At 51.6% G+C, this 70259-nt stretch overlaps 1 protein-coding gene across 9 annotated transcripts; it reads left to right on the forward strand.

The window, feature by feature from the left end:
• Positions 1-2452: 2452 nt before the first annotated feature.
• Positions 2453-45895, forward strand: TLE3 (TLE family member 3, transcriptional corepressor). Of its 9 annotated transcripts, none has more exons than XM_080930694.1 (20): positions 2453-3450; positions 3944-4044; positions 4507-4570; positions 5405-5449; positions 22648-22710; positions 23917-24021; positions 30792-30996; positions 32338-32354; positions 35896-36015; positions 36681-36731; positions 37061-37213; positions 37561-37702; positions 38222-38421; positions 39473-39549; positions 40451-40700; positions 41045-41292; positions 41783-41930; positions 42478-42628; positions 43220-43296; positions 44205-45895. In XM_080930694.1, the coding sequence occupies exons 1-20, from the start codon at positions 3427-3429 to the stop codon at positions 44310-44312; spliced, it is 2349 nt and encodes a 782-aa protein (XP_080786820.1). In that variant the 5' UTR covers positions 2453-3426; the 3' UTR covers positions 44313-45895. The 9 variants fall into 9 exon arrangements, with proteins under 9 accessions (XP_080786820.1, XP_080786822.1, XP_080786821.1 ...); XM_080930696.1 differs by having other exon boundaries at positions 38222-38406; XM_080930695.1 differs by having other exon boundaries at positions 37561-37693.
• Positions 45896-70259: the final 24364 nt, after the last annotated feature.

Raw genomic sequence — 70259 nt, forward strand, 5'->3', positions numbered from 1 at the left:
TCTCCCCAACCTCACCTCTCCTCCCCTTGACACCCCTCCCCCAGCACTCCTAGGACCAGGACAAAAAAAAAAAAAAAAAAAAAAAAAACTAAATGCAAGTTTAAAGGGGGGCGGTGGAGAGGGAGAATCTCAGACTTGCTCCTGAACGCGGCCCATAGAAATTACCTATTTCAGACGTGCGCAGGAGTCGGAACATCGTGGAGTTTGGATTTTGATTTTCTTTCTTTCTTTTTTTCTTTCTTTCTTTCCTTTTTTTTTCTTTTTTTTTTTTCAGGGTTTGTGTGTGTGTTTTTACCTTTTATTATTTAAATTGATACGTTTCATTACTAGGGAGAAAAATAAAATATTCCTTTGATACACAAAATCAAATTGATATTTAGCCTCTGCTTACTTTTTTATGCATGGCTCCTTTATACCACATGGTAGTGACAGATTGTTTGAGCTGGAAGGAAAAGCCATTCAAAGCTAATTAAGCAGCCATTCCAAGCACTATTTGCAAGCGGGAGGCTCAGAAGCCTCGGCATTTGTCAGCGCTCCCCCACCCCTCGTGGTTTTGACTGACAGCTCCGGACAAGGACTGACAGCTCCCGGAATCTCCACCAATTACTAGTCGAGAGTCTCTTTGATGGTCTCTGATTGGTTCCTAGACTTGCTCGGGGGCGTGGCTGGCGCGCCCCACGTGGGGGCTGGAGCGAGAAAGGGGCGGGCCGGGTAGGAAGCGGGTGCGCCCACCCGTGACGTAAGGGGGAGGGCAGAGAAGGGGGAGGGGAGAGGGAAGCTCCAAAGAGGAGCCATTTTGAGACTAATGGATGCTTTGGCCAGATGCTCGCATCTGTCGAGCTAGGCTTCTCCCTGCCCCCCTCCCCTTTTCGGTGCGCATCGTACACGATTTATGTTTTTATTTAGGAGAATAAATAAATGAAGAGGGGAGCGCGGTCGAGGCCGGAGCGGGCGCTGAGAGGCTTCATCTCGGGGCGGCCGCTCACGTGGAGGTCCCCGCGCGCTCCCAGCTACTCATTAAGATGCAAACGCGAAACTCAGGCTCCTAATGAGGGGAAAATATAGATTCCGGGGGCGCGCGGCCGGCTCGCGCGCGCCCGCAGCGGGCCAGGAGCGCGTGCTTGCGTGCAAGCTCGGTGGGAAAGCGGGGAGGGACCCGAGGACACCTGGGCGGCCCACTCGGACCTAGGGTGGGCAGTGTCCCCCGACGTGGCCCTTGGCTGCGAGCAGATGGGCCCCAGAGTCGAATGTCTACGCCTCCTTGGGTGTCGAGGCTGGTGGCCATGGACGCTCCAGGCTCGCAGGCGCTCTTCCACGGGTGGCTGCCGATGCATGTGCCCGGGCAGGCCAGCAGGCCGAGAAGCCGGGTCGGAACTCTGGGTCGTAGCCGGGAGGGCCCAGACTCCGGGCATCCCCTTCTTCACCATCCTGGGCCCGGAGCACGGCTCAGGCGCCCTCCTTGGCAAGGCTGCGGCCAGGATGTAGCTGTCCCCAAAGGGCAAGAGCCCCGAGTGGGGCTAGCCGCACTACTGAGCCTGTTGTCCGCAGACAGCCGGGCCCTTCCATCTGCGCGGCCCGCCAAGCCAGAGTTCTCAGACTTCCCCCTCGCCCGCAGCCGCCGTGCATCAGAGGCGCTGTTTGTTTGGCTTTCTGAAAAGAAGGGCGAGTGAACAAAGGGGAAAAGCGGGGCGCCCAAGGGTGGGAGAGGGGGCAGAAACGGATAAGAGAAAAAGAAACTCAGTTTGGAGAACAGTCTTAGAGGTCGGAGGTAACTTCGGGAGCCAGCGTTTTATCGGCCCTAAATCTTTTGAAGTGAAAACATTAAACTGACAAACTGATTCTGTTTGTTCTATAGTATCTAATTGGGCTGCTTTGCAACCCTAATGAGATTAGAGGGAGCAATCGTTCGCCGCCTCTGCAGAATCAACTGATCCATTACTACCAGCCACAGGTTTTAAGGACTGTACAGCTTGTCCTTTCTCCCCCTTTGTTGTTATCCGTTTTCTCTTTCTCCCCTCCCGCCAAATAATTATTTGCTAGTAGATCGTGGGAAAAAAAGAGGAAAAAAAAAAACCCTAGCAGCCCAGGACTATAATATATATCTATTTATTATATGTCTTTCGGTTAATTCCTGATGTGAGGAGCGCTGTTTTTCACTCCCAAGCGAAAGTCACCAGCGGGTAGGGCCTGATTGCTACTTTTCATGCATAGTTTTAGACACAAGAGGGCATTGTGACGTTGCGCCCGGCGGCGCCCAGTCGCAGTCCGAGTCCCGTGGCCCCACGTGGGAGCCTCGCACTCCCATTGGCCAACGCTAGGCGAAGCCGCCACATTATTTTGTTACTTTTCAGTCCCTATTTGGAACTGCTCTCGCGGCAGTTCAGACCTCGTGCTCGGCCCCCTTCGCTTGTCTGTGTGTGGTATCCGCAGGTCCGAGGCACTTTTTATTTTTTTTATTTTTTGTGTGCGTGTACGTGTGTGTGCTGAGTGCGTGTGTTTGTGTGTTTTGGGGGTTTGGCGGGGGCGCGGAGAGGAGAGCCAGGCTGGGAGGAAGGAAAGAAGCCGCAGAGCTCTCGGGCTCGGGCTACGTCTCCCCCTCCGGTGCTCTCCAGCCTGCGCGCTCCTAGGCAGCAGGGACGCCGATCGCTCCTCGCCAGCAACGCGGCCGATCCACTTGAGAGCAGAGAGGACCTCTTCGCGGAGGCTTCCTATGCCGGCTGGAGTTAGGATGCCAGGGCGCATTATTTGCACCGACTGAACCCGGAGTTCCTCCTCGGCCCTGGAAAGGGCTGGCGGCGGCGGCGGCAGAGCAGACGGAGCAGCAGGCTCCCCTCTCCGAGGGGGGGGGGGCGTCGAAGCGCCCTCACCGGGCTTTAGCCCTCACCCACGGTCCTCAAGCCCTCACCTCGGTGGCCTGCTTCCTTTCTCTTCTCGCCGCGAGCTCCGGGCCCGACCGCCTCTGGGATCTGACCTGCGCACCCCAGATGCTCGGGGCTGCCCAGACGCGGCCCCCTCCAGCCTCATCGTGCTGATTGACCCGTGAGGGGACAGGAGACCACCCCCCAACCTCCGGGCCTCGGGATCCCATACTGGAGCCGCCAGGGAGCCGATGATGTCCACGCAGACCCGGCTTCTGACACTGTCCACGCAGCCGGGGGAAGGCGGCCGGCCACAGCCGGCCGAGCCTTAGGCGCACAAAGCGCGAGCCCGCCGACGACTTTGCCGCTCGCTCCGCCGCTCTTTGTCTGCACTTGGGGCGCACGCCCGACTCTGGGATTTCGCTGCGAGAGCGGGCTGGGGGGGCCGGGGGCGAGCTCTCGGTTCCCCGGCCGCCCCCCGCTCGGGCTCGCCTCCCCCCTCCCCCGCACGTCCCCGGCTCGGGCTCTCAGCGCTTCCAAGCTCTCGGAATCGCGACCCCTCCCTGCCATGTATCCGCAAGGCAGACATCCGGTGAGTAATTGCAACTAGGCTTATTTAAGCATCTATCATGGCAGGGTAAACGAGGCAGTTTATCTAGCACCTCCATTTTGCTTGTTGCTACCTTTATGGTGCGCGCGCGTGTGTGTGCGCTCACACAAAGGGGCTGGGTGGGTGGGGGCGCCGTAGAGAGCCAAGGGTAATTGCGCTCGAGTGGCCCGGGCGGCCTGTGTTGGAGGGGAACGCTGGCTCCTGCCCTGGGCCCCTCTCCTAAGTCTTCCAACTCGCTCCCTCGGCACTTGGCCGCGGGAGCCCTTCTAGTTTTGGGGGTGGTCGGGGTGCCCGCTTCCCGGCCCCGTCGGGAGAGCGTTGAAAAACTTGCTGGGAACGTTCTGGGCTGTGGGGTGGTGGCCTTGCCGGTGGCTCTCGGCGGGGAGGGGCCAGGGACCCAGCGGAGGCACGGGGCCGCGTGGAGCCGTACTGATGTGCCCACCCCTCTCCCCTATGTCGTCTTTGTGGGCTCCAGGCACCCCATCAACCCGGGCAGCCGGGATTTAAATTCACTGTGGCCGAGTCCTGTGACAGGATCAAAGACGAATTCCAGTTCCTGCAAGCTCAGTATCACAGGTAAGGCGGGTGGGGGGTGGCCCCGGGCGGGCGACGAGGGCGGCCTGGCGCGCTCCTGTTACCCCCCGCGGGGCTCTAGGGGGACCTCGACCCCCGGCTGCGGGGCCGCAGGGCCTCCGCCTTTTGTTTCCCCTCACTGAGAGCGCAGCCTTAACCCCTTGCGTTCCGCGGTCGCCCAGCTCCCAAAGCCCGCCCTGTCGAGGGTCGGGGTCTTGCGCCGGAGTCCGGGCCCGCCCCCGCGTGGCCGACACGAGTCCCCCTAGTCAGATTCAGGGAAGTTTGGAGTTGGTACCTCCAGGCTTCGGGTGGTGGGCAGCCATCCCCCCACTGCCCGGAGGATGCTGGATAATGGGGATATTCAGGGTGCCGGGCAATTGCGTTGGTTCTCTGAGGCCCTAGGGTTCAGGTCTGGAAGGAGGCCCTGTAGGCCCCAGGCCTGAGAGCCTCCTCCTGCCCTTACAGCCTCAAAGTGGAGTACGACAAGCTGGCGAACGAGAAGACGGAGATGCAGCGCCATTATGTGATGGTGAGAGGCAGCCCGCAGCAGGGCGGAGGGAGGGCAGGGCAGGGAGCCCAGGCTTTGGGTCCAGCTGGGACAGTCACAGGCCAGAGCTAGGCCCGGCTTCAGGACAGTCCCCTGAAGGGCTGCCTTCTTCAGCTTCCTCATCCCCACCACTTGGAGTCCGGGCCGAAAGAGAAACAAACCCACATTTCAGGCCACCTTTGTAAAGAGCATTTCAGTTGTGTTTTGAAGGTTTCCCAGAGGGCTGTTTGGATGAGCTGGTGTCAGGGTTGTATAAAACTTCCTCTTGGAGCCCTCCTGGGACTGTTCGAAAACTTTTGTTTGGCAGTTGGGATCTAGTTTAAAGCTTCCTCCGTGTCCCCTCCTCCTCAGTCGGGAGTCTGGTCCTCCGCCCCAGCTAGTTCATCTTTTAACCCCCAGTTAAAGTTGACATCCTACGGTTTGGGAGTGGGTACAGGAGCCACTTAAGGGCAGGCTGGCATATCGGGCTTTCCACATAAGAGACCTTCCACCCAGTGCTAAACTACTCTCAGAGGACAGGAGGAGGCGGGTGTACAGCGTTCCCTGTAGAGCCCGCACCTTGTATAAACAGCATATATGGTACATGGGTGTCTGTGGGAAGGAAGGCCAGCGCTTCTCAGTTTGTGTAGAGCATTCTCTTGAGTGGAGAGATACACTTGGTCACTTCCTACTGTCAGCTTCTTCACCTCCCTAGATGGCCAGTTTTGGGTGGGTGGGCCCAGTGAATGGTCTGGCCAAAGCCTGGTGGGGGAGGGGTAGAATGAGAAGTGTCCCGAGTTGCCTGTTAATGACCCTTTTTGTTTTTTTTATTTGTAGTACTACGAGATGTCCTACGGCTTGAATATTGAAATGCACAAGCAGGTAAGTTCTTTCCTTTGTATATAAAGGTGTATTTGAATCCTAACACGTGCGATTTCTCTGGGGGGCCGTCCTCCCATTTGAAAAGGAGCCTGGTTCTCTTTGGTTTTCCCGCTTGGCCTTGAAGGGTAAATGTTCAAGTGAGTGCTCTGAATGAATGCCTGGCTGGGGCTTTGCTGGGCTATGTTGGGCGTTTGAGGCCTGATCTGGGATCTGGGCAGGTAAAGCACCAAAGACCTGAGGGAAAGTTGTCCAGTAGGTGCCCAGGTCCTGCGACTCCTGGAGGCAGAGAGTTGGCTGTCTGCTTTTATCTGTTTAATGTACAATTCTCAGAAAGGAAATACAGGCAGAGGTCCATGCCTTCCCCCCACCCCGTTTTCTTTTCTTTCTTTTGAGAGGAGAGGGGGAGAGGGTTAGGCACTTCCCCTGATAAGATTACACTTCAAGGGCCTTAAAAGCCAGGCCGAGCTGTCCACAACGTAAGGGAAGGGAGCCACTAACGGCCTAAAAACGTAAAGCCGTAGTGAAATGCAATCCTTGCACTGAGGAGTGAGTTTCTCAACTCTTTATTTGAAGGCAGCTGTGTCCCATTTCACAGGGGGAAGCTGAAGCCAGAGGTGAAGTAACTTGCCCAGGGGCCAGCCTCACCAGGCCTTTTGAGCTGGCTGGCAGTTGAGCTCAGCTTTGTAATCCTGAAGTCAAACCAGTTTAGCTAGTGTGGGTACCCTTTGATGGATATGTAAACTACCTCACATTGTCACCCTTCTAATAACAGTATACCTGAAACCCAGCAAATACAAACACTATCTCTAGCATATCAGTAGCTAGTCCTGAGCTAGGCCAGGCTGTGGGAGAGGCCTGTTTGTCTGTTTGTGTTCCAAGGAGAGGCTGCCTATAATTTGGCTTGGCGGACGATTAGCTTCCACTTGGCACGTATAAATGGCGCAGGCCTGTTGTTCTTTTTAACAATTGGTGTTCTTGAAATCTCAGAAGGCTGTTGACTCATTCTAGCTTTTGGTGACCCTGACTTGAATGGACTTTCTGCTCTAAATTAAGTCGTTTACAAGGTTTAAATTTTGCTCTTTAAAGGGGGCAGGTGAGAAGGGGCAGGTGACCCTGAGGGGAAGTGTTCAGAGTCCTGCTCGCCCCGGTGGCTTCTTATAGACCCTTTTGAATCCAGTTTCTTTGCCCTATAGGGAGCCCTGCCGTTGGGGGAAGGGTAGTCAGAGGGGGCCCAGCCTTTAGTGAGTGATGTGGGAAACCAGCTGTGGTTTCCTGAGGAATTGGTTCCCTGGGCATGCACACATGGAGGCCACCACATTCTGAGTTCTTGGCCCACAGAAATAACAAACAGACATTGCTTTATATGTAAGGAAGGTTCTGGGGAGGATACACAAGAAATTGGTTCTCCCTCCTTCTAGGTAGAACTGGTCTAGGGTCTAAGGTGCTTTAAGGACTTTGGGGGGCTATTTATGCTAAGTGCAACGTATGGCCACTTTCTCCAGTCCTCCCCCTCCTTTGTGAGGAGTGTCTTGGGTGTGTTTTAAAGAGGGTAATTGCACCCAGGTTCAAAATTTATAGCAGCAGTTGTTGTAAGAGCTTCTAATTAAGGTGTAATATGTCCTTGCATGTTGAGGGCTGCATGGGTGGTGTTACCCTCGTCTGAATACACGCTTGTTTGGCACATAGAAGTCACCTTGGCCGGCAGAGCAAAGCTATTCTGAGCCCTGGGGATGCTATGAACTCAGAAGAGCATCTCAGCGCTTGGTGGTGGAACTTAGATACACAGCCTCTGAGTTCCTCTGGGATATCTGGCCATTCCTCAAACGGGGTTCTAAGATGAGAGAATTCCCGAGATACCACGTTGCCTTTAACCCTCTACGCCGCCAGTGTTGGGATAGAGGGATCTTTGCCCTCTTTTTTTATAGGTGGGGAAACCAAGGCATCCAGGAAGCCAGCACGGCAAGACCTAGGGTCTGATTTCAGAGCCTCAGGGTTGTGCAGCTGAGCCCTTTGCTCTAGGTGCCTCACCTTTGCCTTCAGCCCCTTCCCAGCCTGAATGCAGGCCAGGCAGTCTCTGCGTTGGGTGAACTCACCCTGTGGCTGTGTAGGAACAAAGAGGCAAAGAGGTGGAGAAACCCTGACTGGGAAACGCAATACACCCTGACCTAATGGCGTGCTAGGCCACTCCCTAGGCTTGCAAGGTTTTGTAGAAGAAAACCCTGCCACTAATTGTAGTGTGGGTCTCGGGTGCATTTGGCGGATGGTGGTTAGGCCTGAGCAAACAAGTTTATCAGCTGACCTGTTTAGCGGTTGACTGGTGTTTTATCTGCACACACAATCAAGTGACTGGAGTGCTTGAATTATTCATGCAGTGTCCTGCCCTCTAGACTTGACTGTGTGATTACATCTGCCTGGAACAAACAGGCTGGATTCTTCATCTTTAAGGGAGCAGGGGTGGGGGCGGGGACTGTATGTACTTTTATATAATAGATGGTCTACAGAGCTAGCACCTTGGGAAATGTGTGTCTGGTCATTCTCAACCTACCCGTGTGTGCGCGCACGCACACGCACGCACACGCTCACACACACACACATGCTCACTCAGGAACACTGGAGCACACACACACTTCACCACCACCACCACATATTTTTTTCAAGAGCTCTTCTTCACTGGCTCTATGGGAAATACCAATTAGCTGAGAACCTTTCGCTCTGCCAGATGGTCCCGAGTATTGACAGAGGGCAGCTGATGAGGTGCGTCCAGACCGTTTTTTATTTTACTGAGAGGTTAAACTCACTGTGGCTGGCTCTGTCCCTGGCTGTTTTTCTGTGTGCCCCCCCCCCCCCCATCTCCAAGCTGTCAGATCTCAGAGAAGTAATAAATGGGCCCTCCTACTCTTCTGCCTCCTCCCTAATTATGGTAAAGCAAAGATTACAGAATCACTGGCCTGACCTGTGCCTTGAAGAGGTCGCCACCTCCCCCAGGCTCCTGCTTCCAGGCAGAGTGTCAAGGATGATTCAGCGAGGGCCAGGGAGGTGATGATGGCGGACCAGCTCATCAGTTCCCGTCTTGTTCCTGCAGCGCCTTTCCAGTGTCAGCAGCAGATGACAAAGCCAGCTTAGAAACAGACTCCAGAGCAGCTGTCTTGCAGTGGCTTTGAGGCACGGTGCTGGGAGAGGCCGGCAGGCTGGCCTTTCACCCTCTGTTGGTGAGCACTGATGTTTGGCAAGCCGACTCGAGGCATTTTGATTTGGGGGCAGCGTCATGCCAATACTAGACTATTTTCAGTAACCCAAGCAAGTCCCAGAGCCCCAGAGCTGGAAGAGCAAGTGCTTTGGCTTCTTATCCAAACCTTGGGAGCCATGGATGAGGAAGTAGGCTCAGGACCTGGCATACCCTTGCTTCCACAGTCACAGGTGGTGGGAACGAATTTGGCTACTGTGGACTTGCCCTCCCTCCCCCAGGACTCCTCCCAAGCCAGCCCTTTTGGTAACTCGTGGCAAGCTGTGTCTTTAATTACTTCTGCTTGTCTCATAAGACATCCAGCCAGGCTGAGGCTGCAAACTTGCCCCCCCCCCACCAAAGTCCAAAGTACCCCATTCAGGGTTGTGTGACCTCGTCCCCAGTCCTGTCCCCATTCGACAGCTATTTGCACAATGATTGCGTGTTTAGTAACAAGACAGGGCAGGTTCGCAGAAGATGAGGCCAGGGCGGTTAAAAAAAAAAAAAAAAACAAAACACAAAACCCTGACCGGTTTACCCTGACCACAAGGTGGCCATCTACACAGGGCTGAGGACTGAAGGCCGCGGGCAACAGTTTTCTGGACCTTGCCAGAGTTGTCACAGAGCTTGGGGCAATCGGACGGGGATGCAGGCATTGGTACCACGGGCAGTGCCTGGTTGTGTGGCATCTGGGTTGATCTGTGAGATGTACTTTTTTGCTGCGAGCTCCTTCATTCACCCACGCCCTGGGTCCTGCCCTGGGTCCTGCCCTGGGTCCTGCCCTGGGTCCTGTCCTGGGTCCTGCCCTGGGTCCTGCCCTGGGTCCTGCCCTGGGTTCTGCCCTGGGTTCTTTGACTTTACCTTCCCGTGGCTCCTCAGCAGGGTACCGTCCTTGCTGTACCGTGGGAATTACTTAACTGAGCCTGAAGCCTTTTTTACTTTGTCCCATCCAGCTAGAGGGTGACCTAACCCTGAAGGCTGCCTCTCATCTCAGGCTTCAGTGGACCCCTTGTCTGTGGCAGACGACAGATCTGTGTAGAGCAAAGCTTTCTGTACTTCCCCAGAGTCTCTTCCTCATCCACCTGACCCTTGAGACCACCCTAGGACTAGATAAAGATAGAGAAGCCTGCTGGGAAACCCTACCCCCAATTCCACTGCTCCATAAGCTTCTGAAGCAGAGCCGTGTGGTTACCAAGAGTTCCTTCTCTCCCCCCATTTCTTTGGAATCCCCCCTCCACCCAGGAAGGGTCTCATTGACGTAGGGGTTCCTTTACTGAGGTTGATTCCACATGGTTGAAGGGGGACAGGGTTGGCCGAGGAATATAAGAAAATAGGTCTTTTCATACAGGAAAATGTTTTTCTGTATCACTGGATAAAATCCCAGTTCACCAGGAGCCAGGAGGTCATAAACCACTCTCAGCAGGGCTCGCCCCTGTGATCTGGCACAACACAATATAAACCTCTATCTCAGGAGGAAGCCCCTTTGACAAGCACACACAGTATGTAATAGGTGCTCAGTAAACACGTGGGATTTCCGTCTTTGGGCTGTGGGCGGGCGGGCGGGCGGACTGCGCAGAGTCCCGGGAAGGAAGTGGGGGTTGTAATTGTGGGCTGCCTGCTGGTCTGCAGGCTCTCTTCTGTGGTTCAGCATATAGTCTACTCATCAGCAAAATGTGAAAGTTGGATCCACTCCCGAATCGGTTATTAGGGGTCTGGGATGTGCTGGGTGTGGTCTGGGGTTGGTTACACAGCCGAACAAGACACCGTCCCCTCCACTGGGCCATCAGGCTCTAAATAAGTAATTGCGATGCGGTGAGGTAAGCGCTAATGTGGCCGCGGCGACACTTGCTCCACTCTTCCTGGGAAAGCGGAGACGGGTCAGAGAGGATGTCCCTGTAGGACTGTTACTTGAGTGGGGCCTTACGGGGAGGGTGGAGGGGGAGTTGTTAAAGGCAGAAGCCAGAGCTCCTCCCAGGTGACAACAGCTTGTGGGACAAAAGTGAAGTACATTCAGGAAGCCACCGTCAGGAAGAGTGGATTGGGGGAGGGCAGGGGCTCGCTCTTGATAACTGAGAAGGTGGTGATATTGTACAGCACCGCATTATCCTAAGGCCTCTCCACCCTCACATTCACGACTCAGTGGCTCCCTCTGTCCCTACACGGCTCTCCAGGGCTGGCTCCGGTCCATCTGGCGGCGGGTGGGGGTGGGGTGTGCTCCTTGTGAATGTGCGGCCTCCCCTGTCTGCTTCCCCACCCCATCCTGCTCTGGTTTGAACTCTATTCCCCAAAGTGGCATTGTCTCCTTTCTCATACTGGTAATTCTGTAATGACTGGGTATGACCTGCCCCTCCCCCATATTTAATTCTCATCAGCCCGGCTCTCCACTTTGCTATTAATGATAGCAGCCAGCAAAATAGCTTTCAACATGCCATTGACAGTCTGGCTTAAGAGCGCACTTGAAGCAGTGCTACACAGCTGAAAGCTCCCATAATTGTGTACCAGAGTGAGAACTGCAGGCTCAAGGGCCTTGTTTTTGTATGCTTAAAGGGACAATATCTTGTTTTCAACAAATGCTCTCCGAGACACATCCAAGATGCTTTCTTCCTTCCTCTTGTACTTCTCCTCCTCCTCTTGGCTCCTTCTCTTTCTCTGGCCTTTGAGAATAAAGGAGAGAACTTAGGGAAGGGGAATGGTTTACTCCCAAGAGCCATAGCGGAACCCACTGGGCTCGCTTAAAGGCACCATCAGTCTGCACCCAAAGCCCACAGGGTCAGCCTTTCCCTGCTGACACCAGAGCCTCAGGTTTCTCAGGGAGGGAGCAGAGACTCTCAGTGCTGGTTGGCATAGAGTTTCCCAGTCCTTTTGTTTGCCGGGCATGTTGCGTGTCAGCCAGAGACACGGGGATTTGGGCTACCGAGCTGTGGCTGTGTGCAGAGTTTGCCATGACAGGGCATGGAGAATAGGTTAGCCTGTTGAATGCCAAGTCTCCCTGTCTAGCCAGCTCCCAGGAGGCCCACCCTTCCGCAGAGCCCTTGGGTCTAAGGGGCCTGTCTGGAAACCAGGAGGGTGGGTAGCGTGGCACTTAATTGTGAGGGGAGCCGGAGGTAAGATCCCTGGTAACTCCAGAGGTCTTACTGGACAAGAGGTCCCGCTTTTCTGCTTTTCTTCACTTCATCCTCCATCAGCGGCAAAGTGAGAACCCAAGTCCCGGAGGCAGGGAAGCTCTGTGGGGACCTGGAGTTTGGCTGTAAATGCTCCTCACTTCTCTCCAAGAAATCGGAGCCCGGGTCCCTTTCTTTTACCCACTCAGGCCTTGAGTGACAGTTTGGAGTTCTAAGATGGCTGTTACCACATCTTTGCATCTAGACGCCAAACTGGTGATGGTGGTGTCGGAGATGGGAGTAATGTAGCCATTTGAGGTTCCTGCAGTACTTGCTTGCCAAGCAGATGAGGCATTTTCTTCTGAAATACCCGGGCGTTTGCTTCCAGAACAAGACTGTCAGACACCTGAAGAGCTGGGTGTGGAGGTGACCTGTCTGTGCCTGGAGGGGGCCTGCCTGTCAGTTGGGGTGTGGTGGGGCGGGAGTGTGGAACGCAGGACTGAGGAACAGGAATGTTTTGTGTTTCCCCCAGCTTTGCTGCCTGCCTGGCAGTGAGGTTACAGTTCATTTTGTCTGAGACTTGGAGGCTGCTGCCTAGGTTTCGCTTCCTGGGTCTAGGGTTCTCTTCCTGATTGTATGCTGACCAAGGTTGTGATTGTAAAAGAGGTGGTCAGTGACCTGCACCTTGATTAGGGAAGTATTTTCTGTTTTTTGGTTTTTTTTTTTTTTTTTTTTTTTTTTTTGCTATCTCATATCAAGTCAAAGGGGGAAGGGAGGGAAGATGCTGGAGAAGGGGTGATCGAGCTGAGGTGTGGGGACAGGGACGAGGAAGCAGCTGTGACATTGCCCTCCCTGTCTGGGTTGTGAGGGAGCTGAAGGAAAGCATGAGGCTTGCCTTACCTTGGCTTTTGGTGGTGGGGTTCCTAGGGTTTGGCCTTGGGTTGGTTGCTTGCGATTTCTGAGAATGGCTCTCGAGAAGGGTCCATCTTTCCTCAGATAGAGACACAAAGTCAGCCAGGGTTCTTGCCCATCTGAGGGTCCTGTCTCAAGGGACTGTGCAGGAACTACACCCTACGTCAATCGGGACACCACCTTCCGGCTGACTGAAGGCTCTGCACTCCACCCAGGCCAGTAACCATGTGAAAGAAAGAGGAGCAGAGGGGCCAAGGCCGCCTCCACTCCCAAAGCCATAAGGTTTTTCTCCACCCAGGGTTTGAAACTGAGGACATTGGTCAGACAGGCAGCACACACTTTGCTTCAGGAGCCAGGGGAAGAGGAGGGCAGTTTAGCCTAGATCGGTGTCTTGGGTCCTCACCACTAGTTTTCCTAGCAAAGCAACTTTCTTTACTTTCTCTCTAGGAGACCACAGCGCAGTTGAGCTTTGCCTCAGAGTAGAAGTCCTGGGGGGCAGCCTGGAGAAATTGAACGCTTAACAGCTCCTGCCCCTGCCAGTCAGGCTTGGGATCTTATACATTGTCATCCCATAGGAAGGGAAGGACTTCCTTGGGTCAGAGTCACCAGCAGCTGGTCTGACACTAGCTTTGATGTCATAGCCTAAAGCTTTCCTTTACCCCGTTCTTTCACTTGAATCTTACCCTGCTTCTCAAGAGACCCCTTCTCTACAGACTCCCTAACTTCTATGTCAAAAGCCATTTTCCCAGGCCTACAGGATTGGGGAGGGTTTGGGACAACAAGCCTGAGAGGGGATTTGGAGTTTTCTTGCAGGGAGCCCACGTGAAAGAGAGAGGGGGGGAGGGAGATGGGGTGAGGGGGGAGAGATAGAAGACCAAGAGCTTGGGGGAGTGGGGGATGGGATACTCTGGATGGCTAGGGTGGGGCTTTGGAGTCTCACAAATATGGGTGCCTTTACCTTCTGTACCAGTGTGACTCTGGACAGCTGCTTGTTCTTTGTGAGATTCTGAGTGGTAGGGCAGGTAAATGACCCTACCTGCCAGAGTTTTCTAGATTTTTCACAGCCGTGGAAGTGCTGTGTATCTGCTTTGCCCAATGGGCTGTTGAGGAATTGAAATGTGTCCCCCGCGGTGGCTGAAGAACTGAGCTTTGGAACTGATTTAAATCCAGTTGCACCAGGCTCTGTGTGGCACCTGGCTTTCTAGACATTGGGGGTTTGAGAAGTGCAGTGAGGATCATGGGAGTGGGTGCACAGGAACTCGGTACACAGACAGGTCTCAGAAGCTTACTCTCACACTGGGACAGATAGAGCCTCACTTTCCAAGTCCTCAGAGAAGGAGAAGGGAACGAAAGGCCAGGCTGCTTGTTGCGTAGTGACTCCACCGGTCAACAGTCTCTGTCTGGCCCATCCCCAGCACCGTGAAGCAGGCACACTGCTGTTGCAAAGGACTGGATGACTTGTGTGTGGTCAAAGGTGGCTAGTTGGCAGGGTCGGATCAGGCCCACATCTGTTTAACCTGGGCCATACATGGTCCCCGACTCAGAGCCACTCGGGGCTTGGGTTCCAGTGCCCAGAAGTTTTTATATAAAACCTTTTAAGAAGAAGTGCATGCATCGTGTTGAAATCAGCCTGCCCCAGAGATCCTACCTGAGGGTTGGTTGTCAGCAGCAAAGCTCTTTGCAGACATTGCTGACTGTCCAGTCCTCCAGGAGCCAGAATTCACTAGCATTGGTTGAGAAAACCTTGGCGGAAGGGAAGAACCAGGCTCTAGACCTGGGAGATTTGGTTACTTTCCTCTTGATCTGTGGAGAGCAATCCCTTGCCCTCTCTGGACCTGATCTACCGAGTCTGCGAGGTGGGAGGTTTTCTATCCTAGAAGTCGGTTTGAGAGAGGGTAGATGGTGAGACAGGCCTGAACTTGATTTCCATGGCCTGTGAAATGTCTCCAGTTACTTGAGGAAAGGAGACCCGCCGACCCTCTGAATTTTAATGTAAGGAAGGGGGCATGCTCTCTGCTTGGGAGAGCAAATAGAATGAGGCTCTGTTTCTGCCTACTCCGTCTCCTGCATGCTACCTCAGTTTCCCAGTGAGCCCCTGTCCCCAAAATGTCAAAGCAGTTGGTTTCATTTGTAACCCTGACCTGGTGAGAAGACCCCCAGAATTTAATGAGTTGCCTCAGCAAGGGTAATGTGACTTTTACAGCCTGTTGAGGGGCAAGGGGGAGATTTGCATAATGCTTTAAGGGGGGGGGATTAGGTGGCTGGGGGTTGCCATGGCAACGCTACAGGGATGAATTGAGAATTTTTCCTCCTTCACAGGAGTTGGCCAGTGGAGTCTGGGAAGGTGGGGGAGGGAACGGGGTTATCCAAGGGGAGAACTGAGGAGGGGGAGGGGGATCCCTTGGATGAGTGGGCAGCTTGGGGGAAGGTGTGATCTGAAAAGCCCCCTCTGTTCTGTCCTCACAAGGCTCTTTGAGAGCTGTCTCCCTTTGTAGGGGTGGGAGGCAAGCAGTTCAGTGTGTTTGGGAAGCAAGAAATTAAAGTGGACAAATATTTAAAGATTATTGGATCTTGTTAACAGGAAGCTGGATGGATAGAAAGTGAGAGAGAAATGAAAGTCTTAAGGAGTCTTAGAGCCCAAGGAGAGACAGGGTTGTCATCGGGCTCAGTCTATCTTACTGAGCGGGGGTGCTTCCATCTCCCCAACACACACTCTATTTCTAAGAGGCCCCCCCCACCCTGTGTGCTGTACCCCAGGCCCTCACCTCCATGCTACAGGAAGGCCCAGTGGGAGGACAGCCCCCGGACAGGTGCAGGCTCTGGGCTGGGTGTCAGTTTCTCCTCAGCCCCTCCCACTCAGGCTTTGCCTGGCATGTAGGACTTCCTACAAGAACAAGGAAGGCCCATTGCTTTCAGGAAAGTGCCTAGAAGGGTCATGTCACCACTCAGAAACCCCAAGATCTCTGGCTAGGAAGGCTCTCGTGACTTCCTTCCTCTCTGCCCTCCTCACGGTTCCTTCCTCTCCTGGGAAGGGCACAGGGGCTGATGCAGGAGGTGCCTTGTCTCTGGCTAGCCTTGCTGATCTTCGGGGTCATGTAGAGACACAGGCACTTCTCTGTGCTCAGTCTTCCTAGCATAAAGACTCCAGCAGGCTTCCTCAGAGGGTGTAAATATTTAATGGTGTTGTAGTTATATATAATTTGATCAATATGTCAGTGCTAAGAGGGCCTTTAAGGAGGCTCACCTATCACTAAGCAATCTGTAAACCAGCACCCCCTCCCTCCCTTCCCTCTGCCCCCAGAAGCAGCAAACATCCTCTCCCAGGCTGCTAAATGGGTCATTTATTCCTTTCTTAGTCCTCAGCAGGGAACTGGGCCTGAGAACCCCACCCTGGCTTTTGTTAGCTTCCTAGTTCCTCCCCCTCCCCTGGTTTTCTTTCCATTGTTGATAAATGCCACCTGTCTCAAACCAAGGAGAAACTGCCTGGCCAAGGGCGCCATCTTATTCAGTAATTGAGGGGCTATCAATTTAGAATGGCCCAGGAAGTAACAAGGGAGATGTCAAATCAAGAGTTTCCAGACATTTTGTTCTGGAATCTTCTAATACTTGCTTGCGGGGGGGGGGGGGGGGGGGGGTGGGTGGTTATGGACCCTTGCTTCCGGGAAGGTAAAGGCCAGAGCCACCTCTTAGAGCTACCGGCCCCAAGCTTTTCTCAATTCAGGGTGAAGCAGGTTTGATTTAGTTACTCCAAGAACTGGGTAGGTAAAACTGGTTGAAATGGGGGAGGGGTGAACCCCAGAGCTGATTTGACATCCCATCTCAAATCCAGGAGTCTAGAGGATTAACTGGATGTTGAGAGACAAGTCTGACTCTCCTTAGATCACAGCGATAGGCTAGATACAGCTGGGTCGGACTCACTGGTTCTGTGTGGCCTGGAAGGTCGGTAGCTGCGTGTGCCTTTTCTTCCTCACACACATGTGGGAATGGGTCTCTAGACTCATCACTGTCCGTGACGCCGCCCTGATCTTCATGGACAAAACCCTTATTTTAGAGCTGTAACCTGGAGCTCGGAAGTGCCGTGCGCGCAGGCACACATACTGCTGCTTCTTAGTAAATGAGTTTGGGTGAAGGAGCGGTTCTCTGTGCACCGAGAGATCTGTAAGGAAGGTACTCTGAGATAGATCCTTATGGTGTGTATTAGCCCATGTTCTGTTGCTGCACCTAAACACCTCACCAAAGCAACTTACGGGGGGCTTGGGAGATGTCTCAGTTGTTAAAATGTCTGCGCTGCCAACGTGAGGACCCAGATTTGGATCCTAGTGTGCTGAAATGCATCTAGACTCTAGTTGGCAGAGACGGACAGAAGCAGTTCACTGGCCAGCCAGCCCAGCCAAATGGATGAGTTCAAAGTTCAGCGGGAGACCCTGTCTCAGAAACAGGCGTGAATGATCAAGGAAGACACCTCCAAGTTGACCTCTGGCCTACCTGTGCACACACATGCGCACATATACCTACACACATAAAGCAAGTTAGGGAAGGAAAGGTCTTGGCTCCCGGGTTAAGGATATACATGATCATGGTGGGGAAGGCAGGGCATCAGGAGGCATCTGGTCATGTTTCTTCTGCCACAGGAAACAGATAATGCTGATGCCTGCTTACCATTTCCTTTTCACAAGTAGGTTAGGGACAGCTCATGGGATAGCATAATTAATTCTACACACGGGATAAGTCAGTCTTTCTTTCATTTTTGCTCTGCCTGCCCCGAGAGTCTCACCACATGCCCTTAGGTTTGTCTCCTGTCAGGTTGATAAGACTGGTCACCGTGTTGCTCTTGCTTGAGGACAGTGGCATGCAGCTTAGATATTGGGCAGATTGAATGGCTCTTGGGAAGATTGGACTACAGGACCCAGCCCAGGGGAACACTGCAGACTTGCCCACTGTCCATCTCTCATCCGGCTGTCGGGGTGAACCCCTGTGGCTCTTCCATGTAGGCATTTCTGTGGCTCTCTGTTTGGCAGAACCGAGTGAGGAAGTGGGAAATTGGAGGTCACATGTCAAGCCGGGCTAAAGTCCGAATGCGGCCCCTGAGACCTAAATGAGCTGCCTGGTTTGCCCTTCCATCTTCCGGGTCCCATGAAAGAGCCTGGAGAGAAGTGGTTTGCTTAGACTTGTTGGAGACATCTGGGAGTAGAAGCTGGGTCATTTTTTTCTGGCTTTAGAGCTTCGGGTGTTCTTTAATGAGGCGGGTCTCCCCCTCCTCCTTTTGGCCTGGCTGAGGTTAAGATGAAATGCCCTCTCATTGTCCCCAGGCGACCAGGGAGTTTACCAGTTACTGAGATGGTCTAGTGGAGTAACTGTCAGAAACACAGTGTACTATGTCAAGCATGGTCAGCTAGAGGAGGCCAAAGGCTGACTGGATGCTGAAGAGCCTGCAGCAGCAACAGCTTGCTAAGAGTGAGGGCTAAGGGTTGACTGAATCGCCTTACCTCAGTGTCATAGGTCAAGGGTCACGGATGGTCTGAAGTTGGAGCAGACGCAGGTAGCAGAATGCTCTTACAGACACGCACCCTCGGCCTCTGGCCTGATGTCAGGAGGTCTTGCTTCAATGAAAGGGATGTTCACCCCGGAGCTCCGAAGGCACAGGAAACAAATGGTGCTCTTTGGGAAATGACACTTGTCCTTCAGGTGATGGTGTTTTCCTTTATTTGCCTAACAATCTCAGCAGATGCTCCTCCCAGCCCCCAATTGGTAGCATAGCACAGACTATGAACGAGTCAGGGCTCCTCCCTTGTCTTCTCAGAAATCAGTAGCCCTGAGCAGCCCTGTCAGTCTCCCTGCCGCGTCCACCATTGAACTGTACCAAAGCAGCCTCCCCAGCCACCTTCCCCCAGAACGTTCAAAGCAGGCCATCCTCCCCTCACCACCTCTCAGGTAGATCTGAAGACCAGGCTTACCTGCAGAGAGCCATGCCCTGTGTCCTTAGGAGGCAGGGAGGCTGGGACCAGGCTTGCCAGACCCTAGCTGCCACACTGGGAACAGGTTGTGCCTGAGCACCGGGAGTTTTTTAGTGCACACATGAGTTCTAGCGTGCTGTGCGACCCGTCTTAATTGCCGAAATCACACATCTAGATTCTTGTCACCCCCCTTTTTTTGGAGCGGGTGCTGAGAGGTTGTTTGAGTTGGATCAAATGCTGTTTGGACAGCTGTTGTAATCAGAAATGCTGTCAATCATTAGCCTTGACGGTCGATTTTCTTTCAAAATCGTTTCTCTGAGCTGTCTCAACCCTACTGAAGTTTGGCTTCCTGGCCGGAAGTCATTTAGTGGAGCTGCTTAATGGGTGAGTGTCAGTTTCCCCGTCTGGAAGATACTGTTAGTTGGGTGCCTTCCTGCAGGGCTGTGAGAGTTAACACATAGAGCGCTGGCGGCAGTGAGCAAGGTAGGTGTTCCCCTTATGTCCGGGCAGCTGGTTCCCCTTCCTCCACTAACATGGTGGTTCTCAGCCTAAGGCTGCTACCCTTGAATACAGTTCTTCATGTTGTGGTGAACCCAACCTAACATGTTACTGTTAGGAATTGGAATGTAAGCCAGGCTGTGGTGGCACACGCCTTTAGTCCCAGTACCCATACTTGGGAGGCAGAGGCAGGCAGATCTCTGTGAGTTCAAGGACAGCCAGGGTTACACAGAGAAACCCTGTCTTGAAAATAAGAAAAACCAAACCCAACTAACCAACCAAACTAGCAAACAAAAATGGTTATGAAAATATCTAATGTGCTCCCCCAAAGGGGTAGCAACCTACAGACTGAGAACCATTGCTCTAAAAAAACCTCCAAGAAATTGTTTGCTCAGTCATTTTCCTGATTATCTTTGGACTCGTTGGAATACACTGCAGCCTGTACACAAAGATGGGGAAGGCTCAGGTAACAGGAGCAAAGGCCAGCCAAGCCCCAAGGCAGGGAAGTCTGGTGGTTATAAAAGTTCTCCAGATGTAGTGCGCGCCCCCCCCCCCCCCGTCTGTCAGGCAGAGGCCTCTCATGCTTGAGCCCAGATGTCAATACCGTCGGCTTCTAGAATGTTCTTGGGACTTATTCTCGCAGCTCATATGCTCAGTTGGTGTTTGTAGTGCTGGAAGGGGATGAAGGTATGGAGGAGAGGAATGGTGGCTTAGTCTCAGCCACCCACAGGGCTCTCAGCAATCCAGCTGTGGTCACTTGGCTGGGGCACCAGGCTTTGATCTGAACATAGCTGCAAAGTCTCGGTGGATCTTTTCTTAGTGATAGAGGACGCTGGGCTCTAGACCCAGTAAGGTGTGAGAAGTTTCCTATAGGAAACCAGTAGTCACAAGCTTCCTGTGGGTTGGGGAAGGAGACTGAGGCTGCTAATGCCTTTTAATTTTCTCTAGCCACCAAAACCCTGACCCTTGACCTGATTAGTAGAGGATGTAAGCCCTGTCTGAAACTCTTGAGAGCTGGAGTAGGTCAGATGGCCGGCTGGCAGGGACTGTGTGGGGAGTTGAGGCAATGGGAGACCCCGTGAGCTGGCTTGTGCTTGGCCTGTCTTGGCATAGACATTCTCCATGTCTAAAGGGCCTAAGCCGTTGCCCACCCCACCTCCCTTTCAGCTGACTGTCAACACTTCCCACCACAGCCCCTCCCACAGATGCCACCCACATAAGGAATCGTGGCCACAGACATACCTCAACATGGAGTCTACACATACATGTGCGCACACTCAGTGGAGCCGAGGAGACGGCTCAGTCACCAATGTCCTACTGTGTAAGCATACAGACCTGAGTTCAGAATTCCAGGGCCTATGAAGAGGTCTGGGGTGTCAGTGGGAATCTATGCCAGGATTGGGGTTCATTGCAGTCACTAGCAGATTCTGTCTCAAAAAATAAGATGGGAGGTAAAAGAGGAACCTCTGGGCTTCACATACATATGCACACATATGTGTACACGCACCACACAGGCAAGAATCAGTACTAGTAATGCTATTCTTCGGCCAGATGTTTATTGAGCGTGTACTTTATTTCCAGTCATTGCTACTCTGCTTGTCTGAGGCAAGAGTGCCTGAGCCAGGGTGCTTCCTCAGCAGCTGGGCTGAGGATGCGCTGGTGTTTTGCTCTTTCTAGGTCCTTTCTTAGCTATTCATTCTCTGCCAGTTCATAGTGAGATGCAGGCTGGCTCGGCGATTTCAGCACTCTGGCTGAGTGCAAGTATTTTTTTTTTTTAAAGATTTATTTATTTAATGAATGTGAGTACACTGTAGCTGTCTTCAGACACACCAGAAGAGGCCATCCGATATCAATACAGATGGTTGTGAGCCACCACGTGGTTGCTGGGATTTGAACTCAGGACCTCCTGAGGCGCAACCAGTGCTCCTAATTCAGCCCTGAGTACAACTCTTAATCCTGTATTTTGTCCCCCTTCCCTACCCATTGTCTGTGAACAAGTGAGAAGGGGGTCACTTACTTCTTCCTGCTTACTAACTTAGAGTACACAGCGTGATCCTTACTTAGAGCAAGAATGGCCTACATCCCTGAAAAAGGCCAGAGTGGCTGTGGTTAGTTAGGAGTCTTGCAATATATAGAACAGCCCAACGGAACAAACCATTTGTGACCAGAGACGTTGAGAAACCGTGACGTGTGTCATCTTTGTTGCTGTCTGCAACTATTGTGCAAGTGTGGGTCCCACCAGCTCTTAGCTGGGATGCTATCTGCCCGACTCCCAGAGAGCTTTGAAATTGAGGACCAATGCAGACGGTCTGGGTCTGAGGGGCAGCCCTTCACAGTAAAGAATTGTTCTGCTACAAAAGCCCCGAGCAGTGCCTGCCCTGTAACACTGGCCCTGTTTCTGAGGAGACCCGCTGTTCCCGAGCACTGGGCAGGTTCTCCGGGTTGTATCATCTGGCCCCACAGGACACGGCTGCTAACGGGCATCAGGCTCCTGTCAGAGCCTGTTCTCTCCCACCATAAAACGGGAGACATTCTCTTGAGTGCTGGGTGGCCTCTGGACTCAGACTAGGAAAAGGTGCTGGCCCCAGGAATTTCCCAAGGCCAGCATCTGTTGGTGAGACTTAAGAGGGCATAGTTTTTATCTGAGGCACACTAGATTTCGTATGCAGGATCATCTGACATGCAGATGATCACAGGTTTTTAAAAGGCTGTTGTCATGGTTTTGTCAGGAAGATTGCCTGGTGCTGCTGAAAGCTCTGAAGGCTGCTCTGAGACCTTCGTCGCGGCTGCTCAGGGTTCAGACAAGATAAGGAAGCCAATTCCAAGAGTTGTCAGCATCCCAGGCCTTCCTACTGGGTTCAGTTAACCATTTAGCCAACTCTTGGTCTGGGATCTGAGTCACATATGGTCCCACTGGAAATTCTCGGTATTTTAAACATGGGCTTTGCTGGGAAGCTGGGGAGGGCAGAAGTGAGTTGATGCTCTGTGACCAGCTTGTATGAGGGTGTAGGGAGAGGCTGGAGAGATGGCTCAGTGATTAAGAGGGTGTAGGAAAGCACTGGGTTCCGTTCTTAGACTAGGCTTAGGACTGAAGACTTACTGGACTGCAGGGGTTAGAAGAAATGCTCAAAGTGAGGGCGAGGGAGCTGGTCCGCAGGGAGCCCTCACTCCTCAGTGCCCTGGGACTCTCTTGCCTTTGACCTCTACTTTGGAGCATCAATGGGCAGCTCATTTCTCCCAGCGCTAGATTTCAGTTTGTCACAGGGTTTTCTGGAATGCGGAGTGGTCTTTGTTTTGATACAGTAGGGATTCTTTCTAGAGGATTTCAGCTCTTGACCTGAGTCTCACATAGACCACCTCCCTTACGAAACGGGAGCTTTCTAACACGTACGTGATCACGGAGCCCATGGTAAGGGGCTGCAGTGTGTGTGTGAGGGGGCTGTCTGTGTCTGTCTGTCTTTCTGTCTCAGTGTTTCAGTGACTTGACTTGTGGTCTCTTTTCCTTTGCAGACAGAGATTGCAAAGAGACTGAACACCATTCTAGCCCAGATCATGCCTTTTTTGTCACAGGAGGTAAGGAAGGCCTTCATCTGTTTCCCCTTCTGCCTAGGGCGGCCCAGTGTGGCTCCGTTTCCTGAAGCCCAAGCCCCGCCCTCCCTAACATTGATCCAGCTGGTAGGATTAACACGCCTTCTCTGCTGACCCCTGGGGCAGGGGTCACAACATAGAGACCATGTGCTCCGTTTCCAGTGGGAGGATGAATGGTCCTCTGCCACACCTGAGGGAGGGTCACATCAGCAGTGATGAACCGTGACCAGTGTCCTACATGGACGTGATCACTGGCCTCAACTTCCCAGGGTATCGTCCTACCCCCGGTTCATGTAAAGCTGGTTGGTTGGTGCCAAAGGTCCAGACCCTGTGTGGGGTGCTGCTTCCCAGGTGCTAAGTGCCCTCTCCAAAGGCATGATTTACAAGCCCTGTTACTCTCTAAGTACCCTCTGGAGACAGCCCCCTTACCCTTTTTGAGGACAGTATCTTCAAAGAGGTTCTGGAGGTCCTTGCAGACCAGTGGGCAGACCTCTGACCGATTTTTGTTCTGTCTGGTCGCACTCCAGCACGGCAGGTCAGGACCCACGTATTCCCCGAGGTAGCTAGGCCCCTATCCGTTCCCGGCTGGGGCGCTGCATCTGAGATAGTAACCCGGGTCTGACCAAATATGTCTAAGAATTAGATATGGCTCCTGCTACTTCATAGCTTCTAGGAGTGTATAAAACTTAATTTTTAATAACAGACTTCAGTTTCCCAAGAGCAAGTTTAGGTTTGTCAGGCAGGATTGAGGGGAAAGGCCAGAGGTTTTCCCCGGACCTCTCCATATCAGGTGGGGGTGTCTGCTACAGTTCTGAATACACACCGCATGTTCGCTTTGTTAATTCACCACTAGCCACTATAGCTGGGCGTCCTATGTAACTACAGTAGCGGCCAAAAAAGAGTCACTCCAGCCTGCAGCACCTGATGAGGCTCTTATTGCAGAGCAACGGCTTTCCCGTGTGTGAGGCGGCCACAGGCCAGTCTTGGGTACTCCTCTCTGCGTTCCTTAGACAGCAGCACATGCTTATTTCGAGACGCGGTGTCCCTAATCTCCCTCATCCCCAAGTCTTGGGCCTGTTGAGTGGGTCTCTTTCTACCTTCTCTGGGGAAGGGTCCCAAGAGGCTCCCGGTACCCCGTGTCGGATGGCATTGCAGCTGGCCACGCCTTGATTATACTTCATTTCCCGACAGCATCAGCAGCAAGTGGCGCAGGCTGTGGAACGCGCCAAGCAGGTCACCATGACGGAGCTGAACGCCATCATCGGGGTACGTGGACTCCCCAATCTGCCTCTCACCGTGTGTATAGCCCTTTTATTCCTCTCATTTACCGTGACCAGAGATGAACTCTGACCCTAGGTGCTATCAAAGAATGGCAGCCCCAAGGCCCATGGCATCCCTAGGCAACAGAGTTCTTGGATTCATTGGGGCTCTTTACATAACGGCTTTACCACATTGTCTCCTGGTCCCCAAACTAAAATAGCAGACGTGCCTTGAGTCCACCTGTAACTTTATTAGCTGTCACATGCCCGGCATATGGTGCCCCTGGCTTCCAGAAGGATCAGTTCCTGGCAGCTTCCTCCTCCCCTCCTCCCTCCCTCATTTAGGCTGCCCTTCTTTGGCCTCCTGGGGTCAGAACCATCTCTGCTGAGTATTGATGTGCACCGTGCTGTGACAGTATTGGGGTTGGGGTCTTGCTGCTCCTTGTGCTGGGCTGCATGACTGAGCACTCTACACGCGACCTTGTGAATTTCAGCTGTATACCTGAATGGAACCTTCTAGAATCCCCATCTTGTCCCCAACCCAGGAGTACACATCCTATAGTGCTCTGTAGGGAAAGGAAAGGGTGGGCTAGTTCATCTTTCTAAGCCTTTGTAGCTGTGGGTACAGCAAGGGGATCCATAAATACAGACCCCTCAGGATTGTCGGGTGTGTGTTTAAAGGCAGTTCAAAGGGTTTCTTCTAGTGTTAGCTCCTGTGGGAGCTCCTGGAGACAGGAGCCTCCATTGTTTCTTGGTGTTGAGGGGAGAGTAAACCTTGCTGGCTGTGTGGGAAGGGCAAGGAGCTTGGTGGTGGGAGGCAGCAAGGGAGGGAAACCAGGATATTTTAACGTTTGAAGTATCTCCTGTGATCATACAGCTCAGGGTCCTTGTTAAGAAATGTTCCTTCAGATCGGCTTTCTGAAGATGTTGTCATACATATGGCATAGTTTGATCCTTGTCACCCCACACCCGCACCCCCCCTCTTCTGAAAGAGTCTGGTTTTACATGTTTTGTTGAACCCATGTGTGGTCATACATGCCACAGCACATGTATGTCCTGTGAAAGGATGTTACAAGAGACAGTTCTCTCCTTCATCAAACCCAAGTTATCAGCTGGACAGGAAGCATTTCACGTCCGGAGCCACCTCCTACCCCGCCTACCCCCATCATCCACTTATACCCCTGTTCCTTCTGAGCCCCTTCTTCCCTTAAGTCCCTCTTTCCCTGAGTCTACTTAGGGTTTCCTGAGAACAGGGGTGTGGTGTGTGGGAGGTGGGGGAGCCAGAGTCCGACACTGTTGATACTTGGGACAAGATAATTCTTTATTGCCCTGTGCAATTTTGAATATTCAGCAGCAGCCTTGCTCTGTACCTACTGGGTGTAATAGCACACACACACACACACACACACACACACACACACACACACACACCTGTGCACTCAAAACCTCTTCAGTTTTTGTCTGTGTGTACACGGGCAAAGGGCCTCTGGTTGAGAGCGTGCTTAGTCTGGTACTATTATTTCCTAAGGTAGTGGTGCAGGGAGTGGGGGCGGTTAGGAGCGGGCCTAAGCCCCAGGTTGTCTTCAGAAGTCTTTCTCTTCAGCTCCTTGTCTGCTTCCCTTCCAGGCCTTAAGGTCTTCAGGGAGGGCAAGTTCTTCCTCCAACCTACAGGGGCTACAGTCTGGTCCCATCTTTCACTCTTTGGAATTAAAATCCACATATGAAAATACTTTTTTTCTTTTAAGGAAAAAGTAAAATTGGGAAGCATCGCAGCTGGATTGGCTCCAGCTCCTTTAAGTAGCGTTTAGGAAGCTACAAGTTAGGTCAAGGCAGCCCTAGGCAGATATTGGAATTCAATTAAAGCACACGCGTGGGGCCTGTGACCCCCATTTTCAAGGTAATTGCTTCTCCGGCTCTGAGTGAATGCGGCCGTCGCCCTGTCATTAGGCAGGCAGCCGTCTGATCGCTGCGCCTGCCGGAGCCTCAGAAGGCAGGAGTTGCCGGCAGCTGGGGCACACCCGGACTGGGGAGCTGTGCTTGACCGCCCTCCAATGAGGGGCTTTTCCTTTTTTTCTGGAGGCGATAGGGGAGCCGCTCTGCTGAGACAAGGGCGTGGGCAGGGGCAGTGCCCCAGTCTCGGTTCCCTCTGGTGGTACACCTGCTTAGTTGGCGGGCTGTGGCCTCCTGACACGGGGTTGGAGTCTGGGGTCTCCGTGTAGCTGGGCTGCTTAGCAATATGAGGAGAGTGGCTGGAGCCTGAAGCATGCCCCTGGGTTGAGAGCTTGTGGGAGAGCAGAAAGGAAGGACAGGTCCTGGGCTGCTAACCATCCCCCTGCCCCCAGCTCCCAGTTGGTCCCGCTGTGTGGGTAAGGTAGGCCTAGAGATGGAGCTTCTTTCCAAAACTTGGCTGTGTACATAGAGGGTTGTGTGGTGGCCTAGGAGGCGGTGGGCTTTGGCTCCTCATTACGGGTTGCCTGGAGGTTTATTTAGTGGGTGGGATGTGCAGCGTTGACTTGGTGTTTTTCTGAAGAGAAGGAGGAGGGGGCTTTTGTGGGTCTTCCTGCCTTCTGCCTGGAGGTGGCCGAGTAGGAGAAATGGCTGGACAGGAGCTGGGTGGTGGGATTTTGGAAGGGATTGCACGGCAAGAGCTTCTGCCTTAGTGTCTGTTTCTTTAGCCCAGAGACCGAGTTCACCTCGGGATTGCTGAGTTGGATCCTGGCTCGGGTTTCTGTTCTTTAGTGTAGTTACTTGGTCCCCTGGGACTGTCCCGTCCCTGAAGCAGGGATAGCAAAGATCATCGTGAACTCTAAGAACTGCTGCCAAACCCAGAGGCCAATGCTGAGAGGGAGCCTCGGGCACCCACTGGGCTGCGTGAGAGACTTGGAGGTCGAGTTATCCTCTGTCTTACCAAGACCCTGTCCACTTCCTCCGGTGCGGCTAGAATTGAAGCAGTTAGACAACTCCCCTAAGTTTAACCCAAATTAGGAACCTCAGAACCGAAACATCTATCTAATCAGCCAGCAGAGTGAACCGTGAGGTGTGTAATCTGGTTACACATGCTCCTCAAGCAAGCTCTCTCATCAGCCTCTGCTCTACCAGGCCACGGGCACTCACTCAGAGACAGGGTACAGGAACCACCCTGGGGGCGTGTGATGTGTTTGTGTTTGGTTATGAAATGGTCAAAGGTGGAGCAGTGGATGCTCATGCGTGTGCTTGGTTCTGGGTTTCTCTGTCCTCTGGGGATATGGCCTGGATGAAGAACCACTGACTTCCTTTCTTCTCACGCATGGAGAAGAGCCGGTATTAGGAGGAACAGTAAAAAACGGAGGCAGGTGGCCTCCGACCGTGTCACACGTGACATGTTTCTGCCATTGAGAACGCATCCAGTTGAAAGCAGCGTTGACCACCCCACTCAGACTAAACTGAGTGCCTTGCTCTGCGAAGCCGGCAGAGGACGTGGTGCACAGGACAGAAACACAGCCTGAGACGCTGCTTCCCTGCAGAAGGAGGTGACACAGACCATGCTCCTGCCTACCTGTGACTCACATCGTCACCAGCTGCCCCAGCCCCATCGAGGACAGCACTTGGCTCCTCTGTATTACCACCAAGACCACCACAGGCAGCCCCTCCACCTGAAGGGTTCGGGCACCCAGTTCCATCTGTTCCCACCTCTCGGGAGAATTTATAGCTTGGGTCTTCCATCTATCTGTGCATTCTTCTGTGCTGGCCCCCGTGGTACCCTCGGAACCCAAGGAGACCAAGGCAGTGTTTTCTGGATGTGCAGAGCCGGCTTCTCTGCTTGAAGATGAGAAATGTCCGTTTTGCGTGGATGCTTCCTTGGGAAACCAGTCACGTTGGCTGGGTAGCTGCCACCGCCGTCGCCTCTGCTGTGGATTTACTAGTGGATGTTTGGGGACAGCAGGACACCTGTCCACACCACTGACACTGCTCCAACCGCCTCTAGCCAGGGCTGCATGGCCACCTTTGGACCAAGTTCTCGGCTGCTTCGTTTTCTCCTCTGCGGCTAACCTTCTCCAGCATTTCACTCACTCACTAAGTGTGGGTAGAGGGATAAGCCCGGACTTGTCGGAGGTTTTGGATGGCTAACACAATGTTTCTGTTTCCCTGCCACTCGTGGGATGATTATACACATTTGCTGAGGCTGCTTGCTCTCAGACTTTGCTTTTCCACGGAATAGCGTGAGTTCTGCGCAGCCCAAGGGTGAGCTCCACTTGGATGTCGGATTTGCAGACAAGGAAACGGGCCCAAGAGAGGTCAGGTGACTTGTCCAGGGACCCAGCGCTGATTAAAGGATGAAGCTGGAAGTCCCCCCCTCCAGCAGCTCTGCCTGCATCCAGACTCGGCGTTCTTGAAATTGGAAAAGGAAATTTTCTTCTGACCAGAAGAGTGGGGAGGGAGTCTGTTTGGACCGGACAGAGCAGGCACGGGGGGGGGGGGGGGGGGGGGGGAAGACCCACACACAGTCTCACACGCCTGCAGCCAGCAGCACCCCACGAAGGCTTTGGTCCCTTTAAAGCATCTTGACTTACCAGTCCAGTGCGGAGTAAGCACCCAGGTCCTTACTTTCTGGGCTTTTATTAAGTAATTATCACCAGCAGACTTTAAAGGACTTCTCAGCAAGGAGTTTAAAACCAACGGGCCCCAGTGAGAGTCTTTGTAACAAAATGTGTATATAAAGCTGTGGTCCAGTCCTGGAGTACTGAATTCAAGAGGAAAGGTTTTTTGTTTTGTTTTGTTTTACCCCCTTCCCAACGCCGGGTCATATGACACTGGACAACAAGAGCTCATTTGTGGAGAACCGCATGGAAAAACTGTAGATCTGAAAAATCCAGATTCCGGATAGACCGACAGCTGGCCTCCTGTGAGGGGGGACAGAGGGAGGAACTTAAAAAGGACAAAACTTAAAACTTTTTTTTAATTCTTACAATGAGATCCCGTGTTATTTTTGTGATAAGACGTTAAATCCTCGTTTTCCTTAGAAGGGAAAGTGGGGGAGCTGTGTTTTATCTCCCTTCTGAGAGGAGTCCAATGTGAGCCAGGAGGACTGGAGGTCCTGTGACCCTGCTCTGAGAGCTCTCTTGGCTGTGGCACGGGCAGACCTACAGTCACATAACCTTAAGACCTGTGGTCCCCAAAAGCTGGCACAGGTGCCTAGCGGTGTAGGTCACGTCAGGTCCTCTCTGGTCCAGGGCAATGACTGTGGGTACTGATCTCCTACACAGAGCTAAGAGACGGAGTCTCTGGAGCCAGAGGTCTAAGGCTGCCAGAACAGCCGTAACTTGGAGGGAGGGCTAGCTAGGCTCGGTTTGCAGCTCTGTTCGCTGAGGGGGATGTGGGAAGCCTTCAAATCCTTGGCCAGATATCTGTAGGGATTCCCCAGGCCTTGTTGACTTTGAGAGCTGTGGTTTCGTGTCGGGCACAAGCTCCGTCAGCCATGGTTGCTCTGTCTCCGCTTATTACATTCTTGCTGTGTCTTAGCTCCTCCTCTTGCCTTGAATACTCTTGTAGATGATACTAGTGGTTGGCAGATTGAGAATCCAAATCCCATTTGGAGCGATGGGACTTGGGCTGCCCATTTCAGTGCCCCCTGTCAGTTTGCTGTGTGTAAAATGGGCACAAATCTTCCTTTACTGGTGACTGTCAGTTACAGGTTTTATTTGGATAGTATCCAGGAATTTATATGCACTGACAGGTGATATCAGTTCCTTTCTCTTGTGCTAGTCTAGAAGAAAAAAAAATGTGTGCACAGGTCCCAAGAAATACTTCCATCCCCGAGAAATAGTTGATACCGTATTGCCCGTCCCACACTGCCGCTGTCTGCAGTTCTCTGAATAAGAGGGTGTTCTGTCTCAGCTGCTGGGGAACCATGGAATCCTCTAAGCTAGGAACTTGGGCACCGGAGCAGAACAGGGTTGGGAGCCTCTAGGTTGGCAATGGGAAGAGGTGTCAGCAGGGTCCACGGTTAGAGGTGGGGAGGAACGGGAGAATGGATATTGCTCTGTGTGGCTGGGAGCACTGAGGTCGTTAGAACAGTGGGAGGTCCCTGTAGAAATGCCAGTGACTGTCACGAAGCCCTTTGAGCAGTGGCTGCGTGCCCAAGCCCGCATTACCTTACTGTAGTCCCCTGCAGTGGGTGCTGCCTCTCCCCTTATGCAGATAAGGAAATTTGAGGCTTTGGGGGTTTGGAGGACCCCAGTCTCGGGGCATGCAGATAGTGTCAGAATCAGGATCCTGGCCCATCTGGTTTCAAAGACTCAGCTCTTCCTAGTTCTGAGTTCTCTCTACTCTGATGGCCATGGACATCAGCTTTGATTGCACCAGTCCTGGGACTTCTCTGCTCTGCAAGCCAGGCTTCTCCTTCTTTAGAAGCCCAATCAGGGAGGCTTTCCCCAGGTTCCAGCTTTGGGTAGGAGGCTCTGGCTGCTGATGTTAAAGGCATGTACGCATGAGCTATGAGCTTAAAAATGGATTCCTCTCCATTGGAAGGAAGCCCTAGTGGCCGTGTGGGTTCTAAATGCAATGCATTATTTATCTTGGGATTGGAAACAGGCATGGGAAATGCTGCCCTGAAACCGGAGCTGAGGGGTGACGCTTATAGACATAAATCTTCTTCGCTGCAGTCCACTAACAGATTTTGTTGAGCAAGATGAGCATGTGGCTGAGGGGAAACGTTTTGGGGGGATGTTTTCCCCGTCGCTGCCCAGTGGAGGAGCGAGGGGAGGGGCAGAGGTGACCCATCCTCTGCCCTCTCCGATCTGTCATCACTTACAACCAACTTTATTGCAGCAGCAGCAACTCCAGGCACAGCACCTCTCCCATGCCACACATGGTCCCCCGGTCCAGCTGCCACCCCACCCGTCAGGCCTCCAACCTCCCGGGATTCCCCCAGTGACAGGAAGCAGCTCTGGGTTGCTGGCACTGGGTGCCTTGGGAAGCCAAGCCCACTTGGCGGTGAAGGATGAGAAGAACCATCATGAACTGGATCACAGAGGTGTGGCTCTGGGTGGGCTGGGCTGGGCATGGTTGGGCTGGGACCGGAGGACGTGACAAGCACTGTCACCTAGAGTCTGGTGTTACAAGACTTGAGCCATCTGTTGAGTCCTTGGTATGTGGAAATGCTGATTTGGACCCCCTAAGACTGGCCAGGGAAACATCTGTTTGTCTACAGCAGCCTCCATCTCCCCACATTCCCACCCTGCCTGTCTTTTAGGGCCAGCCCAGCACGTCCTTCAGGGTGCTTTCATGATGACATTGGGGGCCTTCCTAAAAAGAGCTTGAGTTGGGGCTTCATTGTAGCCTTTTGTTGCTATCTTTCTGGATCTCTATATCCCTTCACTGGGAAGCCTTCCAAGAGGAGTGCTGCTGGGGGGGTTGCTCAGTTGGTAAGAGTGTTTGCCAAGCATGCCCGAACCCTGAGTTCATCCCTTGGCACCATGTAAACCAGGGCTGGGAGTGCATACTGGTAAGCCCAGCGACTGGGAGATGGAGGCAAAAAGATGGAAAGTTATGGCAATTCTCATCTGTGTCGTGAGTTCAAGGTCAACCCAGGGTGTTTGAGACCCTGTCTCACTAGTTAGTGGACCGCCTGTAAGTACAGGGTCTCAGGATACTAGAGAGCTCTTCCTCCAGCCCTCTGAATAGCGCTGTTGGGTCTTGGGAGGACAGAAGAGGGAACAAGGACCTGGCCCCATGCAGCCGCTTGGTAAAGCTGCCAACTTGTGTGTCCAGTTGGCTTTTAGGCATTTACTGGGCCACATAGTCAACACCTTCCAAGCTCCCAGGGACTTTGGGGAGTAGTCGCTGTTCATCCCTAGTTCGTGCTGTATCCTAGGAGCCGGGTGGAGGCTGACTGATTTGTCCCTTCTTGACAGAGGAGGAGAGGGCAATGAGGGCTGCTGCTTAACTGGACTGGCGTGACCAGAGGCCTAAGCTTCTGGGGGCAAAGTGACCACGAATGGCGTTAAAGCAAAGCCATAGATGTCGTTTCCAAAGTGCATGGCTTTGGCTTTTTTGGTTTCCTGTTTTGTTTTTAAAGCATTAACCTTCCCAGCTCCCACTTGTGATTCCAGACAGCATGGTGAACAGCAAACCAAGTTTTTGACACACCAGGAAGCGGGCTGTCTTCCTGGATTCCGGGTCCTGCTGGGCACCGTGGGAGGGACCACTGAGATGCCATATAAGGGAACTAGAGTCTGGCTCACCCTGGAGAGGTGGCTTTAACATCACAATGCTTAGCTGAGCTGAGAGTGACCTTTTACCTTGTTTTTCTCCCTCTTTTTTTTTCCCCTTGGGGGTCCTGACCCTCCTCCTGCCCTGGCCTTCCTGCCCACAGAGAGAGAATCCAGCACGGTAAGTGAGGGTGCTCTTGGTGTAGGGTTGAGTATGGGGAGGAGGGTGGGCCTGCCTGGAGGTTTGTTCCTAGAGCTACAGGCCTGGCAAGTAGTAGCCTGTGCTACCCACAGCTCACCCCGGTTCCCAGGTCCGCTCTGTGGGTGGGAGCTGGGGTTTTATTCAGTGATTGTTGATGTGTGCCCACAGCTGGAAGACCTGTCTTCAGGGCTGATGTGTGGGTGACAGTGTCTCTGCTCATATCCAGCATTAGGGGTAGTTACTGCCTGTCCTAATAAAGGAGTTGCCTTTAATTAGGGAAGCCTGTTAACCCTAGGTGCGATCTCCAAGTCCCCCTTACAAAGAGACATGGTCATCCAAAGCCATTAGCCCACAGCCCTCCATCTTCCAAGGGACTTTTAGGAGTCATTGGCCTGAGCTCAGGACCCCAAACTCTGGGATGTCCCTGATGCTGCCTATGTTCACCAACCTTGTATGCTGGATGCCTGCTTCCAGCATAATCCCAAGCCCCCCCACCCCTTCTTCAAATGCCTGAGGTTTCTCTCTGCTCTGCACTTTTAACTCAGTTTAAGAAAGTGCTAGCAAGCAGGTATTAAGGCCAGGCCGCCTGCGTGTCTGCCAGCTCAGAGATTTGCTGTAAATCTTTCTGATCACACCGAGGCTCCGAGGTTCTGTTTCAAGTGAATAAGCCCTCTGAATAAGCACAGTGGAGTCGGGATATAAAAAAAATCCCCCAGTGATGAGCAGAGCCGCTTTATCCCTCACCCCCATGCTTGCATCAGGGACCGTCTTAATCTGCGAGGGTGGCTTTTCCTCATTACCTCATGTTAAGTGGGACTTGGAATGTCAGGCCTTTAACTAGCCATCCGGGCAGCAGCCTGACCCTCCTTCCTCTCCGATCCCTCCCTCTGTCCAGACTGTTTTCTTACCTCCCATTAGCTATCTCTTTCTGCCCTGCCTGCCTGCTCAGAAATCTAGCTTCCCAGCCCCCACTCCTACCTCCGGCTCAGGAATGGCCAGGCACAGAAGAAGGGAATGATTAAAGTCGACATCCGTGTTTATGGCTTTGGTGTTGATCCTTAAACAGTGGCATATTTTGGGAGAGGCAGTTTCCCCACATAGAAGTAGAGCTGAAATAGGCGTGTCCATCTGTGCCGTCTCTCCCCTCCCCACTCCCCCCCCCCCCCCAAGCATCAATCCAGTCTGAGCCTTAAGAGGTCTAGTGTCTTGACCTCCAGAGCCTCTGTCATCTGCCTGGACAGCCTCAGCTTTGACCCGCAGACCCCTGGTAACGGGACTCACTTGGTCAGCAGTGGGCCTTCTTCAGGAAGTGTTTATTTGAAGCCTAGCACCCACTTCTTCTTACCTAGTCACTTTTGGCTTTGTGCCCCTGCTGAAAGCTTTCTGCCAGAAACCCAGAGGGACCCCCCTCAAGTGCGCAGCCTCCCCCCTGCCCCATAATGCTCCTGGCATCTAAGCTCCGTGACTCAACACGGGGACTGGAGAATGAACAGGGATGAATCCAATGACATCCTAGGGCTGGGTACCGGTGGGCGGCACTCAGAGGGCTGCATCCTCAGGGCCATGGCATTGGGTGGCGGAGATTGAAATAATCAACCTCAGGAAAACAGCTTGTCAACAGTCAAGGCCTCCGGCAGGAAGGACAAGGCTGTGTCAGAGAGGGGAGGGGGCCGGGTGGACAGGCTGGAAGCTGTCCCACAGGGGTTAGTCTGGAGTCCAATTAGAGGTAAGCTTCATTCATATTTCCTTGCCTAGCTGAAGCAATAAAAAATACTTAGTTTTTTGGCTGCCTGCCAACCAGAGGCGGGCTGGATCGATGCCGCTAAATGCCTGACATGACTCTCCGGTAGCAGCAAGGGTTTTCAGCCTGACTGCATGAGAAGAAAGAGTTCCCTGTTCTCGCACTGGGTCACAAGGAGAAACACGAGCAGCCACCCCATCCCCTCCCCCCTCTCCATCACCCGCCTGCGCAGGGGCAGCCAGCCTGAGGGGCTGGAAACGTTTCTGCTTAGCACGGGGTGGCCGCCACCATCGGAGGAAATGAAATGAAATGACGGTGATTTTTTTTTTTTCCGCCTGTGCTTGCAGCAACTAATTGAATTGCGGCTGTGAGCACATCGCCGCCGCTCGTTCGGCTGCGGGGAAGGTTGAGCTGCAGTTCCATTATAACCTCCATTTTTTTCTTCAAGGCTTGATAACTCTGCCATTTTAATTTGCTTCAGGCAGAAACTTGGCAGGGAAGGGCTGCCCAGAAAACCGGCTTAGGAAAGGAAATTAAGTTCTGCGGCTGGCTCCCTCCCACACCATTCCCCCAAACCCATCCACCTGCTGGCCACCCCGCCTCGTTCTCTGCCAGTGAACCCCATCCCTGAGCCAGCATTGGCTTCTAATAAAATGGGGAAAAGAGACGAGAAGGATTACCCTACATGCCTTCAATGTCCTTTGTGAGCACATCATCTTGCTCTGGTTTCCTACATGACTCCAACATGAATCTTTAGCGTGTGGACTTGTGGCCACTCTTGTCGATACAGTTAGACCGGGATCCTCCAACTCAGTCTTTCACTCCTGACATTAATGTCAGTCCGAACATGGGTCAGTTAATCAGTACTTTTCTTATCACCATGATAAAATACCTGGAGCGAGGAAGGATTAGCTTGGCTCATGGTTTGAGAGAGTACAGGCCGGGCGGGCGAGGTTACGTCGTGGCTTGGAGGAGTCAGGAGTGTGAGGTAACTGGCTACATCCTAGTCACAGTTAGGAAGAAGCTGGAATGTATCAGAGCTCACCTGTAATCCTCTGTGGCCCCATGTCTGCCAGCCAGACCCCGTGTCCAGAAGGTTCCAAGACTCCCCATCAGCTCAGACCCAGTGTTCCTAACTCCTTAGCCTGCGGAGCATTTCACATTCAGAGAGTGGTAGGCGGTGCTAGAGGTGGCCATTGGGTTCATAGTCACTCTGAAGAGGCACTAGGCCTTCACGGTTTGCAGACAGCCCTTGGCCAGGGGCTCCCCTTTCCTGTGCACAGCCACAGGGTACCCAGCTTCCAGCATTCCCTGCTGTTCACCTGCCTTAGATCTTCCTCTTTCTTAGGCCTGCCATTCCTAGGGATCCCCCCCCCATGGAAGAACTGAGAACCCGCAATGCTCTCGCCAGCATGAAACCTTCCCTTCCTCTGCTGGAGATCTTAGCTTGGTCTTACAACTGCACAGGGCCTGTTCTCAGGTCTGCCTTGAAAAGACACATCTTCGCTTTGGGTACATTGAGTGGTGGGGGCTCCTCACCCTCTTGGGACCTTGCCTCAGGCCAGGAAACAGAAGTAGCCATACCTTGCTTTCAAAATTGGTATTTTGGGTAAGTTCCGAGGGACCCAAGGTGTCCTGGGAACGTCCTGGGTGAGCTGGATCTGCAGACACAGGGTGTCTGCCCACTTCCTCCTCTGGCCCTCTGTCATCTGCTCTTAGTTGACTAAACCTGTGTGCAATATTACATGAAGTTTTGACCCCAAGATCCTCTTCTTCCAGAACAATTCCGTGTCGCCCTCAGAAAGCCTCCGGGCCAGTGAGAAGCACCGGGGCTCTGCAGACTACAGCATGGAAGCCAAGAAGCGGAAAGCAGAAGAGAAAGACAGCCTAAGCCGATACGTATGTAGGGTTGGCGAATGGCTTCATGGGATAGGGTTGCCTACTGGCTTTGACCTTAACTCTGGCAGTTGAGTTCTGAGTCTGAGAGACTGGGTAGTTGTGTCAGGGCCCAGAGGGATGTTCAAACATACCTTGTAGTCATGTGAGCCACTGGGAGAGAAATGCAGCCTACATACAGTCTGGGGAGAGCTGAAGGTTCTTCTAGACAGTTCTCTGCTGCACCCATGCTCCAAGGAAGAGTCCCAGTGCACTCCAGAGAGTGCATAGCACCATGTCTGCTATGGCCCATCTGGCGGCCCCGTGGCTCACAGCATGTTACACAAAGCTGCACTGCAAAGTAAAGCCAGTCACCGGCCCCAAAGCGATGGGGGTGTAAAGATGAGACGTGCCTTAAGGACGGCTGTGGACACAATGCCAGCCTCTGGCTTCAGAAGGCTCAGGACTATGATACTGAGGCTGCTTAGCCATCTCAGGGCCCCAGAGGCTGCGATGCAAAGAACCAGGAGGAACGGACTCCAACACTGCTCATAGAAGGCAGGGGCACGACAGCAGTGCGGAACGAGCGGCCTTTGGGTTTCGGTTGGGGAAGTTGTTGGGGCGCAGGGTTAGGCTTGAGCACATCACGGGTTGGCATGGGCTCTTACAGGCTTCTCTCTTGCTTATAGGACAGCGATGGGGACAAGAGTGATGACCTGGTGGTGGATGTCTCCAATGAGGTAAGGGCAGGCCCCAGTTGTCGGGAGGCCCCTGGGTGGGGTGGTTTGTGACAAATCCTCTGTAGGTAAGGTCTCTTCTGCCTGCTGCTGGAACAGGAGCATCAGGGAAGCAGGGGGGCAAATGGGAACTGAAAGGTCTCAGGAAGCAGCAGTCTTCCATTCCCATAGTTGTCCAGGTGGCCCTGTCCCCCCTTTCTGGGTTTGGGGAGTATGCTATCCTGGAGAGAATCTCCGATAAGGCCTTGTGCAAGCTTACCTCTCATCAGTGCCTGCTGCCTTCCTGTTGCCAGGACAGGGATAGCCTTGCAGCCCAAGACTTACCTTTGCAGGACCCAGCGACGCCCCGGGTGAGCCCAGCACACTCCCCTCCTGAAAATGGGCTGGACAAAGCCCGTGGTCTGAAGAAAGATGCTCCCACCAGCCCAGCCTCCGTGGCTTCCTCCAGCAGTACACCTTCTTCCAAGACCAAAGACCTTGGTCATGTATGTGGGGTCTGCCCTAGCATGTTACAGAGGTGGGGTAGGGGAGAGACAGGAGGCGGACAGAGGCTAGCGCCTCAGTAGTGCAGGATGGGAGTTGGATGTGGACAGAGCACGGCTGGCTACTGGGATTGGCTGGCTTTGAATCATTAACCCACACTGGCTGAGCCTTTCACTAGCCTTGGTTTCTGCGTCTTTAAATTAGAAACTTCACCAAGGTTCCTGCCAACTAGGGACTTCTGTTCCACTCATGCTCTGCCTCACATAGGACCAGGGCTAGGCATTTTCCCATCTCTTGGGAGAAAGGGATCCTCATGGCGTCTCTTGGTCTCTATGTCGTCCCTTCTCAGAATGACAAATCTTCCACGCCTGGGCTTAAGTCCAACACACCAACGCCAAGGAATGATGCCCCAACTCCAGGCACCAGCACCACCCCGGGGCTCAGGTCAATGCCGGGCAAACCTCCAGGCATGGACCCGATAGGTATAATGGGTAGGCACCATGGGGCCCGGGGTCGATCTGATGGGGGAGGGGAGGATGGTCCCCAGCCAGGGGGAGACAGACAAATGGCCAGCAACATAGTGTGTCCAGGCCGGGGCGTCACAGATCTGCCTGGTAGTCTTGTCAGGTTTAAGGATACGGAAGCCTGAACCTTTGACATTGGAATATCAGGGTTTATGCGGGTCTTTAACGTTGCTTTATCAGAGACTTTGAGGCCGCTGCTGGGCTAGTGTGTGAAAAGGGCATCTGACAGGTTGTTACCCTAGATAGACCTGTGTCCACTTCTGTTAATGGTTTTGTGAGCTCCGGAGCAAGCCCTCTTTGGGCCTTGTGCTGCCCACTGAAAAGGAATGATCCCAGCCTTGGGCTCTGAAGTCAGGGTTCCACTTTAGTTGATGCTTCAGAGTGTAGGAGGGCGGTGGCCTCAGCTCTGTGTATCAGAAGGGTGAGCCCACTCTCAGGAGTGCCTCCTCCCCACTGATCCGCACTTCCTCCTTCACGTCCTCACAGCCTCGGCCCTGCGCACACCCATCTCCCTCACCAGCTCCTATGCGACACCCTTTGCCATGATGAGCCACCACGATATGAATGGCTCCCTCACCAGCCCGGGCGCCTATGCTGGCCTACACAACATCCCGTCCCAGATGAGCGCCGCCGCCGCCGCCGCAGCCGCCGCCTATGGCCGATCGCCAATGGTGAGCTTTGGAGCTGTACGTAGACCTTTTGGCTCCTTTTTGGTAGGGTGGGGTCAGGGAGGGTCTGAGTAGGGACTGAGAGCTGCCAGGGTTAGTGTAGTACATAACCTGCACGCTGCACAGACCTTGGGTGTTAAGGTTTCTATTACTGTGACCAAGCACCATGGCCAAAAGCAACTTGGAGAGGAAAAGGTTTATTTCATACTCAGTTCCATAGAACAGTTCATCCCCAAAAGCGGTGAGGGCCGGAACCTGAAGGCAGGAGCCGGTGCAGAGGCCATGGAGGGGTGCTGCTTGCTGGCTTGCTCTCATGGCTTTGCTCAGCCTGCTTTCTCATAGAACCCACAAACAACCAGCCCAGGGATGGCACCGCCCACAGTGGGCTGAGCCCTCCCCTGTCCATCACTAATTAAGAAAAATGCCCCACAGCTAGATCATCTGGAGACATTTCCTCGGTTGAGATTTCCTCCTTTTCTGATGACGCTAGCTTGTGTCAAGTGACATAAAAATAGCCAGGACAGCTGTGGACACCTGACAGCTGCTCTGGGGAGAGAGAGCACCTGTTCAGAGTTTACCTATGAGGTATCAGTCTCAGATGACCTGATAAGGTAACTCTTGGACTGCCCTTTCTGATCTGAGGCCTCCAGATAATGCCCTGAAAGGGGATAAGAGTCCCAATAAGAACTTAGTGACATCTGGCCAGATAGCAGGGTTTTGGGAGGTTGGCCTGGTGGTGACAGTTACTGTGGACAAACAGGATTAAGGCTGGCAGAGGGGACGCGATTTTCAGGGCAGTTTTTCTCTTCTGTACCCGAGGTAGCTCCACTCCGTATGCTTAGAGCACACTCAGGAAGGGGAGGTGGGGCAGGGCCTACTCTGGCTGAGCAGAGGTTTGCTGCTAGTTGAGATGGGTTTTACTATTGATGTCCTGTCCTGACATCTGCCTTCTCTGACACTTGGTTCTGTAGAAGTCACAGGATGCAGCAGGCCCAGATAGTGGTGGCCGTGGGTAACAGAGTGAGGCTCTGGTGGCAGACTGACTGGAGACACTCTGCTTTCTTTACAGGTTGGTTTCGACCCTCATCCCCCGATGCGGGCCACCGGCCTGCCCTCCAGCCTCGCCTCCATTCCTGGAGGGAAACCGTAAGCACTTGGCTATTCTTGCATGCTCCATTGGGGTGGACAGGCAACATTTCCTATCCCCCGTTCATTACCTGAGCACAGGGTCTTGCTGCATACGATGTCCTCTAGGAAGATGTCTGTTCCTCCAGAGACACATAGGCATGGTCGTCACCCAAGGAAGTCAGTCCCAGAAACCCCCTCCACCAGGGGAACTTAGGGACTCTAATGGCCCTGGGAGCCAAGCCAAGGGTCATAGTGCTTGTAAGCAGAGCACAGGGAGCAGTGTGGGCCCCGGGGGCTCCTTCAGGTTCTCCCTGCTGCGAAGGTCCCAACCCCTACCCTGTCTCCAGTTCCCCTGCTTTTTGATGGAGCACAGCGTCAACCCTGCTCTTGCCCAATGGGTTATTGGGGGAATTAAAGGTTGAGCCATGTGTGCCACGTAGAAACCTGCCCTTACCATAAAAATCTCATGCCATCATGGCCACGGAGAAGGGCACTCCCAGAAACGTGGGCCGACCAAGCTAAGTCCCCGTGGCTTAGATAACCTTGTTTTTCTTTAAGAGGGACAGGAAGGTGCCCCATTCCTAGTATCACTGACTTCAGAGGCAGGTTGAGGCATTTAGTTGGATCTTTTCCCATATTGGCATGTCTGGACACTTTATAGGCTCAGGTGTATGCAGATGGGGTGGTGTTGGGGTGAGCACCCCATAACATCCACGGGGCTCCTAAGCTCATTTGGAGCAAGGATGTGTGTTTTGAATAAGTAGATTCCAACCTGACGGAACCATCCCAGTACCAAAGGGCTCCTGGACATAAGGGATTTGTGAGAGGGGCTTGGAGTCAGGGCATTAAGTCACTTGGATGGGGCCTATGGGACACGTTAGGGGTGGACGGCAGGAGTGACCCCCCCTCCTTCTTGCAGGGCATACTCCTTCCATGTGAGTGCTGACGGGCAGATGCAACCTGTGCCCTTCCCCCATGATGCACTAGCAGGCCCCGGCATTCCCCGGCATGCCCGGCAGATAAACACGCTCAGCCACGGGGAGGTGGTGTGTGCTGTGACCATCAGCAACCCCACCCGGCACGTCTACACAGGCGGCAAGGGCTGTGTGAAGATTTGGGACATCAGCCAGCCTGGCAGCAAGAGTCCCATCTCCCAGCTGGACTGCCTGGTGAGAGGCTAGGGCAGGGTTCTTCTGTAACATGTAGGAGGCAGAGGAAAGCAGGACAGACACAGGGGGGAAAGGACCAAGGGCACTAGGCCCATGGCCAGGCTCAGCTCTGAACAGCTTGGGTAAGCTGACTAACCTCTCTTGCTCTAGTTGGGGCATCTGCAAATGGAGATGACTCTTAGGCTGATTCTAGAGAAGGGCCTGAGAAACTGGGTATAGAATTGAAGGTGGGTATTCTGGCAGGAGCTTAGACACTTTATTAGGATCTTAAGTTACCTAATGTAGCTTTTTTGGTCCACGATAAAGCAAGTGGATGGCTCTTAACTCTGTTCTTCTCCTTCCAGAACAGGGACAACTACATCCGCTCGTGCAAGCTTCTCCCTGATGGGCGCACGCTCATCGTGGGTGGTGAGGCCAGCACGCTCACCATCTGGGACCTGGCCTCACCCACACCCCGCATCAAGGCTGAGCTGACGTCCTCCGCTCCGGCCTGTTATGCCTTGGCCATCAGTCCCGACGCCAAAGTCTGTTTCTCCTGCTGCAGTGATGGGAACATTGCAGTTTGGGATCTGCACAACCAGACCCTGGTCAGGTGAGGTCAGCCAGGGAGGGTGGTTGGGGCAGAGGCAGAGGGCAGCTCCGGAGAACCCCTTGAGCCCAGGAGCTTGGGGGAAGGCGGGGCTTTGAGCAGTTCTGGGAAAGCAGTTTAGGTGGATAGCAGAGGGTGGAGAAAATGCAGTGTTACTTAATGGTGAGACCTGGGTGGGGCAGAGTTGCTGAGCTTTCTGAGTCTTATGACTACTTAAGTTGGACACTGTGTTGAGGACTGTCCCAAAGGCAGATCCTAAACATGATAGAAAATCCTTTACAATCTTCCTGCCTTCCTCTCCATTACCTTCCGGAGACCAACGTGGGCTCCCTAGGGGTCCCGCCTAGACACATGCAGAATCAGAGGTCTTTTCTCAGGGAAACTGTCCTTGGTAGCACCTCCTAATGGAGTAGCAGGGGCCTGGTCTAGGTCTTCTTTCTGTTAGTCAGGGACTCCGTGGGGCTCATCCTTCCTTTTTGCTTGGTTCCCATAGGCAGTTCCAGGGCCACACAGACGGGGCCAGCTGTATAGACATCTCTCATGACGGCACTAAGCTGTGGACCGGCGGCTTGGACAACACCGTGCGCTCCTGGGACCTGCGGGAAGGACGGCAGCTACAGCAACATGACTTCACCTCCCAGGTGTGTAGCCCAAGCACTGTGCTTGCTTCTCGAGGGCACAAGCACCTGTGGAGGGACAGAGCAACCACACCGAGTCATGACTGGGAAGGGGAGTCAGTCTGGGAAGGTCGGCGGAAGCAGCAGCCGTGGTGTAGAGTAGACGTGGTGGCCTCACATGGGCAGTTGACTCATCCCGAGTCCTCAGCGTGCTCCCCACGCTTCGGCTTGCTCATCGCTCCCTCCTAGCGCATGCGGCCACCTGACTCAGGCCTCCTGCAAGCCTTGCCCGTGAGCCTTGGTGTTTCTGGCTTCACAGATTTGCTTCTTCATTTGAACAGTTAGTACCTTAACGTGGGGTATAGTTGTTGCCAGTTTCTTAAGGAGTGAGCTGAAGTCTGACAACAGCTGCCCCTCCTGCTCTTCCCCCACCAGCCAGCTTTCTCAGTGGGATAAAAGTGACATCCCTGGGGTAGCGTGAGTAGCGACAGAGGTTATTGGGTTTGGTTAGTAGGGGTGATGGTGGAGTGAGGAGTAACCCTGTCTAAGGGGCTGGACTGTGTCCTTGCAGATTTTCTCCCTGGGTTACTGCCCCACCGGGGAGTGGTTGGCCGTGGGGATGGAGAGCAGCAACGTGGAGGTCCTGCACCACACCAAGCCCGACAAGTACCAGCTGCACCTGCATGAGAGCTGCGTGCTGTCCCTCAAGTTCGCCTACTGTGGTGAGCCCCGACACCCCAGCCTGCTGTCAGAGCCAGCGTGGGGAGCCTGGTCCAGGGGAAAATGGGGGAAGAAGGGACCGACAGCCAAAAGTCTTTCTTGTTGACTCTCAGGACAGTAGGCCTAAGGCTTTCCTTGTTGACCTGGTTCGTATGCAGCTGTGCACACATGGAGCCCACTCAGCCTCAGAGAAACGGGCTGGGAAGAGCGTGTGGCTTTGGGGGATGTGTGGAGCCATAGCTAGGAGATCTCTTGGAGGAAAGTCCTCTCTGACGATTGGCTTTCTGCACCTTCTAGGAAGAACTAGCTGACTTTAGGGGCTTTGGTGGGGATCTTTTGGGAAACATGCTCAACACAGTTAACTGAATTTTGTTTGCCCGTTCTGGCTCTCCCCCTGGGCAGCAGGAAAGGCGTCCTTTAGGTATCTATGTGCCATGCTTGTAACTGCTTGTCAGGAGTGGAGAAGGGCAGGCACTAGACCCGGGTTAGACATGTCTGAGGATGTTTCCATAAGGGACAGGCACAGCTGGGGTGGGTCCTGCTACACAAGGCAGCAAGCCACAGTCTGAGGGTTCCTTTCCTTCGGCTTGCAGGCAAGTGGTTTGTGAGCACTGGGAAAGACAACCTTCTCAATGCCTGGAGGACGCCTTATGGAGCCAGCATCTTCCAGGTACAGTCCTGATCTCTCCACTCCTCCTTAGTCAGGATGTGCCACAGCGATGGGTTTTAGGGTAGCGGGAGGCAGGACTGGAGGAGTCTGCAGCTAGGAGCAGGCCTGCTGCCCCCTACCCCCACCCAGCCCTTACTAGATGGAGGAGCCCAGAGGGGCGAATGTGGGGACTAGAGAAAGACATATCCTCTGTTGCTAAAGGCTTGTGATCCCTGAGGGTAAGAGCATCTAAGAAGGAACTCACTCCTAAAACTGAGCTTGGCTGGCTCTGGGCAGCTGGCCGCGGAGTAGCTCTTTCCTCCATTCAGGTCAGGACGGCCACCCTGAGCCGTCAGTGTGATGAGGCGCTAGAACGGACTTGTGTTTTTGCACATTTGAAGATGTAGAGCTCCATCTCACGGATGCAACCCTCCACAGGGCAACTCACAATCATGTTTTTCTTAAACCACTCACACACGCACATGCGCACACTCACAAGCCTGTTTCAGCTTCCTGATCACATGTCTGGTTCTGTGTGCCACACGTGTCCCTTGGAAGGTCTGTAGTTATGCTGAGGTCCTCAAAACCGAGCACCGATCTTTGTAGCTGGTCCAGCTGAAGAGTCTGTCTCTTGATGCTGCTGGGCGCTCCTTCTGGAGATGCTTATGCCGAGTGTCCTGTTTCCATCCTGAAACCTGGGGAACACCAAACTACAGCCAGCTCAGGAGCTCTTCCATGTAGAGAGGCAGGTGGGAAGGGACTCTAAGGCCTAGAGAAAGTGGGCCTCTTCCTGCCAGCACCTGCTCCAGCTGGAGAGTAGGTGATTTCATTCGGCGCCCTGAAGAGCCAGGGAGTACCCGGAGTGACTTCCTGCCCGTTCTCTCCTCACACTAAATGTCTTCCTGCTTCTCCATGTTTTTCCTCTCCAGTCTAAAGAATCCTCATCTGTCCTGAGCTGTGACATTTCAGCGGATGACAAATATATTGTAACAGGCTCTGGTGACAAGAAGGCCACAGTTTATGAGGTCATCTACTGAGCAAGGACTCTAACAGGCCTGTCAAACTCTGGGAGACACCCACGCAGCCCTGACAGGGAGATGCTGGCCAGGCCCCGAGGATGGCAGAAGAATGAGGGAGCAGCATTGTGGGGCTGCCCCCCGGAAGGCGGAGAGGACGCATGCCCCTGCGTGGACTGATGTGTCTGACAGACTTGAAGGACTTTCTCCTCCCCCTGACCAGTGCTGGCAGATGCTTCAGTTAGATTTCTCTGGAGGCTTCGGCTTCCATTTCCCTCACAGACACCCTCATGAGTCTCTGTCTCTCCCTCCCTCTTCTGACCTGTTCCCTCCCTGCTCCGGGTTGTGGGGGGAATGCAGGAGTAGACATTGTTGTTTCTGGGGAGGGTGCCACGCTCTGACTGTGCAGTGCACAAGGTTTGTGAACGGTGTAAATAAGAGGCCGTGGCTGCTGATTGGCCAGTGAGGGAGGAAGCCCCTCCCACCAATGCTCGCCGTGTATTTTGCCTGCTGTATTTGTAATCCACTCATGGTGGTGGCTTTCCTTCCTTTCTTTTTCTCTTTCTTTCTTAATTTTTTTAAAAACAGATGTTCTGTGGGGAAATTGGGCAGAGATAGAGCTGGGGAGTGGAGTGGACAAACCAGCCTGGCCCCCTGGGACAGAAGTATCTCCACGTGGGGTTTAGCACCATCTTCAGATGGAATGATAGGCAGATGGACAGACAAGCTGATGGACAGTCCAGGGATGGGCCAGCCTGGGCTATTATCCACAGGAACAGCGAGGATTTCCTGTGGGCCTCTCTGCTCCATCTGATCTCTTGCCTTGCCCTCATACCTCCTGACCTCCATCTTTCTGTCCCCTCCCCCGCCCCCTCTCCCCATCTTTCTCTTTGGTGCACACTCAATCGTGTGATGAGTAATGGAAGTTCAAGGGGACTCTCCGACTCTCCTGGCGCAGCCTAGAAAGGATTCCACACGGGGGTGGGGAAGACGAAGCAACGCAGCTCAGGGAGCGAACCAGATAAAAACAGCAACTGGTGTGGGTGCTTTTTTTTTTAATTTGAATAAAAATAATTAGAAGTGATATCCTTTGATAAGATGCCGTCTCCCCTTTCCTGCTCTCAGCCCTTTCTGCTCCCTGAAGGGGGGGGAATGGTGACCCACCCTCAGGGTTCTAAGTCTGAGAAGATAGGCAGGGGAGAGGGCCGGGGGCTGGGCAGACAGAATGTCATCTGCAGACATCCGCCCTAGGGTACCAATGTTTGTGGCATTCGATTTGCTTTGTTTTGATTTTGGTCTTTTGTTGTTTTACTGAAGAAAAGCTAAAGACCGTGTGAGCCCTGCTGGTGGGCTCTCCCTGGATGTAGCATACGGAAGAGAGTTTTTATATTGCATTTTTATGGATTATTTTATAATGTGGGACTCAGTCTTGGAAGATGAGGGTGTCTAGAACCTGCCCATTTCCCATGCTCCAGCTGAGCGGCTGCCCCACACAGGATGCATGTTGGGACATGGAAAGGCCACGACACCCTACACCTTCCTGAGAGGCATGCTGTGCCTGTCTGGAGTCTGTCCATCTGTCTCCGGGTTTCAGATGGTCACTGGCCACCACTTGTCAAGGCTCTAGCCAGAAGGGAGGGTTAGGGTGGAAGAGAGTTATTCCTGAAGAAGAAAGAAAAATGGAAAAGTCATTGTAATGAAGCTTTTTATATTTTTAAAAGTTACTATTTAAAAAGGTTGGTTTGATTGTTGTGTTTTAATTACCTCTTCACCTCCAGTGTCTCAGTCATGCCATGGTTGGTCCAGTTGTGTTTCCAGAACCTGGGAAGCATCTCCGCACGCAGCCCTATACCCATTGTCAGCACAAAGCCGTGCCTCCCCCTCCCACCTCTCCACAGTCTGTGCAGGGCTATTGGGCTTTCCGTAACCCAGAGTGTACCGGACACACCGCCTGGCCTGTGCACCAGGCAGGAGTAACCCTGGCTGAACGCTCTCGCAGGCCGTGGGGCAGCACTGGGCTCATGCGTGGCTGTCCACCGGAGCTATTTGGGCAAAATTAAGAAATTCCAAGTGAGCACCATGATCTTTGGGACCCTCAAATTCTGCCGATTTTTTGTTTTTTGGATTTTTTTTTTTTTTTTTTTTTTTTTTTTTTTTTTTTTTTTTTTTTTTTTGTAAGCTTCATTGATGCAGATGTGACAGATGTTCAGTCTCTGGATCACAAAAAGAGTGCCTTTAAATGCTGAGCAAGGCAGACAGGGCAAGGCCAGGTGAATGATCTCAAGAAGGCTGGAAAAGCAGAAGAGACTGAAAATTAATTCCCTGGCCTTCATATACCACATTGATGAAATACCTCTCAGAGGACCCAGGACTTTAATGGCTCTCCACTTGTTACTGTGTCAAGGTTACATTGGTTTTCTGCTGTCCCTTCATGAAAGAGTGTCACTAACAAGGGAGGGTCTCAGAATGATGCCACCCACCTGGGTCATTCTGCTTGACACCTGCCACAGGGAGCAGCCCCACCTGACTATAGTGAGGAGCCAATGGTGGCTTTGAGTTGGTTGGAATTGGCACTCATGGATGGGGGGAGGGGACAGAGGCCCCACTAAGTGATGGGTGTATCCAGAGAGAAAACGCAGACTTGGCCCCTGCCTTGTAATCACGCAGGCACCATAGTTTCTTTGCCATCCACCAGCCTCCTGTGAGCTCATGGAGCCCGTCCCACCAGGCTCCTCGGGTCTTCCCTTCCCCACTCACCAATGGCCTTCCTCACCCTCTGCCCTGTATGCTGTCTTGGGAAATCAGTGTGTTCATGGTTTCCTGAATGTAAATCATGTATCGCCTTCAGCCTCTGCCCCCTTAGAATGGAGGGTGGCGAGGAGCCTTGATACTGGCCACTCCCCGTTTGCTTGTGCAGAGGGGTGGAGGGCACACCGAGAGCAACAAGAACTGGGCTCTGGGCATTCAGCCCTGGTGCATCTGCATCTGTTGCCTGTGGGTCTCAGCAGCCAGCTGTAGCCCCAGATCAGACCTCAAATGAATGGCATCCAGCAGGTCAGACTAGCTTCAAATTCAGAGCTCAGGGACTGCTAGAAAATGAAGCCTGGAGCCCATCCCCTTGCTCAAAGCAAGACAGCCCGAGTCTGCCATCATGGGGCAAGCGCCTGGGTGCTGTGTTGGTATCCGACTAGACCACTCCTCCCAGCCTCTCAGCACAACCCCTTTCCCCCACCATTTTTGCTCCCCGGATGCCCCGGCTCAAAGTATGGGGGTTCAGAGACTCGGATGTCAGGGCTAAGGGGTCGCTTCACAAAGTTGTTAGGTGTTTAAAAGTTGCCACCTACCCAAAACTACAGAATAGGGAATTGAAAAGACACTTTCTTTTGGTATCAACAATATAAAATACTCCAAGCAGAACCCAGGAAGAGGTTCAGGTATGGCGGTATATGCGTTTAGTTGAAGCACTTAGAGTGGAGTGGCCAGTGTGAGGCCGGCCTGGTCTACTGAGTCTGTACTCACGAAGCATTTAATAACTATTACACCAGGTGGCGTAGCGTCTCCTGTAATCCCAGCACCTAGAAGGCTAAGGCAAGATGATCGCTGTAATTTTGAAGCTAGCCTGGGCTATCTGGTGAATTTCAGGTCAGCCAGGACTACAGAGTAAGATCTTGTCTTACCGTCTCTTACCCCACTGCATCCCCATCCACCGACTCTGAAAACTTATAAAATGTCCTTCGGTGTGTGAAGAGACATCTAGATTGAGTCCTTTGATTTTTTTTTTTTTAAACACCCAAGCTCAAGCCATTCCAACCTATCACCATCATCCTCTCAGGAATGGTGGAGACTTAACAGCTTGTTTTTAAGGCTCTAATGTAGGGAGTAAGGCTACCTGGGCCTTCTACGATGCACAGATGGAAAGATTCCTTATGGAGGGCAGATAGCCCAGAACAGTCATGGAGCTATTCTAGAACTCACCTGTCTGTCTTGCTGGTCCATCTATCAACAACCCACCCATTACCCATCTATGTAGTACCCATTTATCCCAACCATCCATCCATCCATCCATCCATCCATCCATCCATCCACCCATCCATCCATCCATCCATCCATCCATCCATCCACCCATCCATCCATACATCCATCCATCCATCCATCCAATGAATGCTTATGTGATAGAATCTTATATGTTGCTAGGCCTGGTTCTAGTTGCTAAGATGTACGACCAATAAGACAATCCTGTCACCACAGGGCCCTCAGTCTTTGAGAGAGAGAGAGAGTGGCAGAAAGCTTGCTGTGAAATATCATGGCAAGAGGCTTTAACCTAGGCAAGAGACTCGGAGCAAAGGGCTCCCAGGAGGAACAAGAGCTGAGCATGCCTGGAGGATATAGGTGACATGCCGAAAGGAGGTAGGGAGGAATGTTCTGGAGAAGGGACAGCATGTTCTGAGGTATGCAACCCTATCTAGTTCCTCTGCTTGCTTTAACACTCTAGAATCTACCATTCCTGTTGCCTGACTCTGACTCGAGACAGTGAACTCTGGGAGCAAGGGCTTTGTCTCTTATCAACACACACACATTCTAGCACCTAGGAAGTGTCAGTTGAGTGAATTCGTGTGTTAGCAAGGCAATGCTATTTTTTTTTTTTTTAAGGAGAACTCTAAAGTCCGGGATCTTTATTTCTCTTTGTACATTAGGCCATGAATTCACGGGGAATGGGCTCCAGCATCTCAGGCTCTTTCCCATTAGTCCTCACAAAGTGCACTTCTCTGGGTGGCACAGGCTGGCGCTTCAGCTGAACCCAGGTGCCCTTCTCCTTGGCTCCTTTTTTTTCTGATCGTTCTCCTCCACCCGCTTCAGGAAGCTGTCTCTGTTCTTCGAGTGCTTGATGTGCTCCATCCGCACATCGATCCTCTTGGCCAGAATGTTGTCCTTAACTTGCTTGTTTACAATGATGCCCACGGTATGCTGGGTGACAGTGTAGACTCTGCCAGTTCCTCTGTGGTAACACTTATGGGGCATTCTTTTCTGAACAGTGCTCATTCCCTTGATGTTTACACTATCACCCTTCTTGTAGATTCGAATGTATGTGGACAAGGAACAACTCCATGTTTCCTAAAAGGCCTAGAGAACATATAGTGAGTGCCTCTCCTCTTTCCCTCTGTGTTCATCATGTTGGCGGGTTAACTGGAAGATGGCTGCTACCAATGCTATTATTCTACAGTGTCTAATGTGGTTCGGTCAGAGCTTTACCAACAGCTCTTTTGCGTGTCTTTGACTCTCCAACGAGATCCTTGCCTACGTCCCATTAATGAAGAAACTTTAGGAATATCCCCCCTTTGTCCAGCACTACGCACATGTAGAGTTCCTATAACACGGATGGTGATTGTGTAGTTGGCTGGCTGAACAGATGGGCAGACAGACAAATGGATAAATGTATGGGCAGGTAGATCGATATGTTGATGGATGTGTGTGTGAATAGATATATGATAAATAGGTGGACAGATGATGTATGGAAGAATGGATGGATGTGTAAGTAAACGGATGGAGGTGTAAAAGGAGGGATGGGTAGCTATGGATGGGTATACAGATGGAAGATGTATGGATGAATGTACGGATGGAGGGATGGATAGGTATGAATAGATGTATAAATGGCTGGATCATAAATGGATGGACAAATTGAGGAATTTGGATACATGGATATTTAGTAGATATCATAGCATGCTCAGAGTCTCATAAAGAATGGATCCCTTAGTGGGAAGAGATGAGAGGTGTTAGGGGTGACGAGTAAGGAAAGAAAGCCCAGAGATATAGAGACGTCCCTCTGGGGATATATATATATATATATATATGTCTATACAGTATTTTATTTTTATTTCATGTGCACAGGTATTTGCCTACAGATATGTCTATACATTGCATGTGTGCATTGCCCATGGAAGTGTAGGCATATGTCAGATCCTCTGGAACTAGAGTTACAGATAGTTGGGAGCCATCATGGAGGTGATGGTAATCAGAATCGAACCCTGGTCCTCTGGAAGAGCAGACAACATACTTAACAGCTGAGCCATCACTGTGGGGTCCATGACTTTTCTTAACATATCAAAGTAGAAAACATAGTGTGTGGCTGTACTAAGCCTATGGCCAAGTATTAAGGTAAGATAAAGCTTTAGAAGTATTATTATAGCAAGAATAAAACCAAGAATATTCGTCTTATGATTTAAATGTTTTGTTACTGTATATCAGCTGTATAAAGTAATGGCAGTGGCGATGTCATTGCCTGTGCTTTTATGATATTTACCCCTCACATTAACCGCACAATACGGCAGAAGCGAAGTGATAAACACGGAAGCAGTGAGTGAAAGGAAACAAGGCTGTAATTATTCGCAGACGTCTGCGTACAGAGAGGATACAAAACAGTTAAAACAAAGTAAGAGACAAGTGACAGGATCCAAGGTCGATTTCCATTAATCAACAGCACTCATATTCATAAGCAGAAACCAATGGGGAGACCTATGTAAAGGAAAACACACTTAAAACAACAATAAAAGTGACCCATGGATTTATCTATGTAAGATATTTATGGAGGGAAAAAAATCCACACTATCCTATCAAAGATTTTCAAAACACTATAGATCACAAACTAGACTAATGAGTGATTTAAAAAACCTAATTTCATAGAAAAGGATGGCTCTCTGAGTGACCTACAAATGCAGTGTTATTTATAGCATCCCATAGAGCAGGCTGTTCTCTATGTAATCGGACATTAGATTGTGTGTGAAGCAGGGGTCACAATATCACATGACTTTGAAGACAAACATGGAATGGACAGAGGACTGATTGCCAGATAATTAAGATGTCATAAAGTAATGGGAAAGTATGCTGTCAATATGGTATAGACACACCAACAGAACACACACTTATGAAAACCATAAATGGACCCTATATAGGGGCAAGTTGAGTCCAAAACACAGAGGGTGGTAGCATCGGTGGAGGCAAGCATTATTTAGCAAATGGTTCCTGGAGAGTGGGCCACCTCTGCCCATTCCCACAATGCACAGGTCAAACCTAGGACTTTGCATGTGTTAGGCCACCAAGCTGTCTTGCCAGCCAATAGGCCACAGAACACACAGAAATTAGTCCAGGGACCGGAGGTGGTGGTGAACAGCTTTTTTAGCTTGTAGGATAGAATATTTGATAATTGTTAGCTAGCTTTTGCGCCTGTATGACAAACAGAACCAACATCAACAAAACACAAACAACAACAACAAAAATCCCTAACAACTTTCAGAGGAAGATTTCTCTTCGCTCACAGTTTCAGAAGTATCAGCTCAAAGTCTTTGGTCTATTAACCTCGGCCTGTGGAGCAACAAAACATGTAGGCAGCAGGAACCTGTGGCAGAGGTTTCTCACCTCATGATGAACAGGAAGCAGAGGCTGCAATAAAAAGAAGGGGGAGGGCAAGATCCCAGCGACCGATTTCCTCCATTAGGAGCCAACTGCCACAGATCCTCCACTTCTCCAGAGTCTATTCAGAGCTTGAGTTCATCAGTAAATTAAGCCATTCGTGAAGGCCAAGCTGGCAGGATTCAGTCACTTTCCATAGCTGTCAGCCAAGATCCCATGTGTGACTCTGTGATTTTGTAATCACCCTATAACCTCAAGGAGAGAAAAGACCAACAGATATATAGATAGATAGATAGATAGATAGATAGATAGATAGATAGATAGATAGATAGATAGATGGATGGATGGATGGATAGATGATTGATAGATGAATTTGATGTTGAAATTCAAAATGCAATGCCCAATAAGAAATAAGGAAACAATAATAAAATCTAGGAATGCAATACTTACCATCAGCAAAACAAGGGCATCAGACTGTATAATAAATTCAGATTCTTCAGAATCAGTACACGAATGCAAAAAGCTAGAGGAGTAGGTAGAAGCCAGCGGCAGCTGCCCAAGGGAAGAGAGTCGGATAGACTGGTAAAGATTCAGAAAATCTTCATCTTGCTAGTTGTGAGGGAAACACGAACAACTAATCACAAAGGGAACAACCTGTTCCCACCGGATTGGCGAGCATGTGGTTTGGAAGCTTCTAGAAGGATGAGGAGAGATTCATCTTGTCAAGTTCTCTGGGAGAGTGTAAACTGGTTCAACTGCTCTTCAGAGCAAAGAGGCAATCTGCAAGCGAGACAAGCGTCACTTCTCTAAGACTTGGCAACTCCACGCCAAGAATGGACCCTAGAGAAACACTTCACAAGCCTACAAAGAAATGTGGGTGGGACCTGGGTTGCCTCCTCATTTGGACAAAAATAACTCAAACACCCCGATCTTAGTGAAGAAAGAATTTTTTTAAAAAAACCTACTCTAGTTCTTAAATGATAAGATCATTTACAGGTATTAAAATGTACGAGCCAGAACTTTATGTATCAACTAGGGTAAGTTTCAGAACACAATGTTGTTTGAAAAGAGGGTGTCTCAGAATCATCGCTCCATTTCTATAAGACACAAATCCACACAAAATAACTATTTGAGCAAAGACATTTGGATAGGTGATAAATAGGTAAATGATAGATGATAGATGGTATGAGAGAAGATGAATAGTAGATTGTAGATAGGTACAGGTGATGTAGACACAGAAGTACAATGCCCTGAGTTGAGGGAATGTTCCAGCATACCAGGGGAGAGAGAGAAGAGACAGGGGAGCAGGTGCTGTTCACATACATCTATCGCACTTGAAAAATGTAAGTCTGGGACTGTGGCTCTGTGGTAGAGTACTTACCTAGAATCCCACTCCTGTGGCTCTGAGTTTGAGTTTGGTCCCTAATACTTGGGGGGTGGGGAAGAGGAAGAGAGAAACTTAAAACATTAAAATGTAGTTTAGAAATTCATGAAGCTGATCTGGTATGGTTTTTTATTTTTCCTTACTTAAATACTCTACACTTAAAGATTTAAAAGAAAAGCTGGGAAGATCAAAATTCCATGAGGGGTTGCCTCTATGAAAGTTTCTGATGACTGGCAGGGTCTCTGGAGGCAATGGCATCCCCAGGGGCAAAGAAAAAAGCTGCTGTAGCTCCCTGGGTCACCTGGGACACACTTGCTCTCTCTGGTCTCCAGAGAGACTTACATCTTACCCGCATCTTACCATCATCTACCAACACATTCTGGGAGCCTATGTGAGCCATCTCTGGCTGTCTCATGATGCTAATGATTTTGTTAGCAGGCGAGAGAGCAGCTGTCTCATGTAGAAACAATGTGGGTAAGGTTTGTTTAGCTTTTTTTTTATTGCAAACAGCAATCATAGAAAGGGGACTGTGTAATGGTTTCATGAAGCCATCACTGGTCCTGAGGAAGTTGCACCTGAGTATCCCAGCCCATCCACTCATGATACAGTTGCCTCTACTGGATGCTTATCTGGGAAGCCACAAACATTTATCATCACTGAAATAGTGAAAATGTTTACCAAATCCAAAAGGTAGGATCTTGTTGGAAAATATAACCCAAATACCACCATTCAACATTAACTATTGGGGTGGTTGGGCTGGAGAGATGGCTCAGTGGTTAAGAGCACTGACTGCTCTTCCAGAGGTCCTGAGTTTAAATCCCAGCACATGGTGGCTCACAACCATCCTTAATGAGATCTTAACCAGATCTCTTCTGGTGTGTCTGAAGACAGCTACCGTGTACTTAATATATTATAAATAAATCTTTAAAAAGAAACATTGACTATCACTGTTCTGGTTGACTGTGACATGCTCTCTGTGGACTCACGTGCTTGATTGAGCACATGGTGCCCAGCTGGCATGGCCACTTTGGGGGCTCGTGGGAGCTTAAGAGACTTGTGGTGTTTCTAGCAGAAGTGGGTCACTGAGGGCAAGCTTTGATGTCCCATGATATGTGTGTGACATCACCTCCGGTTCCTGTATGAGCACCTCCTTCCTGACCTATTATAAAAATGTGAAGACTAGCTGCCCAACTTTTCCACTTCCTAGCCACAAGTCACTCCGGCCCACTTTGTACCAGAACAATGTCCTCCAGTTTCTGTCACAGAGATGAGAATAGTGATGCTCTCATAATTTCAATATTTCTTCATGTGATTCACAATCCAAATATAGGCTATATTATCTTTTACGATCTCTTTCTCCCTCTCTCACCAAACTATTTATCTTTAATATTTAGAGTTTCACACAGTTTGAATTTTTCTGATTGCTAATCTGCAGCTGGATCCTAGGGCCTACTTAGTTTCAGGCAGGGTTTGGGGAGTCCTTTGGGAGCACCCGGGAATGTCTCTGTCCGTTGACCCTCACGGATGATTATTATGTAAACTCTAGGTAGTTAGTGTAACTGGGATCCTATGGCAGAAGCTCCGGGCTGGTTAGTTAAGTGCAGCTTCCCACCCCAGAAATCAAAATAACAGTGGCATAGTCTACGGTGTCATGTGGGTTTGTGTCACACACTTTAGCTCATGTTCCTTGTGTTTGATGAAGTAATTCCTACTGTAAAACACGAGAGAGAGACAGAGAGACAGACAGAGACCCATTATAATCCACACGAGGCTTTTGCATCTAGTACAAACTATGTTCCCATAACGCACCATCTTCTCCTTGGCTGGACCAGCATTCTCCTGGGGCCTTCCTCACGGAACAGACTTAATACTCCATGTTATACAAAGCCCAAGAGAGATTTCCAAACACCCTGGCTCCTTAAGTTACCTTGTAACTCTGCTTGACATTTGGTACAGCTGTTCTTGCATAATTTCAAATGTCCTTGTCAAAAACAAATGACTTGATTCCAGAATCTCAGAGTTTAAACAAACAAAACAAAACACTAATGAAAACCCTACAAAAATCCAGAGGCCCAGGGTACACTACAGGAAAGGACTGAGGGACTTTCTGTGGGTCCACCTTCTTATTTCTTGGCTTCATGAGAAGTGCTAGAAAGAATCCCCAAGCTGTGATTAGGAGAGATCCCAAGAATAAAATGAATCCCAGCAATTGTGTGGGACCATTCAGTCTCCCCTCTTTGTCACAGGCTGAGCCCTTGCGATTGGCTAATGCCCAAAGGGTGTTGTTTCTCTTAGCTGGATCATCAAGGTTTGTCCCTGCAATCTTAGGTCAGAGTTCCAGTTCTGAGAGCCACAATAGGCTGGGATGCCATCCCAATGCGCCAATCAAAGGGAAGAGAAGAATCGTTGGTGGGTGGGATCTCATTAGGAAAAACAGACAGAGCTGGCGTAAACCCCATCTTCAAGGAGCTGAAGGGGCTGGGATTTTATAGGAAAGGAGAATAGTGGGAGGCATTGGGGAGCTAGGGGTGGGTTGCATAGCTGAACGCACACGTGATTAGCCACTGAGTGGTTATTGCAGCCGGTCATCCTGTGAGGGAAGCAATCTAGTTCCCTAGAGATGATTGTCCCTGCTCTGAGGTGAACCCTCGGCTTCCAACATGGGTAATTTTGTTACCTTTGGGGGCGATCTCATCAGGGGCTATCTGTCCTGCAGTACCTCTTTCAGGGATATTGATCTATCTTGTCATTTCAGAAACCCAGGGTGATTGCAGAGGAGGGTGTCTCAGGAGAAGGAAAACGGGTTAAGGAGGCAAAAGGGAGCTGGCAGAGAAAGAATGGACCCAGGGAGGCCAGGAACCAAGTGTGCTTCCGTAGCGGCTACTGTGAGTAAAAGGAGCCTGCCCCCCCTTCAACAATTTTGCATCCATGAAGCAGTATGTACAGAAAGCACATCGTAAATGCTTGGTGCATTTGTATTTTCTAGTTCTTTAAAATGTAGTAAGTTAAGAGCTGGAGAGACTGCTCAGTGGTTAGAGCACTGACTGCTCCTCCAGAGGTCCTGAGTTCAGATCCCTCAACCACATGGGGGCTCACAACCATCTGTAGTGGGATCTGAAGACAGCTACAGCGTGCTTATACATAAAGTAAATAAATATTTTAAAAAATAGTAAGTTGATACCTTAGTGACATAGGGACACATAAGGTCAGCAAAACGGAGGACAATGGGATGCTAGTAATACTAAAATCCTCAGAAGTTGGCCATTTGGTCTGGGAAGGTGTTTCAGTGGGCAAAGCACTTGCTGAGAACGGACCCTCAGGACTGGAGTCAAGCCATGGGTCCCAGGGCAGTAATGTTTGTGTGTAATCCCCGGTGCTCCCACAGTGGTATGGGAGGTGGAGGAAGGCCAGCTAGCCTGGTCTACACAGCAATGGACAAGACATCCTATTTCAAACTAGGTGGGCAGCAAGGGCCAATACTGACCTCCCACACACACCCGTGACACAGGAACACGCGGTCACATTCGCAGACGCGCACACAGACGTCGATAAAAACTGACCTCTGAAGATTTCTCTTTGAAAAAAATCACTGTGGCAATATGGATTTAAATAATTCGGTGTCTTTCAGTCAAAAGGCATTATGCTTAACACTTCTCAGATTGTCCCCACGGACACCTGAGGGCTCATCAGGACCCAGCATCACTGCTGGCTAGTACTACAGGGCCTGCTTTAAATATGGAGGCAGCCCTTCCCCCAACAAAGCCGAGTCCTTTCTGTGAGAAGTAGAATCAGACACCATTACCTCATGCCAAGGGTGCAGGATGTAACAGGCCTATCAGAGGCCGTTCCAGAAGAGGGCGTGGTGGATTTTGTGCATGCATGTTGTCTGTGTCTGTTTGCGTATGCATGTGTGTTTGTGTGTACATATGTGCATGAGTGTATGTTCTTATGTGTTTTTGTGGGCATGTGTATGCATGTGTGTGTTTATGCACACATGTGAGTTTGTGTGTGTATTTCTGTGTTTTGTGTGTATATGTGCATGTGTGTGTATGCATATGTGCATGCGTGTATGCATGCTTAAGTGTGTATATGAATATCCAAAGACTGCTGGTATTTGACATACAGTGAGTTACAGGTTCTTATCTGGCCTTGATGATGCATCCTTTCCAATAAGATTCAACTGGGAGTGGCTTGCCCCTATGGAAAGGCAAAGGTCACACCCATCTTTTGCGGTATGGCTCTGCCCTTTGCTTCACCTCTCCAACTGGGCACTTTCTGAAGGACTGAGATCTGCCTTTGGTCACTGCTGTGTGTGGCACCCAGCAGAGTGTCCGTCCTACACAGAAGTCTGTCTGTAACTGAACGCCTGGGACACCACGCTTTCAATGAACAGTTTCCTTTCCGTAAATAGAGAAGTAGAAAGAATAGAATCTGAAAACTAGCTGCAACCCTGAAGCCAAGCCTCTCCCCCACCCAGTCATGCATTTATTCAATAACACAGGCAAAGCAGATCTGCACTGAAGACTTGGGGCACAGGAGCAGAACCATGCCCTCCCTAAATGCCCCTGCTGATAGGGAAAGCAAACCCCACCAGGGACAAGCCATGCTCTTGGTATGTAGGAGGCTTGGACAGTGAGCTGAAGGGCTCCTCAGCTGGGGCAGTGGGTAGGCCTTAGAAGGAGCAGAAGGGGATGTATTCATGAAGGCTTCGCAGGGGAGATGATTTTCGAACTGGTTGGCTGAGAGAAGACCTAATTTAGACACGCTGGTCTCTGAGCTGATTAACTCACTGTAAGTTGAGTGATTTATTCCTTAGATGGAGAGCCCCCTAGGGAGCCACTCTTTAGCGATCTCCTAGCATTCTCTAAAGTGAGTAGAGTCCCCTGGACCCAAACATCCAAGAGTCACAGGATCAGTCCATTGTCCCTTACTGATACCTTTTCTCTAGTCCTGTACCCACCAGCCAACAACGGCTTGCTGTCTTTAAATTGCTTTTGAAAGCAAATGTCCGTCTAAAGAATAACTTGATATGGTGACCCTGAATGAAAACCCAGCCTCTCCAGAGCTAGCCATGATCAATGAGCCAGAGCTGGCTAGCCCGGCCTGCAGTTCCTTCTGCATGAAGAGGCGAGCCAGGGTCTCATTGAGCATGGGCTTAATACACCCCGCTTGCTCTAGGACCACCTTTCCTGATGGCTAATCATTAACTTGGAAGGTTCTAGAATCACCTAGATGGCAGGCCTTTGGGCATGCCTGAAAGGTATTATTTAGATTCCATGTCAGACCAGGCGGAAAGCCAGGTGAACACCAGCCTTCAGCTCTGTCTGCTTCCTGACTGTTCCAGCTGCCTCACGCTCTGTGACATCCTCCATCCCACCATGATAGACGGTACCTTTGAACTGTGGGCCAGAATACTTCGACCTCCTTCCTTGCATTGCCTTTGGTTGGGTATTTTAGGAAAGAAACTCTTGTGCCTGCTCTGTGGGCCGGTGGCAATCAAGGCCTTGTGAATTTACAGGTTGGTGGAATCCTCATCTGGTCTGACCTTTTGGTTATAGATGGAGAAACTGAGGCCCGGAGAGCCCAGAGAATGAATCAAAAGTTCCTTGGAAGCAGACACTGTCAATCTTGGTGTCCCCAGTCCCCAGTGCAATTGCAGAACAGAGGAACCAGTTGCTCAAGCTGGGTACCCAGAGCCAGGTGCCTGGATTTTGCATGGCAGTCCTCCCCACCCTCCCCAGCTCCACTGCCCGTTCAGCTTCCTCTTTCAGTTCTTGTTGGGGAATTCCAGGGACCGTGCCCTCCAGGGGAACATATTCTCCTCTCTGAGTCTCACACTTTCTGCTGTGCCTCCAGTTTTCTTTGTCTCTAGGTGTCCTGACCAGCCAAGTACTGGGGACAGAAGGCCATAGCTTCCCCCTCTCTGTTCCTCAAGAGCTCAGGAGGCACAGCTCTGAGACCCAGCCTGGACCATCATCCGCCCCATCCACCTGCCTGGAAGCCAGAGGAAGAAGACACCACGGGGTTGGATGTGCATTGGAGTGGAAGTGTGGATGAAAAGGGGGAGGGTAGCCATCCCACTTCTGTCCTCCACACTGGTCTTCCCCATTGTGGGCAGCACCTGTCTGCTCTCCTCTCCCTGTTCCAGCATCTTTGCGGCCATGACATTTCCTAAGACCTACTTCACATAGACTTCGGAAGTTAACAGGACCCAGGCAGAAACCAGTTGTGATGATACAACAAGCCAGAAATCCCATCATTCAGGGCATGGAACAAAGAATCAGGAGTTCAAGGTCATCCAAGGACACCTATGAGCAAGGGGCAAATATAAACTATGTGAGAACCTGTCTTAAAATAATCTGAACAACAACAAAGAGAAAAAAATAGTAGTATCTAACACCTGCCTCCATGATGCGGCTGGGGTTGAAGATAGCTAGTGGACCTGTCCCCAGATGACCCTAATTTCCTGATCAGGGTTTCTGGGACTTTGGCACAAGGGCACAGGACTCCATAGAAAGCATCTACTGAGTTTTGGGATCAGGATAGCTTCATGGATGAGGTGAGGTCTGAGGACCAGTGGATGAAGGAGAGCCCCTGGGAAGCAAACTTTGGCTGCATAGCTGCAGCATTTGCAAAGCCCGCCCAACAGACGGCAGGGAGAGGGATTCCCCGAGAACCTGTGAGAAGTCAGACATGTCCTCAGGGAGCTAAGGGCACACTTGTCTGGGGTGGGATATAAGGTGAAAGAGCCACCAGGGCGAGGAAAGGCCGAGGTGTCTGGTAATGGATAGTGGGCAGGTAGACCCAACCATGGCTTAGCTCATGTGAAAGTCATGAGTTTGAAAGAGTGACCTATAGCAACAGGGAATGGGGTGGAGCCCTGTTGGTAGAGCGCTTGCTTAGCAAGTGCAGAAGTCCTGGGTTGGAGTCCCAGCATCCCACAGAACTAGGTGCTGTGACATCTGCCTATACTTCTCTTGAGAGGTGGAGGCAGAAGGATCATATGTTTAAGGGCAGCCCGAACTACTTAACAAGAGGCCAACGAGGGCTGAAGGAGGCCCTGTCTCTCAATACATAAGTACAAAGACGTATTCTGAAAGCAGCAAGGGGAGAAGGGCCTCATCACCCTTACCTGCTATGTTACACCATCACTGGTCCATGGAGCTCAGAAAGGCTCCATGATGGGGCCAGTCCATCTTCTGGGCCAGTGTACAGGGGTCCTGTTGTCCAAAAAGTCAGAGCTGCAAGTCTTGGTGTCCTGGGTCACTGTCACCCTGCATTGAGAAAGGCAGTTTGACTCCTTACCCCTCTCAGCCTCATGGCACAGGCCTCCCCTCTGGCCTTTGTCTCCATTCCTGCTCCCAGTTCCTCCTGGTGGCCATGACCCCTCTGCTATCATCAGGAACTTATTCCTGATGCCAGGATGAATGACTGGAGCTTGGCTCAACCTCCCCGCACCCCTCATTCTACCGTCTCCGAGAAAATGAAGGGAGGGGCGGCGCAGGGAGGCTCTCAGCTATGACTCTGTCCTAGACGACTGTCTTAATTGATTTGTCCTTTGTGTATCTGTGCCTCCGTTTCCTTTTCTAGAACACAGAGGGGAAACCAGATCTCAGAAAGCCAACTTGTGCCACAGTGATCAAAAGCCCCTGAGCGGTCTTAGTCCCCGCCCTACCGCAACCCCGTCCTACATGTTGGGTGTGAGAGCCAGATGTGTGGAGGGGCCCAGGACCCCACTTGTTCTACACCCACAAGCACCCCACTTAAGTCCTAGCCTGGCCCCAAGGCAGCCCCTCTCAGCACTCTAGACCACGGTGAGCACAGCGGCTGCTCTTGCCCCTCAGGCGGCCACGCTGAGCAGATGGCAGGGGAGGCAGCGGGCTGTCAGCTGCTGTTATCTCTTGCTGATGACACGGAGTGTAAATTTTGTTGGCAACACTCCCTCCTGCCTCTGCATGCCACCAGCTTTAATCACTGTAATTGAGTTATAATGAATGATTGTGCGTTCGCATTGTCTGAGCCAGGCACAGCCGGAACAAGCCAGTGAGCTGGGCGGCCCAGGCAGGGAGGTGCACTACTCAGAGGGGGCACTGCCTCCCTCCGGGCCTCAGGCTTGAGCCGCAGCCTTGCCCGCCCTCGATTCCCTTCCCCAGCATGAAGGCAGCCATCTCCACAGTGGGTGCCTGCCTTGTTCTTCACTGTGATATCAGTTTGAAAATGACAATGAACTGACTACAGAGAATTTGGAAGATGGAGATAAACAAGAAGAAAAGGACCAGCAATGGCAGAGGCCACTGTCACCCTGCTGTCCTCTCACTTTGGTATTCTTACAGAGTTCATGGCTTAAAAAGGAGAATCTCTAGCCTAGGCTATCCTTGAATCCACTATGTAGCCAAGGATGACTCTAACGTCTCTGCTCCTCTACCTGTCAAGTGCCAGGACCATAGGCATGTACACCACGTTGGTATACATGCTGGGGGCATGCTACGCGAGCACTCTCAACTGAGTTTGCAGAGCCAACCTTCAGATGCCTGTTCTGGTTTGTTCTGTTCTGTTCTGTTTTCGACAGGGTTCCTTTGTGTAGCCCTGGCTGTCCTGGAACTTGCTCTGTAGACCGGAGATCTGCCTGCCTTTGCCTCTTAAATACTGGGACTAAAGATGTGCACACAACTGCCCAGCTTTTCAGATTAAAACAAACAAAACATATGAGAGGAGTCACAGTTGCTGCTCCCCCATACTGCAGTAGTGAGGTCTGAGGGAGTCCTCATCACAAGACCTATTGCAACAACTCTGCTGGGGGAAGGACACTATCCAGAGCTGTCAGCCTAGGCTCAGAGGCTGTGTGTCCCGCCCCCTCCTACTTCACACAGCTAGAAGGCTGGCTGCCCAGCTGCAACCTCTCCCTGAGCCTGCTAAGGGCAGGGCACTCAGCATGCAAAAGGCGAATGAATCTGCCAAGAGACATGAAGCATTTACCCTTTGTACTTTCTCCAGGCCCCTCTACTCAACAGAAATTCCCTAGCTTCAGGTTAAAATGAAGGCCTTTTCCACACACACACACACACACACACACACACACACACACACACACGAGTGAACACCCGAGACAGTTTATCTCTTTTAGGAGACCAGGCATGTCCCCTATGCTGTCTCTGGGTAATGAGCATCCCTCAGCTCTGCTGCCTCTGGCTGAGTTGGTGCACAGCTGTGACTGTTAATCTCAACTGACAACTTGACAGAATCTAGAATCACCTGGGATGGGCCTCTGGGCATGATTAAGGTGGAATTCTGTTGATTAGGCTAATTGAGATGGAAAGTCCTGCCCACTGTGGGCGGTACCATTCCATGAGCAAGGATCCTGGACGCCATAAAAAGGAGCAAGTGAGCTGAGCACCAGCATCCACTGCTCCCTGCTTCCTGACTGCAGATACAGTGTGACTAACATCCACTGCTGCCTCCTTCCTGACTGTAGATACAGTGTGACCAACATTCACTGCTCTCTGCTTCCTGACTGCAGATACAGTGTGACCAACATTCACTGCTCTCTGCTTCCTGACTGCAGATACAGTCTGACCAACATTCACTGCTCCCTGCTTCCTGACTGCAGATACAGTGTGACTAGATGCCTCACTCTCTGCTTCCTGACTGCAGATACAGTGTGACCAGCTGCCTCACTCCCTGCTTCCTGACTGCAGATACAGTGTGACCAGCTGCCTCACTCCAGCCTCTTCATGTCTCTTCTGTCATGATGAACTGTAACCTGAAACTGTAAGTCAAAATAAAGCACTTTTCCCCATAGAAAAGCTTCTTTTAGAGTTTCTATTTTTTAATCAAAGCCACAGGAAAAGAAAGGGCTCTAAGACAGGGTCCTACATATTTGTTGTTCCGTCTTTGGGAAGGGTGAGAGGATCTTTTTAGAGGTTCCTGGGAGCTATGCCAACAGCTGATGTCACTCCAATACATCCAGGGACTCAGTAATGACAAGAGGCAGAGGAGTCTCCTGAGACTGGTAGGAATTACCTGTAAGGGACAATGGTGGAAAGAAAGGGTATGAATCCCTGGACAAGGCCATGGTCATGTGGGGCACAACCTCGTCAGCATAACATGAGAAGCAGCAGGCTGGAGGCCAGCAGACAGGATCACATGCAAGATCCACATGATTCCTTCCCACATTTGCCCAGAGCCTGCTCTACAGTGATGAGCCCAGAAGTCAGAGGTCACCTGATGTGTGTTCTACTCTTTCCTGTAGCAGCTTTTACCCTCCCTTGCCCACCCCACTCTCTCTGGTTTTGTTTGTTTGCTTGTTTGCTTGTGTTCTTTTTGTTTTGTTATTGTTTTTTGAGACGGTATCCTGCAATCCATGCAGACCTTGAGTTCACTCTTGTGGGTGAAGATGACCATTAACTCCTGAGCCACTTTCGCACAAGTGCCATGCTTCGACCTCAGAGCACAGCTTTTATTTTCTATCGAGTAACAATAATTTTATTTAAAAATGTATTATTTACATTTATAGGGATATTTACAAATAAATAAGATTTACAATACTTGAATAACACTCCTTCCTAGAGACCTGCCTGCTGACCCCCCAGTGTAGGCACACTTTTCCTCTGCACCTACAGACTAGTTTATAATAGATGCTCATCTCCTTGAAACCTGTGCTTTGAAAGTCAGGGTCCAGCAGAGGTGCTGGCCAGGTCCCAGCCTCTGGCCCCTTCATCCGTCATCATTTTCACAGAGTGGAGCTTGTGAGTCTGGTTACCTGATACAAGCCGTCCTCACAGCAAGCTGGGATGCTTATTCTTGGAGTACCTCTCGGGAAGGCATGTCAAGTACCCTTTGGAGGCCGGTTTCTCAGAAAACAATGATTACTTTGGCAGAGTGTTCTTCATGAGCACATGGTCCAGGTTTTAGGGTTTTGTGGGCCTTGAACCTTCTCTTTGAAAAGCTCCTTCTCTTGCTCTCTGGGGAAGCTGAAGCAGTTAGCAGCCTCCATGTTCTGTGGACACAAAGGATACCAACAAGGGGTTCGTACCCTGTGCATTTACTGTCTCCCAGTCCTTCCTTCCTCAAACCCAGGGCCAGAGAGTCCCACAAGCGCTCGGAGGTAAAGTGACACACATCCTGTGTGCTGGCACTGGGATGCATAGTTCATGTTTGTCCCCAAACAGCCATATTTCCAGCGTCTTGATGGGACCTCAGGGCTTCATCTGACAACTGACGCTTCTTTGTGCATTGCTCTTGCAAATACATGCACATGGGTGCAGTCAGGCATGTAAGCATGCACCTGTGCATTCAGGACCCCTCTCCACCCTGCTGTCTGATGCTGGACTTTCTACCTGAGCTCCCCTGGCAGGTCCTGTGAGCGTAAGGGGGAGCACCTTCTCTTCTCAGGAGACACCATACAGACCCCCAGAGTATCCTGGAGCTGAGACACCACCCTTCTCACACACATGACACAGTGGCTATCCCAGAATGACTGCTCTAAAGACACCTCTAAGCAATGCCCCCTCCCCCCAACACACAATCTGCCTTTCCTAACCTACCGGTCCACACTACCAGAAGGGCCTAACCCCAAATGCCAGAGATACAGGAAGGAGGCAACTGCTTCCAGAGGCCTGGAATAGGGAACCACAGACAGTTGAGACACTACTTTCTTTTCAGGAAAGTACCTTTCATTCCCGGTGCCTCGTCTGACCTTACCTTGAGCTCACAGCTCTGTCACCTGCCTGGACGTCCTGTCGGAAGATGCAACAGGGTGGTGCCTGGAGTCAAGGCACCCCTGCCTGTTTCTATAGGACCTGACATCAGCATCTTCTCAGAGATTCAGGCTCTGCCCTACATCTGGACAACCCTGAACCCTATGGTAAGGAAGCAACTGGTGGGCCAGAGTCACTGAGCTTCCTCAGTTCCTTGAAGATCACAGTAGCTCAAAAGGTGGGCTCTAGCCCTGCTTCTTTGCTGGTCTGGGTGACCCTGTGACGGGCAGAGCTCTGGATTCCCCACCTGTATGTGTTGGCAATGACAGGAAGGCACAGAGACAGAGTTTGTCTGGAACCCAGTCTCTTGTTCTGTCTCCCAGGGTTACAGGCTTGAGAAAAAATTGGTAAAAGCAAGTCCTGTAGGGACTGAGGATGCAGCTTAGTCGGTCCAACTCACACCTCAAAACCTGGGTTTGGTCTCCAGCTAGTATAATACCTCACACTGTGACCCCAGCACTCAGGAAGTAGGTAGGGGTATAAGAATCAGAATTCCAAGGTTAAAGTGGACAACACAGTAAATTTGCCAGGCTGGGCTACATAGACTGTCCCCCACCCCCTACCTGTCCCAAAGGCATGTCTTGTGGACAGTCAGGTGCGTGAAGGAGGGATGAGGTACCTCAGAGTATGACCACCACAAGTCTAAGCCCCCTGAGCCAGCTCTCAGCTACTCCTGGAAGCTGGTTTGCCCCGCAGGTGACTTAGGCTCCGATCTTCAGATCTGGTCTCCGGGGTACATATGTTTAACAAGGAGGTGCTTACATGAGCAATTCTCAGCTCTTGAAGTGCTCAGTAAGGGAGGCTTTTACTCTGGCCTGGGAAGGGTTTGGAGTCAAGTTTGAGGTTGCTTTTGACGCGTGTCTCAGATGGCAAGTGGTAAGTGACCTCTGACCTGTAGGTGCTCAAGAGACACACAGAACTTGTGCCATTGACTGATACAGACCCTCTTGCTTCTTAGAACCACAGAGCTGCTGGGGTGCAAAGGGACCCCTGGGATCCAGCCAGCTTCTATCAGTCACTAAGGGCTTAATCCCCGTGGCCTCCGGAGAGCCATACCGTGTTCCCACATCACAAGGGTAAAGCGAGGGCAAGGGATGAGAGACAGGCCCAGCGAGGGCCTGCACATTGTCTGTTCCTACCTGATACCTCTAAAGCATGCTGGGTAAACAACTTCTGTCTACCTGCCAGGATGCTCTTGGCCAGCAAGTTCTTGGCTAAGTCTATTGTTCCACTCTAGGTCAGGCTGACCTGGGCCTAGCTGTATGGGATGAGACTCAGGAGGCAGCTGCAACAGCTGCTACCATGTGTCATGGCTCTGTACCCATGGCTTTGGTGCCATGGCAGCCACTCTTGGCAGGGAGGGAACATTACTCCATGGTTCCGCCTAACTGTAGCCATTTATGAAAAAACAGGAGGTTGGGAAAAATAGCTATGAGCTTTAGAGGAGAGGGACCAGGAGAACCATGCTCCTCTCCAAAGAGGAAGGCCACCTTTTCCATTCTCGGGAAGATGGATCCGTAATAGCCATGCATTCTGGCCTGGACCACAGCCATCGCCTAAACAAGGGTCCTAAAAATGGTGCTCTTGGCTCGCGGCCAGTGAATCTAGCAGGGATTGCTCACATCTGACCAGGAGGCTTAGAGGACAGGAAAGCCCCACAGAGCGGGGTATAGAGAGGTGAGGAAGGCAGTCAGGGACAAGGTGCCCTGAGTGTAGCCTTCTTAGGGGATAAGGAGCACAGGATAAGGACACGAGCCTGAGTTTTGCTTAGAATTCCCAAGGAGCTGCCCCTTGCTTAAGTTCTGGGAGAGGCAAATGAACTATGGTATGCAAGGCACTTAGCAGCCTGTGGGAAACATAGGTGCTTGGTAAAGGATAAAGAAGTATGGTCACCTGGCGCTGTGTGTCAAACCGCTGTGGGTCCTCTCTCCTGCAGTTCCTGAGACTGTGCAGTCATCTCCCTGGATACCTGGCCAGGGTTTTCATAGCAGTCTTTTGACTTCTTCCGCAGCTCATGAAGGTGGGACATCCGAGCAGGACAAGACACTGGATTGAGCTGTTTAGAGCTGCTTTGCCGGACCAGCGCCTGGTTGCTCCTTACAATGTCAGCATTGCCAGAAAAGGGGAGTGGGGAGGTAGTGGAGCAACTAGGGAAGATGACAGCCCGGAAGCTAGAGTGGGGCTTCCCCCAGGGCGAGGAGCTGAATGATGCAGGTGGAATTTTCATTAGGTATTTCTAGCCCGGGGAACTCTTCACCTTCCTGTCTTAGCTTTCTATTGCTGTAACCAAAGCAACTGAGGAGGAAGGGGGTTATTTAGCTCACAAGTCCTGATCAGTGTCTATAGTTGAGGGAAACCAAGGCAGGAACCTGAAACAGAGATGGTAGAGGGTGCTGATTACTGGCTTGCTCTTCATGGCTTCCTTTCTCAGTCTGCTTTTTTATACATTCCAGGATTGCCTGCCCAGGAGTGACACCACAGTGGGTTGGGCTTTCTCCCATTAATCACGAATTAAGAAAATGCTCCGTAGGCTTGCAGGCAGCCATTTACTCAGGCAAAGTTCCTTCTTTCCAGATGACCCTGGCTTGTATCAAGGTAACAACAACAACAACACAATAGAACAACAGAAAAACCTGTCACTGCACTGACTTCCAGAACTCATCTTCTGAATCAGAGGCCCTTCCATCTTCCATCCTCTCAGCTAGCGAGCCCTCCGAGGAGACCATCCCCACTCTCCAGCTCAGTCACTGCAAAAGTGGCTTTTAATTTTTGTCTTTGGGGAAGTAATATATTCAGTCTTCAGAGTCCACTGTTATCCACGCTAGTTAGTTCATCAGCCTTTCCCTCAAAGACACACACCCTCGGGATCAGCACACTTAGAAAACCAATGTGAGCTTGCTTGGGCAGTTATGCCAGGAGGGTGTTTGAGTGTGGGGTTTGGAATAACCATCAGCACGCCTTCTGCTGCCTCCATCCCTGACTTAATCAGTAGGCTCTGAGCAAGCTGAGGTTGCTAGTCCCCTTTTAAGGTTTGGGGGGGGTGTGCCTCAAGTGTCCCATAAATGTAACCCTGGGTGTGGACGTGTGTGCCCACATGTGCCCTGTCTCCATGTGTCTCTGTGCAGGGCTGTATTGGATGCCTGTGTTTTTAAAGGTCAACGAAAGCAAACACACACTTTGTGAACCACCCCTGTCCTGCCTTAGAGCACTTGACCAAGAACATTTTGGAAAGTCTTGGTCTTTTCCTCCTCAAAGGTAAATTCCGTGAGGATGAAGGCTGTGGAGGACTCAGGGAGACAGCTGGCTGGTGGCCAATTTGCCTTGTAAAAAGGATCCCTGGTGCCTGTAGAGCCAAGATGAAACAGTTCTTTGGAATTAACCAAGCTAATTTTGACGAGCAAACATTTTGCTACAATGAAAGTTTTTATTGTAGCATATAAAAGTCAAAACAACACCCAGTCCCCTTGGGGGAGACAGGCGGCAGGAAGAAGAAAAACAGGCAAGTGTTCAGGCTCTAACTAATCATTGTGAAATCAAAAGTGCTCAGCACCACCAAATTAAATGCACCTAAAAATACCCGGAGAGGAGCCTGAAGGGGAGCCCCGGAAGCTGAAAGAATCCCACACTGCAGGCTCTTTAACACAAGCCATTGTGTTCCAGGAGAGAGAGAGGGAGAGAGAGAGGGAGGGAGGGAGGGAGAAAAAGAGAGAGAGAGAGGGAGAGGGAGGGAGGGAGAGAGAGAGGGAGAGGGAGGGAGAAAGAGAGAGGGAGAAGGAGGGAGAGAGAGGGAGAGAGAGAGAAGGAGAGAGGGAGGGAGAGAGAGAGGGAGGGAGGGAGGGAGGGAGAGAGAGGGAGAGAGAGAGAAGGAGAGAGGGAGGGAGAGAGAGAGGGAGGGAGAGAGAGAGGGAGGGAGGGAGGGAGAGGGAGAGGGAGGGAGAGAGAGAGGGAGGGAGGGAGGGAGAGGGAGGGAGAGAGGGAGAGGGAGAGAGAGAGGGGGAGAGAGAGAGAGAGAGAGAGAGAGAGAGAGAGAGAGAGAGAGAGAGAGAGAGAGCTTCTGGAACATTCCTTAGGAACGGTTGGTTGCCTGGCTCTCATCAGAACCTAGACTACCAGTTGTTAAGGGCTCCAACCTGGAAGCTTCCAGACATGCAAAATATCTCTGCAACACTAAGCACTTCTTAAGCCAGCATCAAAGGCCCAGCCCTGTCAAGAATACAGCACAGTATCACAGCAAACATCTGGAAAAGGGGTGTAGTCCCAGCACCATTGCAGGACAGAGCTGCAGAAGGGGGAGTTCCAGCCACTGCAGGAGAGGGCTGTGGATGGGGGCTGAGTCCTACCTCGGATTCAGGCTCGCCCTGAGATCCAGAGGATCTCTTGGCATCCCGGTCTTGATGCCCTCCTCTAAGGAGTAGCCTGTGCTCTGTGGAGGCCATGTAGTCAGTGAAGACCTGTCAGATTGAGGGGTCATTTAGAAGGCAGGCTGAAGGCCGTGGAGATGATTTCATCTGAGGGTGTTGTCCTGGGCCTCCCCAGCCTCCCTTGGCTGTGCTCCGGCTCTGGCCCTATGACGCAGCACAGACCCACACTCAGATGGAAGCTCACCTCTTCTCAAGCCAGCAGACCCTTGTGCTGCTGAAGTGCTCAGTCTCAGGTTTCTCAGGTATAGAAGGGGCACTTTAAGACTGTAGTAGAGAACGTCCCTCACAGGACACTTGTGAAAGGGATTAAGGAAGCATCTCAGGGGTAAAGTGTGACCGATGCTGGGTTTGAGTCTCTCCATTGGGAAGAAGAAAAAGGAATGAGAAGGAAGAGATGGGAAGGAACGTGAAGGGGAGGGCAGGGAAGGGGAAGAGGAAGGAGGGAGGAAGGAAGCTTCTGAAGCCTTTAAGGATGCTCACCCAGGGCCTGTCTCCCTTCCTCAGTAGGCACTGGGCATGTGTGAGCTGTTTTCAGTCCTTGCCCACTCCCCGTTCTGGGTTAAGGAGACTTGCCCGTGGTCCTCCAGCCAGTGAAAGGGAGAGTTAGAACCTAAGTCAGCTGACTCTGCCCTGCCTCTCTCCAGTGAGCACTCCATCCGGCCTGGGGTATGGACGACACAGAGGGGATGCTGGGAGAGAGTGAGCTTGTGGGAGGGCCTCCGCGAAGCTGTAACTAACAATAACATCTGCTTGGCTGTAACATTTGTGATTTTAATCCTTAAATGACTCCACAAGGCAGCTGTTCTTGTCTCCAGCTTACACGTGCCACACCGTCGTGTTCAGGGAGGGTAAGGAGATGTGTCGGGTCCATTGTGTCAGGCTCTAGGGCCTGGGTCCTTCTGGAAGGACAGGATGTAGTGAGTTAAACTTTCCTTGGACTCACGGCCCTTCTTGATCCTGAGCTGGTTGTTTTTAGGTTCCCATAAACACTCAACTAGCACCC

This window comes from Micromys minutus (genome assembly GCF_963924665.1).
Source record: "Micromys minutus genome assembly, chromosome: 16".
NCBI lineage: Eukaryota > Metazoa > Chordata > Mammalia > Rodentia > Muridae > Micromys > Micromys minutus.

What these genes read in the sequence shown, in the direction of transcription:
- TLE3 (XM_080930694.1), top strand. Translation starts at nt 3,427, where the DNA reads ATGTATCCGCAAGGCAGACATCCG. An exon ending in CTGCAAGCTCAGTATCACAG is followed by an intron (nt 4,045 to 4,506) that starts GTAAGGCGGGTG and finishes CTGCCCTTACAG; the next exon opens with CCTCAAAGTGGAGTACGACA. An exon ending in TGCAGCGCCATTATGTGATG is followed by an intron (nt 4,571 to 5,404) that starts GTGAGAGGCAGC and finishes TTTTATTTGTAG; the next exon opens with TACTACGAGATGTCCTACGG.